We start from the raw sequence: 72089 nt of genomic DNA on the forward strand, positions 1-72089 counted from the left end.
TTTACTTACACAAGGCTAGAAAAAATGTAAGACGTACTTACTTATTCATGGTTTCTTTCATTGTTATCATGACATAAACTGCTCATAAGGTTGAAATAATAAGCTATATTTTCTTTAGATTGTGAAATAAAAAATCTGACATTACATTAAGTAGAGCAAGTCATTATGTTTTGACTTGGTTTTCTCGTTATCATAAAATAATGATATTGAGATTTTATGTAAACCAGCTTGATCATGAAATTCATCTTCTTCATCCATGTCCACTCTGACCATTCAAATTTAATAAAACATTATTCATGTTACATGTATCTACACACTGACATGCAAGCAGACACCGGATTTACCAAACACTTTCACACTACCAAGGATGCATATGCATGTGAATGCTGCACATATATGTATGCGTATAAATACATCATGTACACAGCATGTCGAAACCATGCATGTTTCACAGCTTAATTACGTGAAATGACTGTACACTGCCCTCGACCAGAGAAGGTGTCAGGGCCACAGAAACCAACAACAACCTTCATCTTTGAAAGAAAGAATGAGAAGCGAGTGGACATTTACAGTGAAATGCTTTGGATTCAGCCGACTGTAATTATTCTCCCGCCTCCTCGCTGTGCGTGACTAACACAGAAGGGTCAGTGGCAGCTGTAATTATTATACCGTGGCCTTTTGTTCTCTTTACCATTTCAGATCATTATTGTTATACTTCCTGGGGAGGAACTGTTCACATCTCCATTGTTATCTGCACCAGAGGGTTACATTACATAGTATGTTGTATGTGAATAGTGACACACAAAAAACAAAGATTTAATAATGAGCTGCAGGGGCACTGATGTTTATGGACTATGCGATGCATTGTGTTATTGCAGCTGTGTTTTTATTGATTGTGCAACTCTGATAAGTATTTTTTAATTTTTTTTTATGCCATATAAACATATACATATGCTTTAAAAACATACATTGAGGATACTCTTTTAGAAGAAATATATGTTCAATATAATACATTGGTAAATAATTGGTCTACAGTACGCAGCCAGTGCTTTACTGTTTTCATTTTCAAGTGTTTTCTTAAGCTATGGTCAAGTTCATGTTCTATTAGCCTCCTCATTCCTGCTTCTAGCTTGACTAAATGAGCCTCCGTGTTGGTTAACTGGGCTGAAAACATTCCCCGTTAAGGTAAACAAGATTGTACTTTCTGCTATCTCCCACATGACTCTGCCCTAAACCAAATTAAGACACTCATTTGCATAAGCGAGATGGATGAGATAGGAGGAAAACACTTCTCTCTCTGGAAAATAAGTGCACTGTTAGACGATGTGGGAATCTCAGATGAGATGTCGCAGCGTATTAGTATGGCCATGCTTCATCATTTCTTCATACAACGTTTTGCTGTAATAACTTTTTAAGTGTTTTTGCTTTTGATAAAATATAAAATGCTCTGACTAATAAAATGGCAAAGAGTGTGACTGTAAATTTCAAGTTAGGAGAGTGCATTTTGTTTCATAATTGATTGTTCGTGAACAAACCAGAGCGTTATGCAGCACTTGAAGTAATTACACATCTATAAATAATACATTTAGCAATTTTTTTTCTGTCCCTAATTTCGATTCACAACCAGAGTTCCAAATACCAAATAACATAAAGTATTATAAATCAATGTCGCACGTTACTGATACTGTGTATTGCCTCACCAAAAGATGAAACACACTCGAAGCGTACAAGTCTTCACCTAGAGACCCCTCTGCCTCCCCTCTGTCCTCAACAAACCCTGCCCAGTGAACGGAACAGCCAGACACACAGTAGGGTTTGTTTGTGTACTAAAAACAGCACCCCAATTTGCTGCAATCAGACACTGTGTATGGGCCGGGGCACCTGGAGCGCTCTGTGTGCTCCCACCCTGTGGTGAAATTGCTGTCAACACATTTCCCCTCGTTTCAGCGTTGGTAGGCTCTGGTAAGCAGCCGTGCTCTGTCCACTATCCACACCTCCCCCACTGGGAGAAATATCATGCTCCATCCACTACTCCACATTTGCTACCTTCGGCTCTCCAACGCGCATGGAGAAAATTATTGTTTTCTTTATATTGTGTGTTCCTCGCTATACCTTACTTTCTTTCATTGCTGTGTTCTGCTGCACAAAACCATGAGACAGAAAGCAAATTGTTTTCGACAGCTCGCTTTACTTTGCAGGCAAATTAAGCAGGAGTGTAATGTGAATATGAAATATGATTTCTTTGTAACTGTTGGTACTGTCGCTGAATGAAAAGTGCTACTTTACTCCAGGCAGCTGTAACGCACGCTGATATAATAAAGGAAAACACATGAAATCAGTGTTTTGACCTCCATAATATTCAGTTTGTTTGAATTATTTATTGTACAGTTTTTTGAAGAGACAATTAATTTGCTGTAAACTTTGTATCAACAACCTGTACAATCCCATGTGTAAGAGTGACTCATTGACTTAGACCATTAGTGAGATAATGTAAACAGTTGCCAAGGAGAGAGGGAGAGAGAGAGAGAGAGAGAGAGAGAGAGAGAGAGAGTTATTTGCATAAACCCCTGGGAGAGAGTAGAAGTGGCGTCATGAATAATGCATTATCGCTTAATTTATGGCCAAACTTTAAATAGCGTTGAAACACAGGAGACGCTACTATATGAAAATCCATCTTGTAATATTATTTGCCCAGCGAATATGCTTTAAAACCCACAATCTCAGTTAGAGTAATTAAACAATATCCTGACAATGATAAACATAATAATTGCATGTTGTGTATGTATCTTGCTTTGACAACTCTTAATTGAGATATGTTATATATTTGTTTAAGTCCAGCATATATTTGTGTTCTTATACACCATTTCCTGTTTGCCAGCCGATGCACACACGCTATCCCAAATGACCTGCCTTAAATATTATGACATCCAATACATAGCCTGCTAGTTTTCATTTCTATTATTTAAAGATCGTAAAGGCTATGCCACAAAATCAATCATCACCACAAGGCTGGCAGAAAACTTTTAAATCCAGGTCAGGAGAAAAGGTCAGGAGAAAAGGAAAGGCAGTAAATGAGAAAATCATAAAGAGTGTCATCGATGTAAATGCAATAGTAAGCCACTTACTGTATACCTGCAGATTCATGTTTATGATTCACACCTTTGTCGTCAAGAGTTATGAAGCGTATTTTACTTGAGGTAACTTTGGCTACTGGAGGCTATGGAGCATGCAGACACTGAAATGTGATATGTGGTGCATAAAAAACCAGCAACAGGGAGCTGATTGCAGTCTATGCAGCCTACCTTCACCCATCCTCTGTTCCTCTCCTTCATGGTAATGAGGCGATGAATGGCAGCATGTCTACAGGCAGGGGAAGCAGACGCGCCATGCAGCTGTGGACTCCTACGCATGAGACACACACACACACACAAACACACACAAACACACACACACACACACACACACACACACACACACACACACACACACACACACACACACACACACACACACACACACACACACTTCTTCTCATCCCTCAGGCTCCCACCTGAAGGCCTGGGACTTAAATGACAGAGGGGTGGAGGTGGGTAGGATGGATTGGTACAGACTGTGATATCCTACGGTGGTGGCAGAAAGGAAGAGGAAAGGAGGAGGTGGTGTGACCTGTGAGATAATGAGTTGTTGTCTGGCATTCTTCTGACTTTTTTATTGCCTGTTCTATATTCTGTCTGCAATGTGACCATAATGCCCAACTGCATTGATTATCCTAAATGTATGCTTGTGTGAAGGAGCGTGAGGAAGGTAGATCCTGTCCAGCAAACCAGCATTCTGTTCCTTAATAAGACAGCGAGGTCTTATTTACCTTACTCTTGGTCCAATTAAAATGATGGATGCTGTCAGAACTTCAATTAAACTGACAGAGATTCAGAAGACCTGCACTGAGTGGTGGAAAGATACAATCCCTTACCTCTCCGTCATTTGTCAGCACATCAGGCTTCCCAAACGATTTGTTTTAACTGTTTTCCGAAGCGACGACAAGTGCTTTGTGTTCAACGCGCTGTCAAGATCTGACTTGCATATTGCTTTGATCCTGTACTGGATCTTCCACTTCCAACTATGAATTCCAACTCCTGCCTCACATGCTTGATACAACACTGAGTGCAGAACATGGAGATACCTTGTGCCCTATAGCTGCTGCCACAGCAGGAATCCTGTCACTATCCTTTGTATTTGCGTGGTTAGCGTGGGCAATAAGAGATCAAAGGGTAGCCAGCAGACAATTACTATAAGACCTTATCCTGCTGCAAAAAATAGAAAACCTGCTGTGTATTGAAAAGTGGCTTTAGAGACACAAAGGGCAGAGACAGCTCAGAGAGAGACACAACAGTATGTTTGAAGGCATGATGGAACAAAAGAGGCAGTTTGTGTGTTATTTATATAAAGTGAGGCATGATTACGCAACTGCTTGTACTATTGTTATTTTTGTGTCACATCTATCACTATTTGTGTTTCTCTAGGAAAGTTTAAGGTGCATATTATTTATCTTTTGTACAGCATACAATGTTTGAAAGGACACCTGTCGTAAGCACTAATGTGATGGTGGTCAGCGAGGCTTCAAAAAGAAAAAACAAACCCAGAGAGCTGCAGTGAGGATGGCAACAGGACTTACAATCCTCCTAGTGAAGAGCTAACAGGTACTGAAGAAGTTCAGCGAACAGCAACTTTAACAGTACAATAACTGCCATCCATCCCAAAGGCACAAGCAGCTTTATAATCAATATGTTCAGACAGAACTCGCCGACTCTTAATGATGCACAACTCACAAGGAACTCCAGTTCTTTTTGTTGTCGTGTTGTTTGTCTATGTACACCTAGATAAGCATCAATCTGCGATAAGCACCAACTTTCTCCCAAGTTGAAACCTTTTCAACCAGTGCTGAATTCCTCCATTCTTTCTCCCAAACTTCCACACATGTGCAGTGCATCACATTGGTTTAGTTTTGAATGGGTAGCTTGTTGTATCTTTCAAATGTCTCCCCCCCCCCACCCCCAATCTCACCACAGACGATAGCTCTGCTCCCGGAACATTGTGCAGAGATCAAAAGTGTATCAATCAGCATTCTGGCATTGTCTCCTTGTCTTGCTCCTGCAGTGAGAGCGTGTCTGAGAGGTTGTACTTGTCTTGCCCTTTCTAATCCCTCGAGGATCTCAGGAGTCTGTGTGTTTCTGCAGGTTTGATCTATGCAACGGTATCAGATAGTATGCAAGTCAATATCTACAGTACAGACCCTTTTGAAACAAAAGGATATAAAGGAGAGCTAAAACTTTTTTCGCCAAGACAGCAGCCAAGACAACAGTTGAAACCTGAAAAAATTATCTTAAACTCATCCCACAAACATAATCAGCACAAACCTGTTGAGTATGAATCAATGCAGGTTTAAATGTAAAATCATCCTGAATATGTATTGTATTACTGTAATGACATAAGAGCTAAGGATGAGATGCACATGGTAAAGCCAAACACTGCAGGGATTTATAGGATGACAAGGATATCAAAGGAACAGAAAACATTACCAATTCAACAGTGAATACATCGATAGCAGCACTGCACGACAAACCTGCCCATCAAAAAAAAAAAGATTCTCTCTTCTCAGAAGTGCTCTTTTAGGCAAATATTGCATCAAAAGATACACCCACCATCATAAATCAAACATCAGGAGTCATCGTATTTAATACACAGCTCTTCTTTTCTGCCCCTCTGTCTCCCGGTGATGCATTAAACACACACATTCTCTGAGGGGAAACCTGTGATCTCAGAGAAATATTTATTTTCTCATGCTGTGAAGCAGTTCATCTGAGATGCTTCAGAAAATTGCTCCTATTCCCTCTTAGTGAAAAATGTCTAAAAGACTGAATACAGCTTTGCTGCCTTTGAAAATGTATCCCCTGCGGGCTTTTTGGCCACTCCTAAATCCCTTAGTTACTTTCATTGTTTGTGTTGCTGTAAATATTTCATAAGCACGTTTCAATATTTATTCATCTTTTTTCTCCACGTAGATAACCGTCTCACTAACTCCCTTGTATCATGCATTTTAATGCACTGAGTGATCACGTCCCGCAAGCGGTGTGTGTGAGTTTTTCTACCCCTCCCTCTGTACTACAAGAATATTCATTAATAAAACATAATGGATGCCTCTGCCAAGAATCACTCCCTTCCAATAAATATGGTGTACAATAGGCTGGCATAAAAGCTCTCATCCATTCAAATGAAAATCACATACATCTTCAGGTACTGTTATCAAACACATCAAAAACATTAAAATGTATTCTGAAAATGTTGTTTTTAAAAAGATTACCAAGTACACCATACGTATTTATTTAACTTTTCTTGAGTTCCTGAATTGTAATGAAATTGCCCACTGATTTAAATTAAAATTCAGTCCAAAAATCAAATATATTTACTACTTTTTGAAAATATTTACAAGTGAACATCTTGCAATGAAAAGTTGTATTAAAGATTTCACTAAACACAATATTTGACATATTGTCCCCCTTTAGTTGCAGACCAGTTAGTACACAGTGGTTTATCGAGACATCCAGCAGACACAGAGCAATGTCAGCATTCATTTGAAGTTTGAAGCTCTCCTCTTGTAGACCAACGCCTAGAGGAAATATCTTGCCTTTAAACAGCTAAATACTCCACTGTGTGGCTAACGTTGTCTCTTAGCTACTGGGCAGGTGGCATAGAGTGGGCTATTATCATATTTGTCATGGAAACATTGGCAGGCTGCGTCTGAAAATGACACTGATGGGAACCAAAATAAAACAATTGAAAGACGCTGAAGGAGAACCCACTTAGTCGGGTGATAAGTCTCTTTGGGTTCATTATTATGAACTTATAGACCTTAAACCATTGTTAATATAACACATTAATTATAATAGTTACATGAAACCACAGACAATAACAGAATGATGTTCTAATTGAAACCATCCAAAATGCTATGTTTTTGGGAAAAAATGTCCACCGTAACTTTGTTTTGAATCTGTAACTCTGCACACGTGTTTCAGAAAAGATAGAATATCAAGTTATTAGCTGGACCAGAAGTTCCCCGAGGCTGCAGCAGTAGGCTCGGGGCAAATCCTGAGGACTCAAACACGGTAAATACTTATTTAAATGTGTTCGCACATGCTTGAGTTATCTCGTATATTTCCCTCCTCTCTTTGTCTTCTGTCCATCCCACCATCATAGAACGGTTATTATTTTCTCAGTAAAAACACACCTGGCTGCTGGTAAAAAATCCACTATTCCCTGTTGTTGAAACACAACATAGATCTTCAATATTTAACTTCCTCCCTTCATACATGGCTTGTTAAATCTGCATTTTTTGTATATATACTCAAAAGTCAAGCAGTGTGGAACACAGGTTTAAATTAAAACATAATTATAATATAATATGATAAGTTATGTGATACATAATTAAAACCTTTTAATACCAGAGAAATGGAGATGCTCTTTTAACAGACAAATGGTCTCCGGCGCAAAACTAAAGTGAACAGTGTAAGTTTGAATAGAGGAATTTAGATAAATTATGAATTAGGTCTTAACAGCTAAGGAGAAATACCTGCCCTTTCTTAATGAGTGGTTGTCAGCTTCACATAAGAACCCTTTTGATCACTATGCTTATTAAATCTTTTTTTTAAATCCAGATCATAATGACAGGCATATTGTTAAGAATTAATCATTTTAATGCCTAAGCAATAATCATGCAGGGAACTTTTGACACAAATGGTTACTGGAGAACTGAAAGGGAGCTCAATCACCGTGTCTAATTGTGCGACAAGCTCCTGTTTCTCTGGCCACAGTCCAAGAAGTCCTCTTGGACCTGCTGTACTCCATAAACCAAAGTCTGAATGTTCAAGGTGAACAGGAGTTTTCTTTATCATGTCAGAGAAGTTTAAAGTGTCTCAGAGAAGGGCACAACCCTCGGGGGCTGGAAGCAGCAGCGTTACTCCTCCAAATAATCAGCTGGCAAGATCATTTAGTTTGGTGTATGTATATATATATATATATATATATATATATATATATATATATATATATATGTAGTTATTTGTATTTTATTGGACCTTTACAAAAGATATTTTCTTGATGTCAAAAGATATTTTCTTGACCAAATTGGCTCCACAAACATGTTACTTTTCCTTATTTGTTTTATTGTGTTTTTTAGTGCATCATTTTTGAATGTGTATTTTACTCTGCTCTCTTTTATGTTGATATGTTTTGGCCCCTGTTATTGTCAATCTGGTTTAATTGACGTCTTTTCCTTTGTGACCTTAGTCTGTGATAAGTGCAATATAAATAAACTTTACTTACTTACTTAAACCAGTGCAAACCAGCAGACAAGAGGGACGAGAGGAGCGAGAAAGACAACTCTACTGCCTATTCAAGTCAATGAAAATGTATTATAGTATTTTAATTTGTGTGTTTGAAAACACAATGTGGGATCTTTAAAGGGTTGTTTTTTGGGATAAAATGGCGGCAATAGATTACAAATAGCCACCAATCTTTTACTCTGTGTGAGTCTATAATTAACCAAAGTTCAAACAAATCAAACTGAGACCCAGTGGAAAAAAAGGACATTAATATTTCAATTTTTCTTTTATTAATTTAATCACATTTCATATGCTGATTTGAATTGGCCACGCTCCTTCACTCAGAGTTGACTCTAATCCCAATCTAATTACTAATTATACGGTTGGAGGTTGATTGGACCAATCCTCCCAGCCAAAGCCAATTTGACTCCCTCTGATGTCGAGCACCTTTCATGTGCGATGTCTCCCAGGTTTTGAGGACACAGTGTGTGACTGTGTGTGTGTGTGTGTGTGTGTGTGTGTGTGTGTGTGTGTGTGTGTGTGTGTGTGTGTGTGCACGACTCTGTGTGTGTATATGTCTGTGTTTTAATCAAGTCATTATTCAGCACCCTCAGTTACTAACAAATGTTTTCCCACTGCTTTTAGCTGACAAAAAAATTAAACAACAAACAAAAGGTTCTGACCCCGGCTCGCTCCTGATAAGTTATCTCAAAAGAAATATGTTTTGGTTTTGTAAAAGCTGCCCAGCTTTTATAATAAATGAAATACCCGTTAATACAAATAATGATTAATTCATATTTTTGTATACTTTAAATAAAGACATACTTTATTGCGAAGAAAAGTTTGGCAGTTACAGAGACGAACGATGCTAATGGTCTTCTAATCACAAAAAACTTGATCAGATTGACGTCTGATCAATAAGTTAAAATAACAGAGTTTTGTGTGTTACAATGCCTTTACCAATAAAGAATAAAGAAAAGAGAAGTTGAGGGAAGAAATGGGGAAACAAACGTAACTGAATTGACAACTGATTGCAAGACTATTTGTTTAACGTCGTACTGGCCTCTCCTGGGAACCAATAAAGAACCAGGTCACGACCTCTCCTATTGATAGTCCACCCCGTTCAAAGACAGGTTGAGGCTTCTGGGAACCTGCATTTGCTGACTGGCACTGACTGTGTTCATGCTGCTGTCGACCTAACAGCCAAGAAACAAGAGGACAAACTGTCTCATGACAGAATCCATCTTGACCATCAAGACTTTCAAACCAACCTGTCAGTGGCGTAGATACGATGGGTCACAGTGACAACTATTGTGATGGGCCCTGTGCATGTTAGTTACCAGTTATGAAGCGAAAACATACGTCTCATCACATGATCAAATAGAGACTAAACATTGGACAACATCAACATAAATATAGATATACAAATACATTTGCATACCAAGCAATCATTGCAGATTGACAGTAATTATAAGAGGAAATGTAAGTCAACCTCAAACAGGCTTTAATAGGACCGATAACCTTTTTTTTTTTAACTTTCTCAGGAAAATATGCAAACACATTAAAATAAATACTTTTAGTTTCATGCTTTTCTATTGCTAGTTTTGGGTTAAACACATTAAAATGACAAAAACATGGGTAAAATAGGAATTTCATGGAAATAACAGCTTAATTGGAACACAAGCAAATGTATTAATTTAAAACTGGAAACTTTCTTCTTCATATATATATTGTATTTTGTGCTTAGCTGTAGATACATGTTCTGTAGGTTATGCTAGCAATACATAGGAATGAAAAACAAACAGCTCAAGAGCTTCTCAAGGCAAAGAAATGGAATATTCTTCAATGGTCAAGTCAGTCACCTGAGCTCAACCCAAGTGAGTTTGCGTTTCATTTCCTTCAGATAAAACTGAAGGCAGAAAGACCCACAAACAAGCAGCAACTGAAGGAGGCTGCAGTAAAGGCCTGGCAAAGCATCTCAAGGGAGGAAACTCAGCGTTTGGTGATGACTTTGGGTGTAATACTTCAGGCAATCATTGACTGTAAAGGATTTTCCTTCAACTATTAAAAAATATTATTATATTCACTATTATGTTGGTTTGTCCAATTACTTCTGAACCTCTGAAAACGTGGGGGAGTGTGTAAAAATGGCTGTAATTCCTAAACAGTTCATGTCATATTTGTGTTATATCCATTGAAATAAAGCTGAAAGTCTACACGTCAACCACATACAATGCTTTACTTAAAATCCATTGCAGTCTTGTAAATAGGCAAAATTAGAAACATTGTGTCACAGTCCAAATCCTTATGGCCCTGACGGTATATAGGGCTCTATGTGCTTGTGTGGCTGTAACCGCTCATAGCTCAGCAACGTGGGCAGTGTGTATTTGGAAATGTCATCTCAATTAGTTGTTAAGCCCCGAGTCGTGAGAGCTCTGACAGACCAGTAATGAATGGCGCCACACTGGGACTAAAATACACGCGGCAAACTGCAAGGAATGACCAGAATATTATATTTCCTCTTAACAACTTGTCGCAGGGACAGAATGATAACCGTGTGGGCGGTTGCTGTGTGTGTCACTGGGAAAAAGACAGGAGTGCAGCTGTTGTTGCCATAAAACGTCCATTACATCTTCATTATCTTTTATCTTAGCTGTTTTGTTTGGAGGTGCAGGGGCTCGATCGAACATTCCCTCTGTCCTTCCAATTTCCAGCTTCAGTCGCTATACCTTCAAATCTTTAGTCATTGTCTGTGTCCCTACTGGCAACATGTACATCACATTTCTTTAGAAGCTATAATATCAGCCAACAGACAAAGACTTTCAAATTATCCTTATTCCCTCCCGATGATGGTATAGATTCAAGGCGGCTGTAATGGGGGGCTTTGTATGCAGACAATTAGGGTCTTGTGTAATTAAACTGTCTTTTAGCTATCACAGTCATTACATGGGCCACATCTGAAGACAGAATGCGGACATTAGGCAAGTCACATTAAAATGTAATTGACTGGTAAATACAGTAAACAAATAAATTATCTCCACAGCTGTGCAGCTCGAGTCAAAGAATCAGCAAGAAAAAGACTGCTGCCATGGCCTTGACTAGAGAAGCATTAGTATTACATTGTGGTGCTTGTTTTAGATTCAGCCATGTATACTTCTTTTTCCTGAGCCTTTCTTGTTAACATTGCAATAACTGCTACTTCTTTTGACTTTCTGTTTAAACATTTGTCCATTAAGTTTAAGTTGAAGCCATCAGTTAAATAAAACTGCCTTTTGCTTTAAACTTTTCTTAACTTCATCCTTTGCAGCTGCAACTAGTTGGGATGTCATTGTGAGGCTGCCAGAGGAAGCTGTCAGTCGTGACTTTTGACAACCTGCGTGATGGAGGTTTCCAACAGAGTCATGGTCTTGTTAATGACTGCATCGCACAATGAGCCTGATTTAAATGCACCAATCAACCCTTATCTAAATATCAACCCTGATTATTAAGTAGCTCCATATCAGTAGCCCTGATTGAAGACATTTTATTATTAATTATTCCAATAATCTTAGCTCACATAGACATGATGTTGGAAAATATCTGGTTTTAAGAGCATGAAATTATTGCATGAAATTTAATTAAAGTTGGGTTAATTACCATTTTAGCAATGGAGCTAAAAAAGGAATAATACCTACGGCAAAAGTCATCAAATAAAAGGATGGCTTGAGTTTTTATATTTAAAGGGATGGTTTGTGTCTTTTGAATTGGGGTTGTATGAGGTATCATCATAGCCACTGTATTACCTGCAGTAGACGGAGGTCGGCATAATCCCAGTCTGGAGAATCCGACTGGAGTACCAACACGGGAGCAAAGTGATGTACTGCTGTAGCCGAGGCCAGCAGCAAAACACATGTCAGCCAACTAAAATGAGACCGACCTAAAAATAAATCAATATCAGTGTAGGTGTACTTCATATAGAGAATATTTTCCTAAAAATTCAACTTTACGATATTGTTTTTGTCAACGGACTCTCATGACTTTGAGGGTTCTCCTGTGAAGACAAGCTGAATAACCCCATATGGTTATAATTAGCACCTTTATTTCTTAAATAGGTTTGTTTGAGCTTTTAAAAAAATGAATTATAGTGTTAATATTTTACATTAAAGTATGGACAGGGTGATGAGCTGTTGTATTTCCGTTTCAGAAAGAGTGAACACTATTTTGACTGAATAGGGATCATACCAAAGTTCTGTGTGAGTTCATAGGCATGAGGAATATCAACACTTGATAGATCAAAAACCACTAATTTATGACTTTATTTATGAATTTCTTGTTTACTCTCAAAACCTATATTCATTCACCATGAGACATCCCATGTTTGGAGCAGACAATGAACACAGCTTTGCTATCTGTATATAATCAATCCACCCTTGGTTGTGCTCTGCTCTTTCATACAGTGGTGGCCCCAGCAAAACTGATCCGACAGCTCCAAATTACATGGCGATCACAGTGTTCAGATTTGAATTTTACTCCTTGGGGAAATATTGTTTCAAGCCATTACTCTTCATCAGGGGGACGTCATACCCACTCTATGCAGCTATTGTCCTCCATGGCTCGTGTCTTCAGCTGTGCCCCTGAGACAATAGCGAACGTGATGTACAAGCTGCTGAACTCCTGTCACGCACCCACAAAGGACCACAGCGCAATGATCGAAATCCTTAAATGGTGCTTGCATAGAAATTTCATCATTATTTTGGGAGTGAAATGCATCAAACACCATTCGCTTGATGAGATGTTCATATGCTGAAGTGGTGCAGCTTACAAAGTGCTTATTATAAGGCAGAGTGTCATGAATCACTTGAATACTATGATCTTACTGTCTGTGTTGAATATGCTCAGTTGCAGTGCGACTGGCACAGCACCAATGATCCATGCCCATTCCCCATTTATCTTTGCCGCTCGCTCTGTGTATGGAACGCCGCAAATTACAGCCCTGGTGGATTCATGCTGCTCTAATCCTCAGAAAAACTGTGAGGGTTTATGTGGGGAGCCTTGCCAGTTACCTTGGGGGGCGAATGATCTCTCCGACCTACCCCTACTAACCCCAGTGGTCGTTCCGCAACGGGAAAAGATCCGTCTCTGCTTATTATTATGTGCACCTCCCACCAGTGGTACAGAAGATGAATCATACCTGTCAATTCTCATCCCTGGTGCAGGGAGGCCATGTTTGTTTATATTGATCGGCAGCATATGTGGCACAGCTGTTGCCGGAGGAGGCTGGTGCTGGCAGAGGTTTGTTCACGCTTTCCCTTGGCAACAGTACAGTTGGCAGGCAAGACAGCAAGCACAACGCACTTGACTAATCAATACAAACAATGAGGCAGCAAATCAAGAATAATGTTGGAGCAGACAGAATAAAGCTTTTGATTATTTGCAGCTCAGAAAAGATTTTGTTTTGGGATCCAGTTTAATGTGTTTTCATAATGCTTAACTATGCTCTCCTGTGTTTAGGGCAATATGAACAATGAATGCAGAATAAATGATTGTCAGATGTATCTCTTGTCTGTAGATTATTGGTGTAAGGAGATATAGCCACTCCAAAACCTATATTATATTAGGCATGTTTATATTGATTATTTAGCTAAGTTCACATGCATTATTTATCATATTGTAATAAAATAAGATAAGATAATCCTTTATTAGTCCCGCAGTGTAAACAGTAAACAGTAATAAAAACAGTAAAAGAATCCACAATAGCACTGTTATATATACAGACAGAATAAACAAGTATTTAGAAAAATGCATTTATATTGCACCAGAGTGGTTAAAGTGACCAAGGGGATTTAAGTGTTCTTGTGGTCTACTGCGAGCTCAGCTGGTTATGCAGTCGTCAGCAGCAGACCACTAGGTATGGAAGTGGTACTACCACATTTGGACTAGTTAAGGAATATCTTTAGCTTTGATTATTACATATTAGCCATTTTGTTGTGTATTTAATGATATGTGAAAAAAGTATGAGTGCAGGAACTCAGCGGTGCACAAATGCCCATGTTAATGTCTTTGCAAGGGTTCAACAAACCATAGAAATCCAGAATCAAGGGAATGTGTGAAATTGTAAGTGCAAGTGTAGGAAGTGGGGCACATTACTCGAGATGCAGCATCTGGCAATGATTAGTGGCCATTAATTGGTGTTAACTGGTGCTACTAGTGTTTACAGAGTTGAAGGATAATTAGCTGGGGGTCAACTCAGGGCTGAAATTAACATGTCAGAACTCTGCAGCTGTCTCGTGACAACCAGGCGAGGTAATGGTGGGGTGTACCAAATTTAGTTGACAGGGTAGCGTAGGTTTATGGTTGTGTATGTGTGTGTGTGTGTGTGTGTGTGTGTGTGTGTGTGTGTGTGTGTGTGTGTGTGTGTGTGTATGTGTGTGTGTGTGTGTGTGTCATGTGGATTATTAAGGGCATTTTACAGAGTGAGTCAGTAAGTTTTGGTGTGTCTGTGAGTGGGTTTGAGATAAATAGAGGAAGAATGAGTGCTTATGTGTCTGTCCTGGTGTGGATCACCACATGAGTCAAAGTGATAAAAATGAAGCGCCTCAAGAATAGCTCTCAGCAGGGCCCAGATTTGAATTGGCAGAATAAACAGTGAAAAGAAATACTCCAACCCAGCCAGCCGGTCTGCAGTGTGTCCATGGGGGACCTATAGCAGTGCTCCAGCTGCAGCACCTGCATAAACACTAAAGCTCAGTGCGGGCAGCCACCACACACAGCTGGGGGGACAGGCAAGCACTGTGTTTGGGAGAATGGAGTAGATACTGCTCGCTGATTTGACCTCCGTTCGTATCCAAGAGAGGAGGCATTGTGATTTAACTAACAGTAGATGAGAGAGACCGGAATAACAAGGCAGCACATTCTTCACAGCACATGTGGAGCCCTGGAGGACTGGCCACCGCTTTGTGCAAGCTAATGGGGATCCAAGTAAATGATACAAAAAATAAAGCTGCATGTAAACGCCATTGTTGAAGTCACATAAGGTTAGGTTAATGAAAAAAACAGTTTGCTCTCTCACAATACAAGGTAGCATTTTGTTCACTTGATGGCAATTTTTTTTAATGAAGTAAATCTTTGCTTCATGAGGTGTTGATTATATCGTCAGTGTTTGAATCACTTTTTTATGATTCAAATGAACTGTGAAAAGGGACGTAAATATGCACTTGATGAAATATGGAATATTAAACTATAGGGTAGAGGCTAATATGTTCACCTATGTAATATCCTATTTGTCTTGATTCTTCACAAAGACATTTCTCAAAACAGATCAAATAAGCTCGGGAAAGTATGGATTTTCTGTATTTATTGGTTTTGTGTTTTATGCTCAACTTGGTTTCCCACCTGGGACTTCGCTGCATCCCATTCTTCTCAAATCTTTTCCAACTGCTGCAGATCACAAAGGGGTGTCTGTCATGATTGTCCCGACAGCCAAACCCTCCTCACACACTGGCAGATAACTGCAGCCATCAGAGTCGCTATGCAGGATAATGACTGGAGCGAAACGGGACTAAATTCATTGTACGATAACTTATCTCTCGAGGTCTTTGGGACATTTTTCTTCTTATACGAGGACCAAATGCATTTCATCTGTGCTGATACAGTTTCCCCGTCAATGACAGGGAACTCTGGGGCTGTGAGATAGAGAGGGGGAGAGAACTCACCGCTCACTGCAGGCATGGCGGAAAAACCGAGATAAGAATATTTAACAGAAGGAAGAATTGTGTCTTCTCCTTCAAACCAATAATATGGCTGAGGATGGAAATGAAAAGGGATCTCTCAAATTCAATCTCTAAGAATTAATATAAAAAAATGTAGAGGGTACAGTGTGTTTCTGTATATTTCGACAGTATGTGTGAGAGTGTGTCATAAGACAGTGAATTGTAAAACATTTCAGTTTAATTCATGTCGGCTAAAGGCCCCAACAATTTAGATGTTTGGTTGTCCCGGGTAACAGAGTCTCAAGAGAGAAATGTGGAGACATTTTTAGTCATCAAACCAAACCTGTGGTCCTAGATCGCACTGTGAGGCATGTCCACCATTGGCTGTTTAAGAAATGTATGACCAATTCTCACAATATGACTGCTGCTACAACCCTCATCTATAAACAAACTGATCTGAATATTGCATGAAATGTTGCAGAATACACTGGCTGCGTTTTCAAAACGTGAACGTTGATGGAGTTGCCGAAAAGTCTCTGCCTACATATTTACCCTCCCCCATTTAGATCATAAAACTACAATTCACAAGCAAGTCATGTTTTCAGAATTAATACCGTCAGACAGAGATTATGAAAAAAAAAAGTTTGCTCTGTCCCAACCAGTGTGATGCAAGATATCTATGGTTATGAAATGTTTAGGGGCCTTAAGCCCCTTTTTAAAGTGTAATAATCTGTGTTTAACAGCTTGTTTACTTTATTAGTACAGATTAAGGTCTGGATCCATGTGAATGCATTGTTTTGATTGTTGGTTATACTTTGCTTTGAAACATTTAAAGTCACGAGACATGAAAAGACAGGAAAATGTAGAAAGACAATCTTGCTGTTTACGACTGACACTCAGTTGGAAAATTAATCAGTCCCCCTGATGATGACTGCAAATTGCCCAAGATTATGTTGACACGTCTTCATTGCTTCATGTAGGAGGAGGCGATGGCAGCCGAGCTGCCATTTAGCCTGCCAATAGCCCCAGGGGATTCTTCTCCTCTAGCATTCTTTTTAATGTCTGGCAATTAAAGGCCATCTAACTGCCTGAGAGAAGGAGTGATGGAGAGAGAGAGAGAGAGAGAGAGAGAGAGAGAGAGAGAGAGAAAGAAAGAAAGAGAGAGAGAAATAGAGGCAGTGTGACTGAGTGATGTTCAAAGAGAGAGAGACAGAAAGAAATGAGAAAAACACATAAAGATAGGCACACACCCAAATAGATCTCAAAAACTTGATGATCATTTTAGGAATCCTGCCAAGGCTTAACTCTATTTAATGCTTCCTCTGTGGTGTGGTCACTTAAATCAGCAGCCATTTGTACAGTTGATATTCTCTATAATCTAACAAGGGGCACTCAATCACTAGTGAAAATGTTCACACTAACAGGGCCTGAGGGAAACCCTCTCATCTCCTCTCAAGTCTTATCTATACATTACAGTGATGTGCACAGTCCATACAGTACAACTGTTCATTGGGCAAATCCATCCTGCCTAGTTTTCATTCACACTAGCAGTTGATGCTAATGCTTTCCATATCTATCATTGTGACAGGCACAGCACGATGGTTTGTTTCACTCAACGGGAGAAATTAATCACACACATTTAGTATAACACGAGAATATTTGAGCTCTGCATTAACTACACTTGTGCTGGTTTTGATGGCCATGTTAAAATAACATTTTCAGGCTTCTATTTGTTAACAGTTCTAAGTTAATTGTCTTAGCAGCTTAGACTTACACATATGTAAAATGTATAATAATGATAATACATTTTATTTGTATAGCGCTTTTAAAGGGTACTCAAAGCACATATGTTTTTATACAGTCTAAAATTATAGTACGTAAACGTTAAAGGCCTTAAGTGTGATTTCAGTGTCACAATCATGAAAGCCTTTAATGTGAATGTGCAGCACAGTTTACTGAGCAATATTTATACGTATATAAAGTACAGCATAATGCAGGCCCATTATAGACCCAATACATATATTGTAAAAGGCATGCCCATGGGAGAGTAGATAATAAGTTTAAACTTCAATAAATTACAGGCGGCGGCAAGTCGACATATAAATGCTCCGGGCAGCAACGAGGCTGGATTCATAGGGGGAATACAATTCTACACAGTAAACAAAGAAAACACGTAAGACAAGAAATACACATCATGGATTGAGTTTGCCTGTCAGCTGTTGCTTCCTTTAATTGTCATAGTATAATGCTACTGTTTCAACAAGGATAAGTATACCATTTGTTGTAATCTGACAAGGCAAGAATGACTTGTGGCCAACATGTCAAACTAATATTACTTTTTTATTTATACAGCATATGTCTTAGTTTTAATTTTAGAAAAAGGGTGCCGGCATCTTTGCATGTAACATTCAGGCATGCATACAGTCTTTGATATGGTCTTTTGCAATGGTGGAAGAAGTATTCAAATAATGTATCCAAGTAAAAGAAGCAATACCACAATCCATTTAAAATTATACTTAAGTGAAAGTATTCACTACAAAATGTACTTTAAAATATAAAAAGTCAAAGTACTCCTTGGTAGGTAAGGTAGTCCCGGACAGTGTGTAATATTGTATTTACTTTTCACCACTGATCTTTTGTGCTTCACTTTTGGTAGAATACCTTGGTAAACGTAATATACTTAGGGAGAGGTTTTCTAATTGTTTGCACAACTGTTTCATAATTCATCAATCACATTTCTAAGATAAGATCAATTAAGATAATCATTTATTAGTCCCGCAGTGGGGAAATTGCAGGATTACAGGAGCAGACAGGTAAAGTGCACACAAGAGAGATACATAGTCAAATAAAATAAAAAACAAGTAATATAAATAAACAGTAAAACAGGAATAAAAACCAGTAAATAATCCACAATAGTATTATATACACAACAATACTTATGAAAACGGTTTTGCTTTGCAACGTCAAAGCTAGTGTCCTAATGACTATAGATGGAATATGTAAAAACACGTAAGAGCTTGTGTAACTTGAAACGAGAGGGCGTGTCCGGATGATCAGTTGGTCACGTGCTCAGTGTTTTGTCTAAGCGATCCGTCCCACCCTCGTGCTATTGGCCAACTCGACAAATGCCCGTGTCTGATTGGAGAAATGGACTGTCTGTCATCACTGTCAACATGTAAACCAGGAAGTCGGAATGTGAGTAGTGGTGTGTTGGCATTCTGGAGAAAATTTCGATCAAAGTACAATAAAAACCGTTATTTCCATCGTCTCGCGTGCCCGCGTGCATCAAGCAGGCGCTCTGTCATGCAGACAGACCTCGACTCAGCGACATTTTCTCTCGGTAAACAAGAGCAGTGTAAGTAAGTATCCTCGTGAGTGCAATGAATTAAAGCTGCCCGATGCCAATTGCATTTCCACGTACATGTTTTACGTGTTGTACAGTTGTACAGAATGATAATTCGTTGGTTTGTTTTGCTCAAAAGCGAACGAACTGTATGGAGGTCTGCAAAGAGTCATGCAGTCGCTCAGACTTTCTTCTTCACGTTCGAAACTGAAGAGAGACGCACATTTTTTCGGAATCCAAATTAAAGTCTGTTTAATATCCGTGGGTAATAGGTCATTTTTACCAAAGCTGACGGATAGAAAGATGTATGTCAAAATCCCAGACACCAAACTGTCCCAAAGCACCATGGTCTGTTAATAAATTCACATGTAACTCCATTTGATCAGGTCCATGCAGGCTATCTGACCTTTTTGGTGATAAATACTATGTCAGTTTTGGAAATATGTGTTCCAAATGTTTTGCTAACCCCCATTAATGTTGTTGAGCGTACACTGAATATAAAGTTGAATCAACACCTCTAAAATAGCAAAACTGAACATTCTAACCTTCAGTGTCTGTCATATTGGTAATATACCTGAAACATGTTTTAATCTAGCATTGCTCCACGGTCCTGCTCTTGTTTTGTCGGCTTGCCTTCTGAATTCTATTACGGTATTTCCTACACTTGCACTTAAGCTTGAGGAAAATTCCCCCTTAAATTGACCTTGTTTAATTGTACTGTGGCAAATGTTGCTGTACCAGTTATGAAACAGGCTTTCTGAATAGCGAAACAACTAGCAGTGAAGGCCATTCTTAAAGAAAATACTAGAGTTACGTGCTAGACATAGCTTAGGTGTCCAGTGAATTCAGGTCCTGATAACCACTGTTAATGACGAGAACGTGCTATCAGCCATGTCATCTCTGCATACAAGGTGCAAATATAAACGAGAAAGTATCATTTTATCATCACCTGCAATGCTGCGGTCACTGTGCTTCAATATGTTTTTTTTTCTAATAATCAGCACGCTACCTTCTTACTATTTGTGTATGTCTTCACTGTTACAAATACTCGATATACAGTTAGTTACACATGTGGAGAAATGTCAGAGTGGAACGACCACAGGGTCCAACAGAGGCTTCAAATGTGCTGCTTTTGGCGATTTTAGATATAGTACAATGATATCGCTGCACAGTAAAACATAGCTTGAAAGTCTGAGCCTACTGTGTTCAACTGTAAACATGGCATGCAGATAATTTCCTCTCTCCCCTTTTACGTCCTCTAATTTGCTGACTCTGATTTCCACCCGCTGGAGAACAATAGCATCCTTGCTCCTTCTCTGCTGGCACTAACGGTGTTTGAAATGTAGCTGAAAAAAGTTTTTAGTGTAAGGTAAAATTCAGGTCTCTGAAGGCAGCAGTCTCCCATGAGAAGGCATCAGTCGGCACAAGCAGCCCGCCACGCTCCTTGAACATGCTAATTCAGTCTCTTCCCTCGATTCCCCTGCTGCACCTCTCGACTCTTCACTACTCCTGTTCTTCTTGAATGCACATAGATACTTCCCCCCCCCCCTCCTTTCATATTCCCCTCTCTATTCTCCCCTGTGCACACCTGCTTACAGATTCCACTCCCTATCACACTTAAACAGGCCTTTTTAAAACAATGATAATCATTAGCCGAGTAGGACTTGATAGATATCGAGTTTTACTCGTCAAAACATACCTAGCATATCTTACATATTATGCTTAAATATTTCCCTATAACAGGTCAGAGGGACTTGAGTATCATCAAAAAAGCTCTGGCCTGCCCCTCCACTCATACTTGCTTTTTCCAGTATTTTAAACAAAAGGCTACACTATTGATTGATGCAGTGTGTTGTGAGGGAGCATGTCTGGAATTTAGAGCGCAGTACTCACTGAGAAACAAACATTTTGGATGGATTCATGAAACACACACGTTGAGTTTTAGCACTTTGTATAGAAAAGTATTATTCAAGCGTAGTTATTTCTGGTAAATGTACATCTTTACTAATTATAATGCACAGCCCTGGAGACTGACATTTATTCTGTCACACTCTTGCATACGGTAGTTACATGTGGAGTCTAAGTATACTTTTTGTATTACTCCAAGCTCTTTCTCTTTATATCTTGCATGTGAGCTGTCAGGGTAATCAAAGGGAGCTCATGGTGTGAAGGGAAATGGTGTTAGACTAAATGAGATGGATAGGAAGCGTGCATACTGTGAACGTAACACACATGGAAGGTGATGAGAATTAATTTAATTATGTGGAGCAGATGTATGTGAAAGATAAACCATCTGCCTGATCAAAACTGACTACTCTTCTCCATATATGATTGTGTATTAACTTGAATCCTTCCTGCAGATTTCACAAGTTATTTGGAGCTACTGTAGCAGGAACAAAGCTATATCCATATTTGATTAAGTTAAATGATCAGGTGTTGCATTGAGACCCAGCTGTAAGATTCTCTCACTCAGAAGGTGTTTTATTCTCCTCATTTCTTATCAGGTTGAGGAAGAAGAATGGGGAGGAAGGATGCCTCCTGTGCGACCAGCTTACCGGTTGATCAGTACCGAAAACAGATTGGTGAGTCTTCATTCATCCGAGTGCTGCTCAAATCAATTTGTTGATCATCAGGAAATTAGTCAACTGTAATCAAAAATCCATTGATTATATATTCTGACACTAGTTAGTAAACGATTGGAAGAGATGCTCTTGATTTTTCCTTTTTTTTTCATAACATAAAATAAGTTTTAGTCGAAGCTCATTGATGTAGTATTTTGTAAACTAAATGAGTGATTAATCAATATATTAACTGACGATTAAAGCAAAAAAGTCTGTAAATTAGTTCATAATGCTTTTTGACAGTTTAGATTGGTCTTTGATTTGTTAAGTATCGCCGATTAAACAAACATCATAACTCGGAGCTTGATGTGCACAATTTTACCACAACACAACAATCAACTTGTAGAAACCAGCTTATGTCCCACTCAATAAAGCACACATGATACTATGTTGTAGTGAGTATTGTTGTAGTAGTTTCATAACAGCTCAACCTTTATCAACGATGGCTATGCAAAAACAAAAAGCTTATTATCTTTGCACAGTCCTGGAAACTTTTCCAATTTGTATTGTATTGAAAATAAACTTTAACCAGACTCACAGGAGTAGAACCAGTACGCAAGCTGTGGAAGTAATTACACTTTGAGACGAGCATGCAGCATCTAAGGTCACAGGTCTGACAGACAGACAGTGAATCCCCGGCTTGTAAAGCCCCTTTGATATCATGGCAGAAGCTGTTTTGTCAAAGTTTAATATCACTCTAATCCTGCAATATTTTGTTTTCCCATCTTTCCGCTTGCATCAGAAAGGCCTTACTAAGGCAATATGGTTAGCATCAATCAAAAGTTTGGTCCCCTTTAGCATGCCAGCTGTGGTTGCTTGAAGATCACAGCTCGTATCATGTCATTTTGTTTTTGTTTTCCTTTTGTGGAGCAAAACCAAAAGGTCGTCAATGGCAAAGCTGGATAATTGTGAGCAGCGAAGTCTTGTCATATGCTTACTTCAAATCCCAGAAGTGGTATATATTGTGTACATGAAATGTGACTCAGTAGTCTTATGAGAGGAAAAAGGAGTTAGACTCTAACTAAAGCCCTGATATCACTCTCATAGGAACCTATAGAATGGCTGAAATAGCTGAGACAAAAGTGAGAATATGTTCCTCTATAGCAGCGGTTCCCAAACTTTTTAGGCCACGCACCCCCTACTACATCCCGACCGGGTTCACGCACCCCCAATCCCCCACACCTTAAAAAAAAAACGCAACAGAGCCTATTCATAGACGCATAAAATCGGACCAATGCGAGAACTGTTTGCTTGCGCGTGGCGTTTGTTACAAGATTTAGTCCGCTGTATAAATTTCAGTTACACAAGGCGTCACTTTTAAAGAGCAATAAGGATGGCAAGGACACACGCACAGGCTCAGAGAGGCAGATTGCATTTCACATTTATTTACTTAAACACAGTAAGCCACGTAAAGAACAAAGAGTGGCACGTGCATAGGCTCAGAAACGGATAGAAATAAAAAAGGAGTCCATATGAGGATTTTCACATGCAGCGCAGGTGGCTCAGCCTGTCAAGTCTACTTGCAGATAGTAAAGCTCACTCTTCTTCACGCGACCGACTAACGTTGCCAGGATGTCTTCGGACAAAGCATCGATGCAGCGCGGCGCGAGACAGTGTTGTTGGACACCGGGATCATGTCTAACTTTTTAGCTTCTTTCTCTCCAATCATACATTCCACCATCTCTTTAGCAGCTGGCAAGCACACGTCTTCGCCGATTGTGTGAGGTAGACCCTTCCTTGCTATTCGGTAACTGAGCAGATATGAAGCCCGTAGTGCGTTTTGTGTAGCGCCAACACATGAATGAGACTGCAATTGTTTTTGGCTGTTTTGTGACTCTTCCAATTTTGATTTAAAAAATGTAAGGGGCTTCTGACTTGCACTGGCATGCTTGGTGTTCAGGTGGCGGCGCAAATAAGAGGCTTCAGACAGCTGTTAGCCAGAACCTCACTGCACAACACGCACTGTGGCTTCGGGCAATCTGCATTGCCAATCCAAGTGAAGCCCAGACCCAGATAATTGTCATCATGTTTCCTCTTTTTTTTCCCAGTCTGATGCTCACTCTCGTTTCTTCACCTTCACCTTGACTCCGCGATGGGCCTCTGTGCTCCCGCTCCGTCTCCTCTTTCTCTGACTCCCGGTCGATTTCTTCTCCCGGTCTCTCCCCAACGCACCTCTCCGTTTCTCTCGCCTCCGGTTCCTCACTCTCTCTCTGTCCCTCTCCTCTTTTATTACTGATAGCTTCAGATGTCCCACCTGACAGCTTCCCCGATTTCAGCCAGTTTAACATATTTTCATGGATGTTGCTGAATGAATGAAATGACGTTAGGTGCACAAGCTAGCTAGTGTGTATGTAAAAGACAGTCTGGCGGCCGGACCGGAAGTGCATCTATTTATTAAATTGTACGTTTTTAATTCAAATCTTACAAAGGGAATTTTTATAATTAAAAAATCCTACTTAATTTTTTTTAAATGATGTTTAATATTAAGTATTACACCATTAGACCACCATTAAATTTTTCCTCTCGCGCACCCCCTAGAGGCAGCTCCACACTTTGGGAATCCCTGCTCTATAGAGATGGCGACAATCACAGCTATAGAGGAAGCTGAGCAGAGTGACACAATCCTGAAGATTTTAAAACTAGCAGGACACCGTGGATTTCCAAGTTTATAATTAGTGTTTCTACACAGGAGAACTCTGGCTGTGGAAAGTCTAAGAAGCAGGTGCTTGGTAATCGTGGTCCTCTTGCGATTCATATTTTGACTTTGACCAGCACAATAGCAATTCGTCCCACCAGTCAGAAGACGGTCATCCTCTCAACAACAGCACAGGACATCCAGGAGGGTGAGGGGCACAGGGGGTTCAGGGATGAGGTCAAACATATGACCTCATATTTAACTTTTGCACTAAATTCCTGACCCAAAAGACAATCCGCAACCATTTGAGAGAACTGAGAACATTTGGTCCTCTCTAGCAGCCTGTCGCATCCAATTTGTCATTTTATTCTGAAGATGCCGCCGATTTTCTTTGATCACTAGTCCAAAGTTAACATTCTAGTAGCTACCTTAGATGTGACACTGCCCACAAATAAGCATCTTGAAAAGGTTTTGGCAGCCTTGAAGTTATTTTTCTTGACTAGTGAAAAATAATGACACCTATCTTAATGATCTACTATTTTTTGTTGCATACAAAAAATATTCAGTAATGCATCAATTTATTTATTTCTGCTACTGGTCAATCAGTTATGTAGTATGTATAGGGATGGGTATCGTTTGTGTTTTTTACGATACCGGTGCTAAACCGATACTTTTAAAACGATACCGGTGCCTAAACGGTGCCTGAACTGATACTTTTTTATTGCCAATGCAATTCTTTTTCTTCAAATTGAACAATATTATTAACTGTTTAAAGTATACTATAGATATAAATAAATAAGTACATACAAAACACACTTCAAACTACAGCTTCAAACCTTTTAACTTCAAACTATAAAATATATATATTTAAAAAAAGAACAGACACAAGCATCAGGTGGCCTGATGGGACTGGTGCAACAGAACTCAGACTCTGTTGGATCCTAAAACTGCTGCTTTACTGGACTACACGTCATCATTAATATCAACTGGAGAGATTTGTTCCATCAAGCCAAGGACGGACGTTCAAAAGCTCGTGCTCGTGTCTCCAGCGATCTCTGTGTGCGCGCACTGTGTGTGTGAGCGCTGGAGCGCCCCCTCGAGCCCCGCTCTGCATGCAGGCGGACAGAGAGCAGAGCAGCGAGTGTGCTCTGATCCGCGCTATTTTAATAATCGTTTTTAATGTGCGGGCACCGCGCTACCTTTTTAGTATCTATATACCGTGCAACTTTACAGAGTAGTGTAAAAAAAAAAAGTATTTAAATCGGCTCAGGCACCAAAATCTGCGTTGCTTTTCGGTCCGGTAGGTACCGGACGTGTTGGAACCGGTTCTCGGTATCCAACCCTAAGTATGTATAGTCTCAACTTGCAACAGCGGTTGAACAGACGCCTACAGGTTGAATGGAGATGGATTTTCATTACACGACCCTTTCTCCCTGTGAATGTTACTTCTTGTTTTCTGTAATTTTTCAATTAAGATGTTGTGTAATCCACATCCCCTCTCCTGAAGATTGTGTCGACAGTTGCATTGTTCTCGTCCCCTTCCTCCCAGTGGATGATTGTTTGTTGTCCCCTTCTGATTCACATCCTCTGATTATTCCAGGTTTTATATTTCCTAGTGTTTTTTGGGGACTAATAGGACTAATGATACTCTTAAGCTAAATGATTTATGTTGATGCATGTTGGAGTCTTTGCACCATATTGTCACTTGTACCTGTTTGTAACAGATTGGATCTTAAACAAAAAGTCTTTGTAAACTGTATCGTTGTGACAGCAGTAGCAATATTTGTCTTTCTCAGGCATATGATAGTTTGTTGAGAAATGTCTCCGTTTCGTTTACTCTACAATGGCTGGGGTCTCATAAAGCAGAGTGATGGTTCTACATGTTTCCATAGTGGGACAGAAGAATAAAATATGATTATTAATCACACATATATATCTTTTAGCCGCCTGTTGGCGTGTAAAACCCGGGCTGGTTCAACAAATGAGAGACAGACAAGACATAACAAGCTCATCTCCCACTGTCACATCCCAGGGGCACGGAAGATCTTTTTTTCTTTCACAGTGTTTCTTTTCCCCCACTCATCATTACAAAATATGTAACACAGGTGTCAAGCACACTGTGGTCCTCTCTCTACCTTCCAGCCTCTCATTTCTACCGTTTTTCCTTCTCTTTGAAAGAAAGGCTTATTCATTGAGCATCAGCAGTAGTCCAGGGTGGACGTTAAGCTAAACCATCATCTCTGCTGGAGTGCTTTTGTCATGATGGTCAATCTAGAGGCCACTGGTGACATTCTCTTTTTAAAAACCATTATTAAGCCTGTTATAATTGGCTTTGCCAAGATGCCCTCAGGAGAGGTAAAGCTATAGTGTTCTTACATGGAAGTGGTCACTCTGTTCGAGTAATGATTGCTGCTGCCTGCTGAACAAAGTAGGACACATTGTTCACGGATAAAGACACCCAAGATTTCAAGAATGGCAAATTGGAAATTATTGGCTGAAGAAGGCGTCTTGTCACATTTGAAAGAAAGTCAAACCTACGAACATGTACTTCTCGCGTTTAAATGTATATAATTGGAATATTTCCTTCACATTTGTCGGTAGACTTCGATGCATCACACGTCTCAACACTGTATACATTTGCTTGATAATGATGATTTAAGATGTGACAAAAAGAATACAAGCTTTGTCATAATTGTTGCTAATGGCAATCTGGCAGCCCTTACTGTTGAGCCCTTGCATCTTGCAAGACTTTGCCTCTGCTCTCCTCGCTGCACATGATGCGAAGGACAAGGCATGAATGTTTCCCATGCGCCTGGCATCAGCCCTCCAGTTCCACGGCCGTGCATCCTGGCAGATGCCAGCGATCCGGACCATGTGGTCACTGACTATTTGGCCGCCATGCCACGTAAACACAAAAGCAAAGCACGAGGAACTGTCAGACACGCTGTCAGTATGTTGCCGGCATCGACCCAGGGCATTCAGAGACTACTGGACAGTGTCTGTCCAAATCACCCCCCTCTGCATGTGGTGCATATGCAGGATAGCTAGTCTCCACAGAAGCAAACAAACAAACACACTCACGTACTTGTTTGTAGTTTTCCTTCACGTCAATTGTGCACAGTAGCTTTTAAACACAGTACATTCACAGTACTGTCTGGACAATAAACGCTGTTGTCACAAAATAGTCTTAATGTAATTCATTAATGTGACACTTTAAATCATTAAGGGATCGTTTTTTTTTTAACTGTTACGGCCTGAGGTCACATGTCTGCATCTGACAGTGTTTTTCCATGCTTGAAACGTGGCAAAATTTAAATAGAAGCTTATTAATGGAGAAGTGGCATTGGAGTTAATTACTAAGCTGTTTGCTTCTGTTAAAATGCTGGCCTTTTTATTTTATTTTTCAAGTCTGCATTGCAGGCTTGACATACGGAAGTCATGGTTGCACGTGTTTCACCGTTTTTTTTTGTTCTTTTCTTTTTTTTCTTTGTTTTTCATCCCTAATTAAAAAAAAAAATGTTGAGAAGAAAAAACATGCTCCATGTGGTAGACTAACACAGCTAGAGAAGTACGTGGAATACTTGGCTGGTAATGTAGCTTTGAGGAGAAACTCGCTTTTGCAGTAGCTTATTTTTGGCTGATACAAAAGTGAATGTCTCAGAACTGTTATTCTGGTGGATCAGCTCTTTATTTAACGGGAAACAAAACTATTTTAATTTCAAATGATGATGCAGGAGTCTATAATTACATGATGCCAAACTTAAATTTATATGCAACAGCTGTATAAAGTTAGTATAATGAGGCGACATGACATTTTGTAAGTCATGACAGACTTTTCACCTCAAATAAATGCATTGTTGGACGCACTAATCATAACTTAACATGACGCAATCAAAGATGGCTTCCTGCCTTCCAAAGCCATCAGAATATTAACATGACATAAAAGAATACTTGAATCTTTATCCAGTACAACCCATTGATGCAGTGGTTTTCCTGCGTCAATGAAAACAATTCTCAAAAACTATTGAATATTGTATATGTATCCAACCATTTTAGTTATTTGGTTGTAAGGAAGTACTTATTAAAAATGTATTCATTATCAGCTCGTTACTTGGTACCTACTCATACTTCTGGGTATTGTTTTGCAAAGTGCTACCATTTTATTCCTAAAGAAAGATGCAATCTCAAATCGAATATGCAGATTCAAATGTTTCGATAAAAATCTGACAAATGTCTTAAATATTCCCAAATATATTTCTTAATAACACAATTAACACAAATAACACAATAACACAATTTCACACAACTAAGACTTGAAAGAACAAAGACAACAATAAGTAATCTGTTATCCACACTCTGCACCACTTTGGAGTCCACAGTAGTGCATTTAATGCAACATCTTTATGTAGGTTATTATTACTGATATGGTCCGAGTTTTTAACTATGTTATCCTTTTTATTTTCATTCACACAAACTGTGACACTCATCTATACCTACCCCTTCTCTAGCTTCACTTAAATGGCCAATTTGTGCGACACACAAATCACATACCCCCCTCCTACCTTTGAGTGCTCAATCACTCGTGTGGTTAATTTTAGCTAATACCCCCTACCTGTCTCGTTATGCTCAGGAGTACAATAGCTGTGGATAAAAATAAAATCAAACATCATTTACAGGTAAATGCAATGACAAACATGCAAGGGAAAAGCATGAAACACACATAAAAGTGTGTGTGTGGTTGGGGCACTTTAATTTTTCTCTTGTCCTCGCGACATGAAAAGGAAGCCTCTCAACAGGCACTCTAGGCCGCCTTACAGGGGAGAATGTTCTTCTGAGACACGGAGAGTGATCCTTTTCAGTGTGGCAGGCAGAAGTGGGGCGAGATGGCAGGCCGGCGTGTAGCACAGTACAACCCAAGATACAAGATAATTTGTGACAGAAAGTGGCGACAAGGTGAACGGCAACGGCGAAAAGGAGCATGTTTGAGTTTGTGTGTGTGTGTGTGTGTGTGTGTGTGTGTGTGTGTGTGTGTGTGTGTGTGTGTGTTTGTGTTCCAGACCCATGCAAACAAACCACATGAGGCTTTACATCATGTTAATTCAACAACATTACATAGCGTACACAGTCTGTTGTAAGTTTCCAGAATATCTTCTCCATATTAACTGAGTCCTATATTTATTCTAATGTTGCTCCAATTAAGTATTGACTCTGACCAGATGGTTATACGTTTATTGAGGTGTGATTACGTTTTCTCTATGTAGAATAATTTAAGACCCACAAATAAAAACAAAAACAGCACAGGTGCGTGTTTGAGAAGGCATTTGTGGGAAATGGTTTAAATGATGAAAATAATTCTGCCTTGAAATGTAAACCCCAGCTCGTCTGCCTTTGAGCATCTGTGGGCACTTTGCTGCAGAACAGACACCCTGAGGACACAGATAGCCAAACAAAGCACACCAGCCACAAAACAGAAAAGTACAGATTGTTCAGTTTGAAATCCAATTGAACAACTTTTTGTTCACAACTGGAGACAGATGAGGTTGCATAACGGACATCATGGATTGTTATTATTACTGGTTGTGAAGAAGACCATTTCCCAGATATCCTAGATATGAGGCGAGGTTATAGTGTTTATCAAATAAATGTTGTTAATATTCAAAATCATAAAGGCCCAGTCAGTCACACATATAGAATGGTGTGACCAGTGCTTTATTCTGCCTACGTTTGTAAAGCATTTTGGGAAGTACATTTTTGTTATCTGCTATAAAATACATAATACCTTGAAGAGAAGTAAATCTGCGCATTTCTTTGCACAACTTTTGGTTAAATTTGCAAATTTTCTCAATCCTGAGAACAAAATGGGAGCAAACCCACCAGGACAGAGAACATAGAAGAAGCTTGGGAGTTGTTGTGACTGACGAGTGCTAGCATCTTTTCGTCTGGCTAGCCTCTTAGCTGTGAGCCCAACAGCCACAGCAGACATGGTGTATTGATCCAATGATCAACAATATTCATTTTATTTTGTGATTTGATATAAATATAACTGATTGTATTAAATGTGTATATGATATCATCTCATATCTATTGCAGTTCCCTGGATTGAATTGAATCAATATTGTGTTGTGGCAACCTTTGCGATAACTTGTATTGTTAACAATCAATATGATTTTGTATTGTGATGAAACTTGTTATTTTCACCTCGAGACACGGATGCATTTCAGTTGACATATTTCTGGTGTGGCGGGTCTTTTACAGGAGTCAAATTATGCTAAATGAGTGAGTCTGATTCGACTTCAGCGATTCCTTATGTGTTTACATTTTTAAACATTTCACAATCCATTTGACTTTTTGTATTTGTTCTTTTTGATGTGAAGCATTTGATGTAGCTTCTTGTAGCCTTACATTATACAAATCCGCCATTTGCAGTCTGAAAAGCCCTGCACACTTCTGTGAATGGTGAGCAACCGAAAGGTGTCCTTCTATCAACCCCCCCCTCCACATTCTAACCTCCACATTCTGACAAGTGGAGGAGACATCCAGTGGCCCTCCTAATGAATTCCCACAAGCTCACTGTCTGCTTCTGGCAACATGCTCCCCATTTCTATTAGCCCTCCACTGAGCCAGGGAGGTGGAGCAGGGGTCTGGGACCGGGAGGGATGGAGAAAGAGAGAAAGGAATAGGAATAGCATTTTGTGTTTGCATTGTGTCACTGAACATTTATTTTACTAAAATGCACTACTACATTTGAAAATAAAATACAAACTGTATTATTTTCTTATCGCGTCACTGACCTCAACTTCCATCTAGACGCCAACAACATATGAAATAAAGTACATTAAGTAAAGTTGTCTGTCACTGACTGCAACATCCATCATGTCTCGGCAGATAGGAGTCGGGATCAAGTGTACGGCCGCTTGCTTGTGAGACACCATGTTGGGATTTTGGCCGGATCATGTGACAGGCCGGGAGGTCACTGGCCTTAGCTTAGAAGGAAATAGGCAGCGACAGGAGCGGAGGATGAGGTTGTTTGACACACACAGAGGGATTCAAGACAATTTACATTTTAAATCTGTTTAAAACAGGATTTTATATGTATAGATAGTAGGACATTTTTATACACTTTTGTTTTAATTGATACACTATTATATATATGCTAGCAGTCATCTCTCTCCTCCATGGCCGTCCCTAGAAGAGGAGCATCTCTGCTCCTCAGAGACATGACACTCAGTGCGATGCAGTTTGTTTTCAGAATCACCACACACACACACACACACACACACACACACACCTCTATTGGACCGCTCCTTGTTAGCAGTGTCGCTTTAAACCCCAGCTAATAACTTAAATGTTAACCATATGAACATTATGCCTAACCTTAACTCACACCCTGACCTTAACCCAAACCAAGCCTAATTTGATCTAAAATAACATCTTTAATCACTCGCTAAGATGTACACACACACAACACACAACACACACACATACACGCACACGCACACACTGTTTAGCAAGCTGTTGCCTTTCCACTATTGTTAACAAAGTTCCTTTTCCTGCAGTGTGTTGTTTCTAATTAGACCAAGACAGCCGGTTCTGCCTCATGTGAAGCCCGCTCACACTCACACACACTCTCACACACACACTCACAAACACACTCACACATACTCACACAACACACATGCTTTGCCAGGTGGCCAGTTTGCCCACAAGACTCACCCTTGAGAGTTGAGCCCATGGGAGGTCAAGCAAGCGCAGGTGAAAGCTGAGGCCAGAAAGGATTCTTTGTATTTTGGATGCACATTTCCTTACTTGTCTTATTTTTTTAATTTACAGCTATTTTAGTCGGGCGTTAGAATTGCAGCATATCTTACAAGAACAGGTCGGCATTCTGTTGTTCACTTTCTTGCTGTGTTAGATGAGATCAAAACTGCTCTCGCATCCGTTGGATATGCAGCTCCAGGCAGGAGGTGGTCCAATAATATAACGACTGGAACCAGGGTTGGATCTGTTTGCCTGTTAACAATGAATGAAAACTATTTGTTCAGTCATTTGATTTGTGTGCCACACTTATGTTCTGTCTTTCAGGTAAGCAGGACTACAAAAAGACAAAGTCAGCCTTAAAGGCCACACGGCTGAAAGCTGATGCGAAGAAAAATTCCTCTGGATTCAAGGTGAGGCTGGACTTCCTTTCTCTTCAGGACTACATGTTTACATGTCTTCCAATGTTTTTGCTTGCTTGTCTGTCTTGGCCCATCTGCGATTCTGCTCATCTTCCTGTCTGCCAACCATCTTCTTTGTTATGTGTCTGCTCTGTCTGAGTCTGTCTCAATAGATCCCTTCACATCCACGGCTCTTAGCTCTCTTAAAACCTGCGTTAGGTCTTTAGGGAATGTAACAACAACAACCTGAAATGATGCGATGAGGCCCGCTGCTCATCCTTTGAAGATCTGTGCAAGTGTTGAAAACTACCATCCTCCATAGAATAAAGTTTAAAATACTCGTTTCTAGAAAAATAAAGACATAATGAATTCCTGGAAGAGTCTCATTATTCTTTTAATGGTGAAGACGCAATGGAGGAGGACAGACAGTGACCGAGAAGTTGGAAATATAACGAGCAGGGAAGAAAAAGAACAGGAATAAGAAGGTGATAACATGGATGGAGTTGTGTAATGTGAAAGGGAAGGGAGTTAACCTCTTAACATTCCTGTAAAATTTGACGAAAAACGCCTATCCAGGTATACCCAAAGTAAATTGCAAGCTGTACTTAAACTATTTGGAGTAAATGCATGGTCTTGGTCTCTTTTGAAAGGTAACAATCTGAAGCTTTTTTCCCTCAATAGTCAGAATCACTTAAAGTGCTGCTGACACTGAGTTATATGAGTTTGAATACACTAAAGTATAAGGTTTTTATTTCCGTCTGAACATTTCTTTGTAAATAGATGCCTGTAGATGACTATAAATGGGACTTATGGACTGGAAAACACAATGGGACCATAGCCTGAAGCCTTTTCTAGTCTAAGTAAAAAGTTGATAACAATATCACAGAAAATTAATATTTTACACATGTTTTTCTAATGAAATGTCTAGGCGTTTTTTTATTTTGAGACTATAAATATTCCTGATATATATACTATATACCTATTAAAAAGGCTTATAGTCTTGCAAACTTATATAGGTACTATTCATATATATACTCCCAGTATTGCTGACACAGAGAAAATGAAGTATAAATGCATTTTTATGCTAATTTACACTTCAGACTGAATCTCTACAGCAGCTGTCTCTTCTCGATTGAAGGCTGTTGGGATTGTTTGCCCCCCCTCTTCCCGCCTATCTTTGTTTAGGGAATTTTATTGGCTGTCCGAAACGCCTGTCATCTGTCCTGTACGACGGAGCAGACGTGAGCCACGAAAAGAAAATAGAGGCTGAGCCTAAACTTCAACGTAGCTTCTGGTTGGGTAATGTAGCTTGTCAGTCAGGACATGAAGCTCCTATTGGTTCAAGTGGGGTCTAATTGGAAACGTTAGATTTCGGCGGACATGTTGATAGCGAGTTTGTAGCTGTGCTCCCATGCAAACATAACTTTCTGCTAAAAACAACACTACTTTCGGTCATAACTTTCAGCTGCAATGGAATTATGCAACGCCAGTTGGTGGATATTTATGGATGTAATCACGTGTTTTGAACTAAATCTTATATGGGATTTATTTTTATTGGACCTTTACGACGTAACAACGTCGTTTTTGTTGGAATATTATGGATTTATGGATCAATATGAGGCGTCATCGGTGAGTTGTCTTGATTTTCAAATCGCTTGTTTGTTTGTTGTTGTCTGACAAAAGTATTGATTGTAGCTGCTGTGGTGGTCTGATCTTGAAACGGAGTGGACAGCTGGAATCACAAGAATCGTAGTTTTCCAGAAACATATGGCACTCATACCGAACTATAAATAGATGTACAGTGTACAACGGAATGTACAACGGAATGTACAGTGTATAGTTGAATGTGCGCCCGCGCGACAGCAGAACGTTAAGAGGTTAAGGTCGTTGCTCGGATAGAAAGATGCATCCCTCCGTTGTTTGGTCACACTGCAGCGATTAGGAGCCGTTGTGCAGGCGTAGATGGATGACTCCACATTTATCACTCTGGCAAACGTTATTTATGCTTTTCCTCATTCGGTTGAACAGTTTTACTATTTCAAGGTCTCTCCACGTAGAGTAAGCCCATGCCAATGAAATGGCTTGTGAGTCTAACCTTACAGGCGTTCAAATCATCTTTGAACTTGCAGATGCCAACACAAGAAATCATCATTTTCATTTCCTTTATGCTGTTACAAAAATGAAAATCAGTTGCAGTAAAACTTAATTCAGACATGTTTTACATTTTCTTTTTTGGTATGTTTGTTTTCCTTCGTGGCATTGAGAATTGGTTCTCTTCACATTACATCAAAAGCCAAAAGGCTTCACTTCCTCATTAAGCCTCAGTTGGCACGTAGTACACAGAGATGAACAAATTGTAGTGAGGATTAAACACTGGGTGAAATGGTCAGGTTTTAAAATATGCATCTCTTAGACACGCAAGGCCTCATTAAGCACGTCTTTAATCCAATTAGATTAGTCCATATCTTGAAATATTGATATTGCTTATGAATAATTCAGGTTTTCCATGCTCAAGACGCAGGGAATTTTCAGAGGTCGGATTAAAAATACCTCTGGGACGAGGATATTAAACTGACTTAGACCCTTTGGCCCCGAGTTCGATTGAAATTCAGCCCAAATGTAATGGCTATTTGGTCACGCTTGCTTTCCCATCGAGTCCTTTTAGCGTTACATAAAGTTGTGATTTTTACACTGCTCTGTGATGAAAGCCCCTCTTGGTCTTTGTCTCTCTGTCCTTTGGTTGACAGCAAGGATTTGGCTGCAGTTTCTGTTGGCTTGTTGCTGTGTGCATTAGGTTTCTCTTCTGCTTGTTCTTTCTCTCTCTTTCGTCTCTACTTCTCTTTCCTCTTCCTGTTCTGCTTCTCTTTCTCCTTCTCCCTCTTTTACCATGTCCCTGGTTGAGATGCATGTCTCAGATACAGCTGGCACCTCAGAAGGACCAGCAGACATGTGGGCACAGAGAATCTGGCAGCTGCCAGGCCAGGCTGTCTTGGGGCTGTCCTAGTAGCAGGGCAGTCTGGGTAAGTTGGCAGCAAAACGGATGGAGGGACTGAGAGAGAAGAGGAACGTCTGTTCCCACAACAGCGATTTAGATGCCGGGCTGCACAAAACGACCTCAGAAGTTAAGGAAATCTGGCCCTCGTGGCTGAGAGTGTATTCTTATTCACACGTTGAGTCAAGGTGTGTCTATATAGCCTGTTACTGTCTGAATTGAAGTATGGACATGTTTCCCACCCTGCTCCTTCAAAACCTACATGCATGGGGTCATCAGAGCAGAGATGAAGAAACTGGCAGGAAGTGGTCAGCAGTCTCTTCTCAGTTTGCCAGTGGAGTAATAAGTGCCTTCGAAGTAGCTCCAGTACACTAGCTTGCAGCACAGGAAACAAGCCTGCTGCCTCGTCTAATTGGCACACGAGCCTTCTGTTCAGTCCTGCACTCGTTTCCCTCAGTCTTATTTAGCAGCTGAGCCAAGAAAGTTGGGGAAAAATTGCTTATGGAATTGGCGGAGGATGGAGGATACAGATAATGACTTCCAGCTGTCATTTTTGAATGTATAGAAGACTATACAGATTGCGACTCTTTTTATTTTGTTGTTGTTGTACTTTTAGTCTTTTTGTGATTCCTATAAATATTACACACTAGTACTAAGTCATGAAGCTGTTAGTTTTTTCTTTAAAGAAGCAACTCTGATGAACAGGTAAAGTCATTATTGGGCAGCATCTAAAGAGTATCGAGTATAAACTGTGAGATGCTGGACTGAAAACTGCCAAACTGCCGATTGCTGAAGCAAACTGGATGTGTTATCTGTGCTGGCCATTAAGTTTATGAGGCTCATTTGCACTTTCTAGCTGGTTAGGAGCGTAGATGGATAGCACATCAGAATGTGTAGGTGTTATGGCCTTTCATGCCATTTAACTTACAGTAAGCTTTATGGAAAGACTGATTTTAGCTATATGATATTTGTTTAATTTAAGATGATCAGCAGGCCAAAGGTCAAAACAGGTTACGGCATATAGTTATTTTAAACATATTTTGGCACAGTAGGGCATTTCATTGTAGGGTGTAATAACTTGATTATTTTACAAAAGATTAATGCAGAAACGATGAGTCAAATATTTGATTGGATTAATTAAATAAATGAATATCAAGTCATTTGAATAATTATTATAATGTTTTGAGCATTGGTCATTTAAAACATTTACAGACATAATTGTAGGGTTATTTGTATTGATGACTTATGTACAGATAAGACGTGCTTACCAACCACAGCCCAAATTCACCAACATTCAGCCACAAACACACTGATTCTCAGCACATAGGCACATACTGACACACACACACACACACACACACACACACACACACACACACACACACACACACACACACACACACACACACACACACACACACACACACACACACACACACCCAGGAGGAGAATAAAAGTCAGACCAGATGAGGGGATGTCCACTGAGCTGTGGCTTGTCGCCAGGGTGACGGGGACCCAGCTCCCAGCATGCCAAGTGCGCTGCAGCTGCCGCCGGTGCTCAGAGAGCCTCATGATGAAGAACGATGCTTAGGCCCTATCCAGAGGTCTCCATCAGAATGTGGGCAGAGAGGCTGCGTGTTTGTGTCTGAGATGTGTGTGGCTGTGTGAGTGGGCGCAAATAAATGTGTTTGGTTTGTGAGACAAGACAAGAGTCAACACAGTGGGCTACTCTCCTCGAAAACAATGATCTCAATCAAGTGCAGGTGCTTCCTACAACCCAAGTGTTTTCACCAAAATCCCTCCAGCTTGTGTTCACAGACGAGTCACTGTAACCAGCTGTTCTCTTCCTCTCTGAAATCTGAAGCAGAGAGGGAAAACAACAACGCAACAACCAACATCCCGGGTTGCGATTTTGTGTGTCCTTTTGTTTCAACGTATAATTCAGCGGAGTACTTTCCTGTGTCAGAAGCACAACATTGTCTTTGCGATTCTGTCGGCAGATTTACAAACGCTTCTCCTTTGTTAGGTTTTTCAAAGCTGCGAGAGAACACAAGAAAAAGCAGAAAACAATCAAGCCACGGTGATTTGATAACAGTTCTTTTCTCCGAGGCCTTGGCGAAATAGAAAAGTAAATCAAGCAGTGGGAGCCTGGCGGTTAATATATGAAACTAAAGTGCATGAAATTTAAAAGTTTTCCAATTAAGCAAGGACTTAAAGCTGTTTGGAGGCTGCCGGGCTGTAGATAAATGCGGGCTGAGGCTAATGAAGACCAATGCTGCTGATGACTAGGCACTACAACATGTACACAGATAGCTGTGGATGCCGTGACGCCTTTTAATTGTCACCCCCCTCTTCGGATAGGAATTATTATTAGCCCCCCACCACCGCTCGTTTGTGCCGAGCCTTATCTCTCACTTGTTTTCCCTCCCCTCCTCACGCTTGTTTTTCATTCTGTCATTCCTCCATGTAGTTTGGCCAGTGGGTTGAATGTGCAGTCATCTCTGTGTGTGCGTCCTACGTATGGTAATAACTGAAGGGATGTTTTCTCAAATTTTCTTTCATATTTGTTTGTTTGCTTCGGTTTGCTGCTTTCCTGTTCCATTTTTCTTCAACCTCAGCCTGTCACTGAACATATGGCACACATTGTGTTTATCGTGGTTCAGCATGATTTGTATACAGGTGGCGTCTTAAATAATATAAAAATAGAAGAACAAGATTACAGATATCTGTGAAATTGTTTGTGTAGGATTACATGTCTTTTCAATATACTCGTCATGTCATCTTTGTTGTTGTGGCCCAGTTTGCATGTAAAAACTAATTTCCATGTTCAAATCAAATATTTTGTTTGAATAACCCCTAATCAGACTGTACTCCTCACCCTTTTCAAGCTCTCCAAGCTCTCCAGTGTTGATTAGAAAGTTTGCTGCTAATGAGTTCTCTTGATAAAGAATAACTGGCATTGTTCAATACTCTGAGTGGCCCTAATGAAACTCCAGCTGATGAAGATTGTAATCGTGCGAGCGCCACATAATGAACAAGCGCTCCAAATACCCATTTTCAAGTTGAATGACACTCCTCTGGAAGGCTTCAATTTGTTTGACAATTAACCAATAGAAATTAAAAAAATAAGAAATAGGCCATTTTGTTTCGAAAGTTTAACTTCTCAGTAAAACTGGCAGGAGAATAGTGAAGATTGATTGCAGATTGAATAGATTCAAATACTGCGGCCACTCAATATTCTGTTTCTGAAATGTGATACTGTGCATTTTATTTTATCTTGGATGTGGCCCCAGTTTTACTACAAAATATGTTTCCACTTGACGTCTTTGCATGAAGAGAAAACCTGAAACTAATCAATGATTCAGTCTCTAGAAGGCATGTGATGTGCTAGCACACTTTCCTTTAACTAAACTACACAATCCTCAAATACATTGTCTCTCCCATTGTTATTGTTTTTGGAAAACTGGCAACCAAACCAAACCTAACATTAGCCGTGGAGCAGTCTGTGTAGGAAACTGTAGCTTTACTGTAGCGTTTAAATGCACCATCACTATCATGTTGAGTTATTTCTTTCTAAATATATACTTTACGTCATTTATGCTATTATAAATTCCGCTATTTTACCGCAGTATATTTACCGTCAGTGTCACTTTCATTTTACCAGGTAACGATTTCTCACAGTGAATCTCTTAAAGTAGCTGAGAATGTTTGTGTCATTAGAGTTAGAACTCAAACTGCGGAGACCTGGTTTCCCTTTTAAAGAGTCTGAAACCATTTCCACACAAATGCAGGTGAAAACACATTTGCTTGTCTATTTTGGCCTTCCGACCGCTGTAAACAAAGCTTGCACAAGGAAATGCTCTTCCTCGTGGATATCTTTAAACTCCCCAGTCTTGACAGGAAATGTGATTATGAGCTTGTTAACCTTTTTCAACAAAACAATCATGGCTTTCATTTCTCTGTGCGGTTGCTTATACTTGTTCATGTATAATGTGCAAAATGCGACTTTCATTCTCTGTAAAGTAAAATATAAGGATTTCCTTTAAATATAATTGATTGAGGTCTCAATGCAGCAATTACATAATTACAATTACAGAATAGTCCGTATTTGTTACTTAGCAGTCATCCTATCACTGAAACAGACGGATACTGCAGGTCAGTTACAGCTGGCTGGTGTGATCCATTTCTTAGTGTTTTTATATTTACCAGCAATAGTGTGGAGCAGCTTTAATTTCATTTGAGCATTTTTACTTCTTTTTATGAAAACAGATTTCTGCTTTATTGACTAAAATAGTCCATTTGTCTTTAAAAGCACATTCACAAGTTAGTTTAAATATTTAGTTTGACCTTTTTTTCAAAATGCTAGTAAACAATGTATTCTGACACACAAAGTTCATTCAGTTTCATTTCAATGAAAAGAGAGACAATGGGGACTTGGCAAATATAGACATAACAACACTAAAAGATAAGCACGATAATTACAGAACCATGTCAACGCGTTCAAACAAAGTAGAGCTGCTCCTGTGCATAAAGACAGAAAAGGGATCAGCCAGTAACATGTATAAATAGTTCTACAGAAGAACGCCGTATTTTAAAACCTCTCTCTCTCTCGCTCCTTTTCAGGATGCATTCCTGGTCATCGCTGCAATCCTGTTCTTTGTCCTCTGTGTCTACGCCTTCTTCTACCTCAACCTGAGTACCGAGATCAACCTGGATCTGGATGTGGATTAAGGAGAGGTGGACTCTATGCCAACGACGTCTCGTCTCTTCACATCATACGCGAGAACAGAATGCAGTCTGTCATCTTTTTTACACACTTTTGGTGACTCGTGGCGATGAACCGCCTCTTCAGGAGAAATGAGACAGAAAATCTACTTTCACTTTATTTTCTGCATGGGAGGATGCAAACTATATAGTTATTTTACTGACACTCATACTGTGGTTTTACATGTGAGATATTCTGTTCTTCCCTGAACCCAGATCTGAGAGAGTAGCTTTGATTCTCTTTCCCTGAAAAAGTCAGTGACCTCGTGCTTTGTAGCACTTGTATAACGTTCTGCTGCAAAATCCACCTACAGCAGAGAAAATGAGCTGCATTTTAATTTAACTTTTCTTTTCACAAGTCTTCCACACTACAGTCGAGACCGAGCCTCCGTTAATCATATTCTGCGGAGTCACGTCCCTGTTTTCTCCACTAATAGAAAAATGTAAATCTCCTGCTGAACTTCTCGTCACATCGAGACAAACACTTACCTCACATTCCAGTGCACAAGCCTCTCCTCCTGGATATCTGGAGATCACAAAGTGTGAGATTAGAATCCAGAAAGCCCTCGCCCTGATTGAATGTGTGTGCAGAATACAGAACAACACATTCTACCTGCCGCACATACAGGCAGCACGGAGACACACATCCACAGGATTAGCATTACAAATATGATCCTGTTTTTTCATCTGAATGGAAATTGCAGAGATGAACAACGACTGAAGTGTGTTTCTCTTAAGGAATTCCTTGATTATTTTTCCGTCTTGTCAAACATAGGATGTGATGTGTGTCTGTATGAATGTGAAGGTTTGTCAAAGCCCCTTTATCCCTACTCTTCTTGCACTAGTACTGCAAGGTGCAAGGACTGACCTTCAATTTACCTTTTCAGTCAAAGTGCTTCCACTGTTGGAGAGATTCTTTGTTCACAAAGAGTCAGTGGCTTTTGTTTAGTCCATTTCTTATTTTTTTTTCATGTTATCACTTTCTATTCCTATCACTATCAATTGCAATATGGTCCTTTGTTTTAGATATGACTCTTTTATATTAGTGTAATGCATAGAAGGCCAATACCAAATACATAAGAGACCAGGTGACTTATTTCATTCCTTTTTTTCTCTCTCCAGTCTCTTTTTAAAAGCAAGTCTTGTGTCTGAGCCTGACTACGTTCTTTGGCTTCGATGAAATGGGGGACTGATTTTTAGCTTTCAGTTTCTGCTCTTTTCTCCCATGACCTCCCGACCTCTAGTAAAAGACTTCATGTCCAGGAAACCATTATGATAAGCATGCCCTCGTTCCCTCAGCCAATGGCCTTTATCTGGCGTTGGTACTTTAAGATCCCCTTCCTCCACCACCGTGGGTCACTCACATGTGTAACAATAGATAGGCAGACCTGAGAGACCTTCACATGTGACACTGGTTATCTAAAAGGTCACCATTACCAACTGCAAGAGCTCTGACATCAGCACAAAGGAAATGATCTATTTATTCAGACCCACGTTATTGAATTGGTTTGTATGGTGTATAAACATTTTTACAGTTTGCTTTTTCATAATGATTTGGTTACAGGATACTGTGTGATATATTATGATTAATCGTTCTGTTTTATTTTAGTTAAATTGCTTGTATCTCTTTGTAATATGAATAATGCCAAATGGAAATAAAGATTAAAGGACCTTTTCGGTTTGTTTAAAATTCTTTGTATGACTTTTATTAAACTATTAATGCAGATAGAGATAGGTGTCATGAGCATAAACAGACAGCAATATCAGATTTGTTTTAAGGCCCATTTTATTACCGCAATTGCAATTATTAAATTGTATAAAGTAAATGTTCCATTGAAACACAACAGGAGCCGAACAGGCAGTGCATACTTTAGACAACACCTTGACATTATCTTAACTACCAGTAATGTTTTATACTTCTCCATCCATGAAGGTTTATATTTAGCTGTTAAATGCAGGTGTAGTCGTTACTTTGAGTCCTAAAACTTAATGAATAAAAAAAATCCAATTGTCGATTTACTTTTATGGGGTATGAACTCGCCATTATTTCTCTTAGATCTCGTCAATTCTAAGCTATAAACAACAGTGTTCTATCAGTAATGGGTTATTAAATTGTATTGACTATAGTAATGTCTTCATCAGCCTACATGTCATGGCCTTTCCTTAATAAGAGCGAGAGGGCCTGTGCATCAACAAGTGTGACCGTGGCGCATGATTCCATTTTAGAGAGATGCTCCAGTAGACTGGGGATACCCACAGCAGAGCTGATCCACACCAATGACAACAGGACACGGGTGTGACGCTGGCACTCATCATGTGACAAACCTGTGCTAATTGACGGTGTTTCGCTGGCTTCTGCTCACAGCAAGTCAAACGCGTGAAGTTAATCAGGCAGAAGCATTGTAGAGCGTTCAGCATGACCGTAGCAGCGAAGCACAGGAGTCGAACGCACTGAAGCTTTTACGCACCACCCTGAGACAAATGAGCTAGATGCCACGCACCCAAATCCTACTCATTAGTCATGTGAGGTGTGTCACCAAGAGTGATTACACTGAGCCCCAAACTTGCATATGCAACACCACACACATGCAATACGTAATGTCGCTGCACTTTCCCACACTTAAGCCAGTGGGGAATGTTCTCATACATGTATGGCTGTTTACCGAGACATGAATCATAATTATGACTCCTGGTGAACTCCACACTGCACTTTTGGAGCATGCTAGGTTTGGCGACCATGATATTTGCTTTAGACATGTGCATTTTGTCACATTTTCTGTTCGCACCATGACGTCATGTGAACATAAATGGTCTCGTTGACCTCAGTTTATTTTCTGTTTAGTTTCTAGGATGACGTTAACTCCTGTTAGAGAGAGAGCGACAGAGAGAGAGAAAGAGAGAGAGAGAGGGGGGGGGGGGGGGGGGGGGGCTCGTGCAGCCGCCTTTCTCTTGTTCATCTATGTGTGTGTGTGTAGTTTCAGTATTCAGCACAGCGCCTTTGGCTATGCTCCAATGGAGCGCTCAGTTTCTCTGACGGACCGGTGAGAAGTGAGGAGGGTCAGTCCCGCCAGGAGCTCATTTAGTCCCTATCTCTATCACACACACACACACACACACACACGCACACGCACACACGCGTACACACAAAACTCTACACAGGAGACTCATCTCTCTCTCTCTCTCTCTCTCTCTCTCTCTCTCTCTCTCTCTCTCTCTCTCTCTCTTACACTGCTGCGTTCCCATTAGGGAGATGCAGTGAGAAGACAGGACTGATGATGCTTGTCACAAAGTACTACTGCTAGTCTCACACACAATGTCTCTCTCTCTCTCTCTCTCTCTCTCTCTCTCTCTGTCCCTCCCTCCCTCCCCACCTTCACTCGTTTTTCTTCTCCATCTTGTTGATTTGATTTCTTTCAAGGCTTCTGCAGTTCTACTTAATAGCTAAAACATGTAGATTAATATCATGTAAGAAACTGTGGTCCATACATCCAGAGTCAGACAACCATGGTGACAGAAGACATACAAGCTTAAATGTCTCTTTGATTATGAAAGACGTGATACATGTTTGAAATGTGTAACTCTTTTAATAACATACTTTATTATTCCCAATGCAGAGAGTGATAGGGAATATTTTGGTGTTGTATAACAATGTGCATTGTCTGCATTGTTTTTCAAATGACCTTCCTACCTATCTACCACGTTACCAAAATGCAGGTATCTGCCGACTTCAATTTGAAAAACAAACATGACCATGTCAACGCTGAGCCTGACAGCAATACTTTAGTGTTTAATTCTCAGCCGACCTCTGTTGCCTGTGTGTCTGATATGAATGCATTAGCAGGATTGCGCTGTGCGGTGGATTAGAAACTCCCCAGTGCTTTGTGAGGTGTGTGGTAATGCCAGACTTAGCGGATTCAGCTGAGAATCACATCCTCCCATCGCCTTCTTAATCCCTGATGCGCTGCCTAATGACACAGAGAACGGAAAACTCAACGGGAGAGCAGAGAAAGGCAGAGAGAAAGTGACAGAAAGAACTTTGTGAAGACTCAAAAAGTAGTTTGAGGTCTGATAGAAAAGTATGACTTAACGCTTCCTGACACTAAATCAATTGCTGAGCTTTCTCGATGGTGTTACAACATTTGTGATTTGAAGAAAATGTGCATGTGTGTATGTGTGTGTGTGTTTACAACTGCTGCATCCATAATGGTGTGTCATGAGCGGATAGGGCAGGTGCTCAACAGGTGTGCTCTCTGATATCAGTCCCTCTCCATTTGCCTGTATGTCCCTCCATGTTTGCACACGCTCATTGTGTTCTTCATAGAAGAACACCTGGGCTCTGCTGTACCTGGGCTTGTTGCCCAGTCATCTGTCTGATGACACACACACACACACACACACACACACACACACACACACACACACACACACACACACACACACACACACACACACACACAGAGGAACACACTGGAACACAGCCAGTTCCTGTTACAAGCTAAAGCAGGAAGCAGCAGCTGACATCCTATCCTTCAGTTCCCAGGAGACTCAACCCACTGAGTAAACCATCCAAGTTGGGCCCACTTGAGACTGGCTCACCTGAGAATTGGGCCTCTTGTACAGAACAGTTAAATGGAAAAGGAGCGCATCGAGGACTCATTTAGTGCATTAAGCCCGTAGCTGGTACTTCTGTTGGATTCTGATTGCTTTGGGCATCCATTTGTTTTGTCTTTCAAGTGTGGTGTATCATGCCAACAAAAGATGCAGTATGCATCAGAGATTTCTAAGCCAAATTCCAGTGAATAAGCTTTGGTGGCAGTCGTCAAACTCGGCCATGGCTTGTCTGTTTCGATCAGTGTACCTTTCCAGCCAAGAGAGAATGCTATATTTTGAATGAGAAAAAACATGAGCAACCCATGGCTTACGTTTGAGGCTTTAAAAGTGTCTTTAAAATGTCACAGATGATGAAAACATGACATGCAAAATAGTGAGAATATTTGACACCAGGCTTGTAATCAATAGCTGCCCTTTAGTGTGTAGGAGACAAAGACAAATTCATACCCAGAGAAAAGAGAGAGGCGAGCGGAGTTGCTGAGTTTCTCTCAATGGTCTGCTTGGCCATGCACCAGTGAGCGTGGGATTACCTGAGGGAATAACACAAACAGGTTGTCTCCAGTTCTTTTGGTTTGTTGTGGTTGTTATTTACTGAAATAAGGCGATCTCAACTCCCCCTTCGCTTGCTGTGAGTCACTGTTCCAGAGAGTAGGCAAGCACTGATGAGTGCCTTCAAGAAGCTTAGTAGTTGTTTCTCAACCATCAGGCTTTCCAATCGTTTAAAAAAAAGTTCAGCAATTTAATCGTTTAAGTGATACAAGGGCTGCCTTAATTGTTTTGTAAATTAAACAATTTAATTTAATTGTTTTTAGACCATCTATTTCTATATGATTTGCCCATTTAAATGTGTGTGCTGTTAAAGCAGTAATGACCAGCAGAACAAGCTGTGGACACAATATTGATTTATTATCGCCTTTAATAAAGTTGCAATGGCTAATGTGTTAACCTCTGTTTAGTCTCCACCAAATCCTCAAGCTAATATCTGGATATTTAGTTGCTAAATGCTCCACTGTGTCACCATCTAGTCACTATCTTTGTCTGTCTATTGTTCAGTGCTGAGGACAGTGTATCAGAGCTTACCTGAAAACGGCTGCCTGGTGCAGCTGGAAGGAGGATGCTTAGAGGGGTGAGACTGAACCAAATCAATGAGGGGCCACAAAACAAAACAATGAGCTGAGGGAAATAAAATACATAACTACAGTTCTAAATTGGCAGTTACACTCAAATAGATTTCAATCTCACATTAGTATGTTTTTTTCTTCTTTTTCTTAAAACGTATTGTATCTGATGAACAATTAGCATTCTTCCATCCTCACAGAGTTGACCTGGGCAGGAAACCAAACCCCATAGGAACAACACATTAGTTACATTAACAGCGTAGCCCACATCATTAGCGGTGACATTTTAACGGGCTAAAGCAGCAGTCGGTGTTTTGGCAACAGTGACAGTGGCAGATGATACATGGTCCAAGAAGATGGTCACTATCAATCTTGCTGTTCACCTCTCCATCGTGTTCACTTGTTCCCTCTTTGTGGGTGAAACAAACCCGAGCAGATATCACATGACACAGGGGTAACGAGCCAGAACGCGGTCTCAGTGTTTCGGCGAACATGTGCTCATAAGCTGCACAGTAGCAGTCGTGTGTCTTTCTATCTTTTGGTTTGTGATTCTGTTGACGTCTACCTGCTCATTTATTAAGTTTCTTTCTCCACCCGAGCGAGTTCTCTCAACGATTTCCTTGAGGGGATGTTGTGAGGGTCATTCAGAGATCATGGTGTTGTCGTTGATTTTCAAAGAGTCAGAGCTACAGGACTCGTTCCCGGAGGCAAAAGGAGAGCAGGCACCCACACACATGCTCTTTCTTTCTCCCTTTTCCTCTTCTCTGTCTGTGTTGCACCATTGCACACACTGCCCTCTCTATTTCCACGCCACCGTCCACTCTCTCTCTTCCTTGTCCCCTTAAGCCAGAGGTCACTCGGGGTCAGGGCAGATATCATTCAGTCAGAGGGGCTTTAGAGAAAGAAAGAGGGCCATTCTTTTCTCTTGTTTCATTTTCTCCATCTCTGCACCGCTGTCATTCTAGATATTTGGTGCCAGACAATCCTCTGTCAAAGGGTACTGAGACAACGGGCAATGGTCAGTTTTCAAAATCGTTTTCATGGCAACCATACGCTGGATTTATTGTGCCTGTTTTGTCCTGGCGTGACACTTGGATGTACATTTTACGTATTTTTTGTGTACCATCATTATGGTTTGTGAAGGGATGTTTTGTTTTGAGTCCAGTATCTTTGTTGTGTAGATGTTGGAGGAAGGAACAAGTTACACATTGTTGTGACCGTCCTAGCGTTGGCAGAGTTGATCTGCTGGTCGGTCAGTTCAGACTAAAAAAATCTCGGCATGAAATAGATGATGACTTGTAAGACTTTGTTTGGTTCCTTGACTTTTCTCCTTTGCTAGTAAACTCACAACTAATACATACAGCTGTTTGGACTGAATAAACGCAAATGGTCTTGTGGTCAAATTTGTCTTCATAAACTGACTTGATTTTGAAATGCTTTCCTGTATTACATGTTTCTGACTTAATTTCATCTCAAAATACAACTTTATTATTTCTATTACTTACTATTTTACTATTGTTCAAAACACTACTCTACTCAGGTCCAGTTGACTCCTCTGTGGTACATAAACAGCTATTGATAGCATTGCTCTGTGTTAAGCACGTTGTCAGGACTTGTTATGTTGATTTTTGATTTTCCAGACACTTTAGTGATGCTTCGAACAGCAAAGAGAAACATCTTACCAGCTTCAGCGGAGTAAAATCATGATTATAGCATGAACAGTTTATTTTCATCCTTCAGATATTGTAAATACTCAAATTATTACTGGTGGGACAGTAAAGGCCCCGAGGTTACTTTATACCCGACAAAGCTGCTTATATCATCAAGATGTGCCTTGAAGTCGCTGTGTATAAAAAGCTTGAAGTTATCACAGAATCAACATCATCTGACAGGCGGCTGTCTGGGCTGTCTGCACACACACTGGCATATCAGGTGACATGGCAGTTTACACAGGTGTCCACTCTCCAACGGGGAAAAAAAACTTCCTGTGATATTTGCATTTGACTTCTAAATATCATACTCTAAAACACACAAACACGTGCCACGCACGCACACACACACACACACACGCACACACACACACACACACACACACACACACACACACACACACACACACACACACACACACACCGTGTGAGTGAGTGAGAGAGAGAGAGAAAGAAAGAGAGAGAGAGATAGAGCTAACAGGCCTCGGGGCGAAAGTGAAATTCACACAGACAGGCCTAATACCTGATACCTTTCTGAAGGGCAACTCTTACACCACCGTGGGTACGTGTCATTAAATGTAATACACATCCGAGGGCACTCGGTGAGTGTGCTGTGTGTATGTGTGTGCACGGTTGTGTCTGTACCTGTTTTTAATGATGAGATGAGATAATAGACACCTGTTTACTTTTGCTTATTTACACACACAGACACTTACTGCTGTCCACTGAGTGGATGCTGTGTTTGCCTCCACCCTGTCCATCTTACTGTCCATCTTCTGCTGCAGATGCCCCACATGACTTCACCACTGAATTATTGATCACATTCATACATGCACAGTCCCATTCTGTATGTTTCGTTTTATGGTTGTTAAAACTACAATATGCAAACTACATCATGCCTCCCTCACTCTCAGTTATTCTCTCTGGTTATTTTCCGAACACTTCACTCATCTTAATTATCTTTCTACCGAGAATAACGCAGCTATCTTCCATAACAAAGCCATAAAAAAGACTAAGAATGTTCCTGAATCCCAATGTGACATTCTGTTAAGGACAAATGATGTGCTTTCCATAAATATTTCTTATTCCCAAATGTGATAATAATTGTTTGTATCTGAAAGTTACAGTCCGCTGCAAATCACATCTGCCTTGATTTTCAGATTGAAAGCATATTTTTGCAGCAGCCAGTGGTTTCCATTATTTAAATATGGCATGAGAAATTAAACTTCCTTGAGCAAAGTAGTGAATATGTATCGTTTTATTGATGTTGTCAAAGCACAAAATGAAAAGAATAAAAAACAATTTCAGATGACAAACAATGAGCAAACATGAATGTAATTAAAAGGAAAATGTGGGTTTGACAGCTCCTTGAATTTAATTATTTTTTGACAGTTGTTGTTATTGTTATATTGTGTTTTTTTATTGCACAATGCATCAATATCCAAACAGTAGGATTTGAATGACGAAAACAAACGGAACAAAACAACAAAGCAGTCCTTACTCCAGTTCCAGGTGAATCCAAATAGTTTCAATACAGATTTAATTTCCAGATGCAACACGTACTGTACTGCTCAAACAGGTGGTGAAAACAATACAAGAATATACGTGCGTGCAGAAATGTTCAAACGGATAATGTTCAGTCTTTTAAGCTCTAGCTAGTTTTGTTCTTTGTAATTTCAAGCGGCTTTTGTTGCTGCTCCACTGTGTTTATATAAATATTCCCTGTGTGGGTAGAAGATTCCCACCAAACCAGAGAATGTGAGAAATACCGTTTGAATGTATTGTCATGCTTAATCACAAAGAACATGACAGCAAGCTCATGCAGCAGACTTTACAACAACACTTCATTAATACTTAATTTGGTACTTTATCCATGTATTAACTATCATCGGCCTTCCTCACACCTTGTCCTCATCATTCCATCACTTTGACCAGAGAAAAACAAAGAATGGTCCCCTCAAATCATTTCCAGGTGCTGACTCTGTGCTGATGTGACTTATTACAGCTGACGCTGTAGTCAGTCTGTTGCTGCTTCAGTCTCTCAGGTCATCTCCCCTGCCTCTGCCCCGTCCCTCTAACCCCGCTACACATACACACTATTTACCATCATACTCCCTCTCCTTCCCAAGCTAATCCCACCCCCTCACCCCTCAGTCATAACACTAACTGCCCCCAACGCACCCACACACCCACACACACACACACACACACACACACACACACACACACACACACACACACACACACACACACACACACACACACACACACCTAGTCTTGACCCAACCTCTCCTCCCTCAACTATAGATAGTGTAAAATGGGGGTGAGGCAGACGGATCCCAGGCCTCGACACAAGCCAGTACCAGGGTGAATCAGGGAGCATCCTCTGCATACTTGCCCCTTGACTCACCCACCAGCCTGGCGTGAGCTCATCCAGCTCCCCCTCCCCTGTCTCCCACACACCCTGTCTCACCTTTGAGACTATCTGTGCTCTTTATTTTTTCTTTTCACTGTCTTTGCTTTCAGCCCTTTTCTTGGTATTCCCTGTTATCACAACACACTATAACCTCAATGTGCAACAGTTGTATTCGCTTTGATATGACTTTCATTTTTTTTTCCATGTTTTATTTTCTACTTTTGACTTCTTCCCACTAAATTTCTCGTTAATGTCTTTTTGTCATAAAAGATATTGAGATGCACAACTGCAAACAAATCTTAATATCAGAGCATATGGAGGAACATTTTAATCAGCATGCACTGCTAATTAGCAGCTTTAACACTTTTTTTTAATCCTTGCCATCTTTGAAGTGTCACCCTGCCTTTGTCATAATTTAACCTCAATTACAGTTTTCATCATTGTACTACATTGCTATTTAAATGATAAAATATTAAGCTTCTGTCAAATGAAATGAAGAAAATAATTGATAAACGTAATTCAGGAACTCATCACAAATTATAATGCTTAAGGTCACAATTGCATGGTCTCAAAGCAGAAGATTGTGCCTCATCTGTAGGGAGAGTGGTCGACTCCTATATTGGCCCCGGTTTTACTCCCTGTAATAAAGTTAAAGCACAGTTTAGTATCACTTCAGGGAGCTCTCAATACTGTTTTGGATGTCACAGAACATTCTTAACTAATACTTAACTAACTAGTCGTAACTACTGAATTAATCATGACATGTATTAATTCTTTATAAGGCATGAATAGTCTTCACTTTAGATGAGGTCACAGAACATACTTAACTAATACTTAACTAACGAGTAGTAACTACCTGAATTAATCATGAATTCCAGCATTTTTTGTATCATTTACTGACACTTCACAAATGATCTTATAAATCATCTATACGTCCTTAATACTTAATTTACAAGTGGGGAATCCATCATTTATAAAGTATGAAAACCCAAGCTTATTAATCAAGAATGAAACATGTATAACTGTGTTTATGAATTGCATACTAATGAGTGTTCATGTTGGAATAATGCTTTATGAATGATGAATTCAGTGTTTATTCATGCTTTACTAATGCTAAATAGCACCGAATAGTGTTTAATGAACAAGTGTTCATCTTTATAAGCCGTGGCATGTTTTTACACTTGTTTTAAGGAAAATAGCGTTTGAAACTCAGAGAGTATATATTACGATACAGGATGTCTTTAGTGCGTTTAGTGCACTGATAAGCATCCGCCTGATAGAGATACAGTATATACACAAGCTCCCAAACTCACCATGTCAGCTCAAATCTATCCACATCACACGGAAATCAGACACTAATCATTTGATACGCAGAGGATACCAATTAGCTTGACCCTTTGTTGTTTGATTGACGGTAACTGGCAATCTTGGCAACATTAGTGTTGGCGAAAACAAAGAGCAGACCATGGGTGTTTTCATGCTTGATGATTGCATTGATGCGTTTCTGGATAAAGGCCTTTTATCTGCCTTCCAGTGTGGGAGTCTCAGTATTATTTATGGAAATGATTGTATTGGATATATGACTTATTACAAGGTAAACATTCACCATATTGAAGCCTAATATTTTAGTATGCACAGATGCTCTATAGAATCCACCACCAGTACTGTTTTGTGATACCTTGACCTGTTGCTGGACTAGTTATGTCACACATTAAAACCAAAAAGCGTACTGTGTTTAGAAAAGTAGCTACAAATGCTGCGTTGTTATTTTCTACTACTCTGTGCCCGTTTGTTGAACCGTTGTATAACACAAATCATGCTTTGTTGGTCATGTTAAGTCCAATTTGTAGAGCAAATGATAACAACATCTGAATACCCAACCCACAGATAAATGGGATTCCTGGAGTGCTTCAATGGTTTCTGTGCAGAACGGTGATCCAATTCATCCTCCGACCATAGCTATTGTGTTGTGAAAGCATCAGCTGAATATGAAAAGATTTTGGGAATTTGTTGCTTCCAACGTTTTATTTACGGCTTAACATTAACCATTGCCTCTTTGTTGAAAAAAATACAAGTGCAAACGAGGGAAGGTGAGATGTAGAAGGAGAATGAATATACAACCCTTTTTACCCAGTTGCAGTTCAGTGCAATTTTTCCACTGGAGCCATGTGCAAATTTTCTCTGGCGCAATTGTTATCCTATTCATCTAATTTAATGTTGTTACACTGAATAGCTGGATTGCATTTGTGAAAAGGAATGGATTGCAACGTATTCACACATGTTGCGCCGACACAAAGAGCACTCACTGTAAGAGGACCCCTGGAACTGCTGCTGGAGGAAAAGGCAAAGCGATTACACCCACTGTTCCCATTATTTCGCGATGACCCTCGTTTGAGAGTCTGACACCCAGATTACTTCTTACAAATCAGATTAATTTGCAGTCACAGTAACATAGATTTGGTGGGAGCATATGTGCAGATATCGCCACTTAACTGTTGTATTCACTTTCACATTGCTTCTCGCCAAGCAATGTGAATCTCGTTGATCAACCGTTGTCCTTTCAGAAACTCCCGTAAAAAAAGTCCTTTTGTAAAAGGACTCCGAGCTAAATGCACTTTCTATATTTTTCTGCATATGCAGTAGTATTTGGTTTATTATTTAAGCATGAAAGCAGTACAGCATAAGCCATAGGTGTATTTGACTGGAACAGGGAGCTGCATTTTCAAATGACTGCAATTAGTGATATTTCTGGATGTGAAGAAGTTTGGTTTAGGCAACAGTAAAAATCAGACGATACATGTACAGCCGCCATGATCTCACAACGTCCCATCATGCCTTAAAGGGAGTCATCCAAAGGGACCAGAGTGCTTGTTAAACATACGTTTCAGGCAGAAAAGGGAGGCGGGTTCATACGATACTGTAAGGCTGCGGAGACGTCTCAGGCTTTTCTGTGAGGGTGTGTACGTCTGGTGTTGTGCTTTTTTATGTGCACTGTTTTTAAAATAGTAAAATTGTATGCGATTGTTTGAGCAGTGTGTGGCTACCTATAAGTACTCCTTCTTATCACATGTCTTTGAATGCAAGTGATGGTATTTAAACACTGCTATCTCTCTCTCTCTCTCTCTCTCTCTCTCTCTCTGTCTCTCTCTCTCTCTCTCTCTCTCTCTCTCTCTCTCTGTGTGTGTGTGTGCGCCAAATATAATTACAACTTCCCAGGGCCACTTCCCACTGTCTGGGCTGCCTCTCCCAGCAGGGCTAGATTGGGAGAAAATAAGGGCTTATTCACTGGACTATAAAAAGAGCTGTAAACAATCCCACATTGTAGCTACTGGGAGGAAACAGAGCTGGCAGCATGAGGGAGGCACTCATCCGCATTGGCTGGCTGACTGGGCTGCTTGGCTCCGAGGTCGGCTACTTGACTGACTATCTGGTTAGTTGAGTTGTTGGGGAGTTGCCTTACAGTTTGGGTGACCACTGTTCTCTCCATGTCTCTGGCAAGCTCTGTTAGCAGAGGAGGAGGGAGTTCAAGACGGAGGAGGAGAGAAAACGTTTGTATCTGATCTGACCGTCTAAACATCCTTTCCCAGCATGCCAGTGTTCAGGCAATTTAAGGAGAACTGTAATTTCAGAGTGATCTTTTTGATTTAGCTGCTGTTCTGCGTCACATACTTAGTATAGCTGCTGCACAATGACAATGATCGATTCGGTTTACACCTGTGACTGTGAGCATTATGGAGATGTTACTGCCCCAGTTTTGTTTCTTGATGAAACGAAGTGTTGATTTCATGACGTTGTTGACTCTTTAATGGGCTGAAGGAGTGTATGTGCTTATGCAATAGTAGTAGATACAGTGGGATAATACTTTAATGCATTTAAGTTCATACATTTGTGTTTTTGTGTGCGCAACTTGATGGACAGTGTTTGGGAAGTCCATTTATTGAGGAGGAGCTGAAGAAGAAGCTCAGCTGATGTGTGGCCAATCAGCAAGCCTGTCAGATGGGAACAACTGACTACAATTACCATCAGCATGATGATACACTTTTAAGAAATGCTCTGATCACACACGCAAAGAGAGGACAACACTTAGGGTCCTAGTTTGGGGTCCTAGACTGTGACTTAATTAATTACATCACTTTAACTAATATGCTATTGCATCTTTGTTAAAGTAGCTGCACTGACGAAACAGATCCTAACAAACTTTTCAGAGATTCATCTGTTTTAGCAAATTGCTTTCTGCAGGTAATTCAGTATTTTGGACAATTAATACCTGGTATTTTCGATTGGATGCATCCGAATCAACAATTGTTTTTCTGCGTATGAAATTCAATCTTCCCCTGTTCATTTGTTTAACTGTTCAATTATGTAGCTGACAACGTGACATCTTTGTTGTATTTTCAAATCCCTGCAGCACTTTATATAATTTTACGACACGTAGTACTGCTCTTCTTGTAGTCAGCGTTATCTAGAGTTTTCATAGAATGAAAGAAAACACAATAAGTCAACATTTGTACATGATCCTTTTTATATACAGTGCAAATGCACACACATATACACACACATCATCACGTCCCTGCAGGACACAACTTAAAGCATCACCACCTGCCCATCAACAACCTGAGATGCAGTGAATTAATAAGCCTGTATAGCTGCATCAATATGCATGCACAGTGTGAATGGGGCATTTATATAATGGCTTGTAACCACGGCCAGCACGTAATAATTACTCAAAAAGGCATTTGCCTGGTAATAGCACATAATTTCCCACATCCAGATTCCTCTCAGAGGTGACCCATTCTGTGGCATATTGATTCAGCTCTAATGAGAGTCTGAGCAGCAAGAAGTTTCACAAAGGTTACAGGCAGTGTTGTGTGTGTATGTGCATCGGTAATGGTTCAGAAAATATCTGTCTGTTTTTTTATGGAAGGAGGTAAATATTCCATCTATCCATGTATGTATTTATCTTTCTATCGTTCTACGTATGTACATACGGTCCATCCGTCCATACATCGGACCGTCTGTAAGAAACACTTAATCTTTCAGTAAAAAATATTCCTTTTTTATTAGACAGTGCGACACAATGTGACATCACTCTATTTCCGATTTTTTTTTTTTCGTGACAACGTGTGTCTACATACACACAATAGGCATCCGCCCAATGATACGCAGCTCATTAAAACAACCTGTGTGTTTTTGCCAAGTCCTCTCAGCTTTAGGGACATTATTCTGCAATACACACCCCTCTTTCTGGGAGCAGGGGGATATCATTTACCGTTGCACAACTCTGAGGAGCCACTTATGCGTGAAAGGCAGATGTGTTTGTACTGTAAACAAGAGAGGGGAGACGGAGAGTGGTGCAGAGCCATGCCAAGAGATGCTCTGTGTCTGCCAGGGGGCTGCAATGCTAGACTTCATGAAAAAATACGGACAGGAGCAATTGTTTTGGCTTAAAAGCACAACAATACATGTTTATGTAATTCTTTGCCAGTTGCAAACTCGTGTACTGTTTGCAGCAAGAGACATTGACAACTGTAGTCTATTGTCTGTTTACCTATTTGTGTAAAGCATGCACACACATCAGCATCTGAACATGTCCATAGTTATTCAATGATTTGAAAGGAGCAAATCAACTTTTTTACATATAATTTAATTTAAAGTGAGTTCAAGCAGCAGTCTTGTTGGCAAAGTGTTGGAAATCTATAATAATGTTGGAGGAATCTGTCCCTTTCATCAGCTTTCCGAAGCGCTCGACTGCAACTGTGTCCTTTCAGAGTATTCATTCACTCCCTGCAAAACAAATTATGCCAATCATAAATCATTCCGCAGCATCCGTGTGCAGCTATGGTTCTACTAATTGACATAGTGCTCTTGTAAGCTGCAGTACAATGATATTTCACTCTGTAAAGGGCTGTGTCCTTCTCCCCGTAAGCTAATTTCAGTGATGTGCTGTTTATCAGAACCTTTGAATAGAGTAGACCTAGTTATTGCTCTCCATAGTTCAAAATGTACTTAATCACATCCATCCTCAAGCTATTTCCTTCTCTCTTGGCCTATATTATACAACCCGTTTCCTTTAGATGATTTGTGATGCACATTGCTTCATCAGCAACATGGAGGCGAAGTGGCTGCGCGGACTCACTGCAGACTTAGTTTTTTGAGGCAAGACACACAGCCAGCTTAATTTATGGCAATGTAAAAATATTACATATTTTTTTACCCAAGCTGTAACTGTCTTTGGAAATATGAAATTATTATGTGTAAGTGTGTTCTCTGAGACAATGGACATGTGGCCAGCTCTGGAGGCCTGGACAGCTGTTCACCAGGAGATAGGGGCTCTGAAATGAACTATTTTACAAGAGTTAGATAAACATCAAAGCCAATTTTGACTTGTGTCAGTTGAAACTGGCCTGTTATAAATTAATTATCTACCATCAGTTGTAATACATCAAGGAGATTACATGGTAATGATTTAAAGCTTGTTGATGAACTTTCCACCTAAAATCTGCACTGACGTGTTTTTTTTCCACTGGCTGCTCTTTCTGTTTATAAGTGTTTTCTCAATGACTTTCTCAAAGATATTTTGATGTCACATAATACGTATTGATTACATTACCTTTCAGATGTAATGTATCCCACGGTTACATACTCTAAATAGGATTGTTTTGTTCTCAGATATTGTTTGAATAAAATTTTGCTTTGGCCCTCTCAAACTATTGTCAAATATTCTAATTAAGAAAAGTATTATGTATTCAGACCACCGACAATTTCTTGGCAGGCTTTCTCTTTTGCTTTATTTATTAATTAAGCAATTATTTGTCCTTTTTTTGTAATTAAGTGTTTGAAATACCCATATATTTCAATTAATGAGTGCTGCTCAGTGGCCATGAACTACACAGCGTGGTCCTGTCAGGCAATTGTGGCCATTATGGATATTATTATATTGGTTTGATATTTGACCCCACAAGTCTTCTAAAGAATAATGTGCTTGTGTATTTGTCCTAATTGCTCAAACTTGGCACAAAAATGCCGGCCATTGAAGCCAGAATTTACCCTTTTGGAATCTCTTTAGTCTTTGTGTGGTATAAATCTCATTGTTAATTTCACTTTTCTAAGTGAATACCCCACTGGTCTTTCTAAACGAGGTCTGTATCCTGTAATAGAGATGGATAACTTTGCTCAGTAGGCGCTAACTTAATTGATAGTATAATCATAATGTTCCCAATGCATTCTTGGTGAGCTGATTCTCATGTTTGTGTACAATTGTCTGTGTGTGTTTGTGTGTGCGTGTGTGTGGCGCTGCATGATTATGAGTGAGGGCGAGAAGTAGAGGTGTGTGTTTGTGTGAGGGGGACAGTATAAATGGCTGGCAACGTGCATTAAGAGAGAAGTGTGGTGTGAATGGTGATTGTGTGTGTTCTGTATACAAGAATGTACGTGTGGGAGTAAGCACAGTGTGTGCATGTAGTGTTAATGAGGCCGCTCGATTTGCTTGTGTGTGTGTGTGTGTGTGTGTGTGTGGCTGTATATGAGTGTACATGTGTGTACACACATCTCATCTGCATGGCGCCATGCCCCATCGCTTCCATTGGGGTGTGTGAGAACAAAGACTTTCCATTTCCAGCACTGCTGTGCCTGCAGGGAAAAGCCTGATCATAATTAGCTGAATGATGAGCCTCCGCCATGCACCGCACAGCAGGCCTGTGACTGCCTCTCTGCGGCACCCCTCTCTCTCTCTCTCTCTCACTCCTCTCTCTATTTTCTCTACTTCTTCCTTCTTTTTTCTATTTCTGGTGTTTTCTTTCTATTCATTATCTCTCGCATGTGCTGCGTATTGCTCACCATCTATCTTCTCGTCTCCTCTCGCAGTCTGGCTCCCTCTCTTTCTCTCTGCCTTCATCACTCTCTCTCTCTTTAATTCCTTGGATCTGACTTCCTCTGTTTTCCCTCGCTGTCTTCACTTCTCCACCTCCCCCCCTATCTCTCTCTCTCCCTCCACTCCTCTGACACCGTCTTCTTTTTTATCTTCTATTTCCTCTGAAGCTGGGAAAGTAGGGATGGGACAAGATTGACTTAAAACGCTCTTGTAAAAGATCAGACCCAGACATGGATTTGCATACTTAAATGCAAATATTCCACAGTGCTGAATTAGAAATGTGTGATGATGCGTAGAATAATATCTGAATCATCCTTCAACAATACATTATAATATTTTCTGGGAGCAATATTTTTTATTGTTAATGTTTCTATTATTGACGAATAAGAGAATGTGCTTAGATTTTGCTGTATAATTTCAGACCAAGGATATTAGATATTACTGTGTCAAGACAATAGTGACACAATAGTGTGATTGACATTTGAGACTGTTTAATTTTACAGTTTCAAGTTCTATACAGTATATTGGCTGTATATGTTGTCATATCTATCAATTATAATTATGTCAAAGGTTTTTATTTGTGTATTTTATTTGTTTGTATTTTACATATTGTATTGTGTCAGAACACTTAATTTGCTTTCATAGATTTATTAATACTTTTTCTTCTAAAGCAATTTCCGAGCTTGAACTGTAAAAACTTCCATCATCTTTAGAAACCTATGAAATCAAACCTCTTCATATCATTTTAAAATATTGCACAAGTAGGATTTTTTTTAAATAGAAAAAGGCAGCATGGTGCAAAAACAAGTCCTTGAGATTTAGTCCACATCAAGCGAAAAGGCACTTTCAATTTGTTTTCACACTCCTCCCTTGATCTTATCAGTTAATTCAGTCTGGCAATAATTCCCAACATTGTAATATGATTTTTTTTCCCTCTGTTTACGACCCCAGAAGCCCCATTTCCCTCCTCACCTCCAGGGTGAGTGTTGCCATGTTTGTTGACTGTATCATGACTTAGGGATCTGCAGCGTTTCTTTATGTTGGGGATTATTAATGACATCTGTTCTGAACCAAACAGCGTAGCCCTCCATGATGGAGAACACTGAAAGGCAACAACGGTTCTGACAGATGAAAGGGATACTGTGAAATAGACGAAGGTGTGTTTGACTCAAGTGGAAATCCCTGCATCTGGTGAACATCTGCATTGAGAGACCAGTAATTTGTTTGCGCCACAAGGTGTTGATTGATTTCAATAATCTGCTAAATCATTGAAAGGGCATATTTTAAATTTTTTAGTCAGCAGGATACATCAGGATACATTAACTGAATATTAAGCAAGCATTAAGTAAAGATGGTTTTGTGAATGTACTGAAGCTGTCTGCATTCATACTTTGGTGTGTGTGTGTGTGTGTGTGTGTGTGTGTGTGTGCGTGCGTGCGTGCGTGTGTGTGCGCGCACATGCATGCTACAGGGCCAAAAGGGTCTTATATCAAACTGATGGACCACCAGAACAATATTCTGAGGTGGCCTGTGGGCAAGTCGGTCATTCACTGTGGCACCCGACCACTCTCACACACACACACACACACACACACACACACACACACACACACACGCACACACACACACACACACACACACATGCACACCGACTTTCACTCTGTCTCTCTCATTTCCTCTCTCTCCTCGTCTCTCTCTGTATACCACAACAGGCCGGGCAGATGGCAGCCCCTCGGCCCGCCGTGCCAGGAAAAGCATGTGAATTAAAGGTTATACCCAGCAGGTTTGAAGAGCTGCCAGCACCGTTGCGCTGCGGCAGAGGGGGGCCCCGGCCCACCTGCCTCCCAGGCTCGGGGACATCTGGCTGGGGTTTTGTGGAATGATGAGCACGCTGCCGCCAACCACGGCTACTGCCACCACGGCCGGCACCACGCCGAAAGGAGAAGCCGTCATCTGTTCAGTTTTTCAGCGAGCAAGTGAACAAATGAGCGGGTGTCCGTGTGTCTGCTGGTCTGTGTACGTTTGCAAGTGTGTATCTGTGAGAGGACTAGGAGAGATGGTACCGGATATACTGATTGGATGGGAAGGATAGAGTGAGGTTCACATGATGAATGCAAAGGTTAGAGCAAAGTGCAGGTTAGGTCTCAACGGACTATAATTTTACATTTCATCTCTGTTTTTCAAACTTTTCTCTCTCCATTATTTTGTATTTCTCCTTTAACAAAACACATATGCAGTTTGAAAAGTCCATAAAAACTCCACTTCCTAAAAGATGTATATTTTAAACCGCCCGACCTTGCAAATGAGTACCTAACAAATCTTGGCTCGGGTTGCTAGGGCCATGGAGCAGTTGCCAGGTCAGGCTGTCTGAAACAGACATGTCAGTGGTGAAGGCTTAACAATACAGCCTGTCTCAAATCTGCCCTTAATTCCTTCCCAATATGTTTCCCCTTGTTTGCTTTAGCTGGGAGCGGATTGAAACGTTAGGACCACAAGTAGCTTCGCAGATGTTGCAGCATATTTCTAGACCTGCCAGCACACAGAAGCTCTATCAGGGAGCAAGACACATTACATCCACCTCAGGGAGTCACTGACAGTAATGATTAGAGGTGGTTTGATTGGAATGGCCTTTGGTTTGAGAGCTTTAGAAAAACACTGAATATTGGGTAACATTTATGGGTTACACTTGATGTGGATCGTGATGTCTTATAACAGTATTTTGGCAATCACCATTGGGTAATTACAGATGTTGTAACTTCAAGAGGGATATTGGTAACGCCTCTCCTATTGGTGTAATCAAGTTGTGTTTATAAAACAGGCTATTCTGTGAGAGCAACTCCGTTCTGAGGAAAACATGGTAACACCAAGTCATTATTAAAGGATAATTCCAGTTTATGGTCTTGCTCTTGTAGTGTTGCCTCCAATTGGTAATAAACAGCATGGTACTTAATGATGGGACAAGAAGACATACTTCATGGTTCCTACCCCCCAGTTATGTATACAGTACAGTTTTCCAGTGGAATATTATTATAGCCATTTTGTGTGCGCTCACTTTTAGTTTTACCTCCAAATTAAGTGGTTTGGATTATCTGACTACCATGAATTGGCTTGACAAAAATACAATTTCCAGATGTAATAAACCTGAATGATCCAATAAAGTATCTAATCAGTAAATGGAGGTAAACCCAGGAGCTTTAATCTACCAGATCCTGGTGTGAGACAAGTGGTGAGGATGTTATGTGGCTCATTGAAGCAACACGTGTGACTTGTGTGTGACCCTTCCACTCCAGAGGTCAGAACCATCAGTGATGTCAGAGGAAAACCAGATGCCCGCAGAAGGTGCTAATGACTGCACAGCCACAAACTCCACACAGTGTGTGGCTGGGCTACAACTACTATCAACAAGAGGTGGGAGTGTTTCCATTGTTGTCTAAGTGTTAATGTGCTTATCGGATTTAATAGACATGGATGCCTGCACAACACGATCACGTTCCCTATTGCTTTCTCTTTTTTCCCTTTACGCACACACACACACACACACACACAAACACACACAACTCCTAATGTCTAGACACAGCGTTGGACTCCCTCCCTCCCTGCAAGCTGCCAGCTCCTGACCCCTTGATACATCCTCCTCCACATGGCCCACACAGCTGGTGCAGAGCCTAGACAATGTAGGCCACTGACTTGCTTACACACACACACATACACAGGCATGCATAGGCATGCACAAACATATATGCTGATATAGTCAGACAGACATAAAACCCACATGCAATCATTCACAAAACACACTTAGCTTTCTCTCCTGCCCACGCACAGATGCACACTCCTCTCACATCTCACCACACACATCTTAAACCACTTATTGTCCCGTACTCCCTTTTCTGTTTGCCAGTGAAGGTGCAGAGGGCAGAGAACAGCATCCTGGACACCACGCTATTGTTCCACCGACTCTGTTAAAGTACTCACGTAACTCTCCTGTGTGCGTCCCCCTGTCTTCTGTTCAGATCTGTCTGTAGTGTTATATGGTGTAAGGTTTTGCTTGAGAGAATGACAAACGGTTGGACAGAAAGTTGATGGGAAAAGCATGAGAGACTGATTTGTGGCAGATGATTGATTTTAAAGAGACGAGGGGCTGTGGAAAGTGTTTTGTGTGTATTGTGTCAAAAAAAATGATACAATATTTTTTAGGAGTCCTAAACTTATATTATCATTGTTTATAACATTGAAGAACAGCCTTTGGCAATTAAAGGGCAATTGCTTTAGACCCTAGTTTCATTCCAACATTTTTGTTGGGTTTGTTTGTTCCTTGTGCACACACACACACACACACGCACACACACACACGCACACACACACACACACACACACACACACACACACACACACACACACACACACATATACACACACACACACACACACACACACACAGACACACACTCCATCACCACTTCACCCATGACGCCATGCAGCCTGTAAATAGCTCCCGTGGCGCTGTACTGTCTGTTGCCATCATCAGCAGCCGTCACCCTTAACTGACAATCCATGTTTGTGTCACCAGGCTGGGCGGAAAGAACTACAACAGGCAAAACAGCTACATATTCCAGTTAAGAGGTATTATTGTGCTACTTCATTGACTCATTACATAATATGTTGCTTTTCCCCCAGAAATGGCACGGCACCTAGTGTATGACACAGCTGGTAGGAATCAGACTTCTAGCTACATTTAAGATGATCCCTCTGTTCTTGACCTCAATCCTTTAATTCAAGAGCAGAGTTGCGACCCTGTTTCTCTCAAAGTCAAGCTTCAAAGTTGTTACAATGGTAAAACTGAAGTTGAAACAGTTTGAATCTCTAAATTGTTGCTTTCTTCAACTAAATACATGTTCTGCTGTGCTGTAATCAGGGGGAAAAGAAAGGGAATGTGTTTGGCTGTGGAAAATGGCCGCCTCGGGGCAGGTTATCAGCCCTGCGCAGGCTCCTAACTTGTAGCACGCCTGGTGGGCGTCAATATGATGCCAGCGGACTCACTTGATGAAAACCAGACAGAGTCTGGAGCTGAAAGGTGAAGCACTAGTGGGATGAAGGGATGGAGAGAAAATATATACAGTACAGTGTATTAGAGAAAGGAGTGTTGGAATGGATAAGAGCAATGGGTACAGTAGAAGGAAATATGAGAAGCAATGTGATAAACATTTGGTGGCTTGGGAGCGGAGTGGAGTAGAGTGGGATGGATTTGGGAAGCTTAACAGCAGGACACAGTAGATCTTTCATCTTACTGTGTGTCATGGCAAACAGGAGAAAGGATAAATGTTCCATGGATTATCTCATTGCTTTAAAGACAACATTACAGTTTACACACAAATTTAGCAGCAGTAGTCGTCAAACACATTTTTATCTCTTACTTGTTTGAACGCCAAAATAAGAAACACAGCTTGAGCTTTCAAAGTGTTGCATGCATATTCAGTATAATCTTTTTCCCGTTTTCCTCATCACAATCCAGTTGCTGCCAGAGCAGTCAGACATGCAGCTATGCTTAATTTTCCAATTTGTCGCTGCCATGTGTGGAAACACGCTTGGCTAATGATCGGGTATGTTTGCATATTGATGCATTTGATTTAAAAGTAAATATTATGTGAGAAAAGTTGTGATCAAGCCACTGATTCATCACTTTGATACTTATTTGTTTGTATATTGAATGAACTATAGCATTAATTTATACATGAGTAACAATCTCTAATATGTAATCAAATCAGATCTCCTTTGACATTGTTGAACAATGTATGTAAATAACACCAAAAGCCATGGCTGCTGGGAAAGCGGTGGCATGGTGACAGAGTGCAGGTGTATTTAGGCGGCTGCTGGCTATCGGGCAGAGAGGTGATGCAGACACACAGCACTGACAGGGAGGCAGGGGCGACAAAGTGCTGTTGATAAGGAATGGAGACAGAGGATCACATGAGGGACTACTGGCTTCAAGCCCGCTGAACTGAGTAAACACACGCTGAACACACACATACACACACGCGCACACACACGCACACACACGCACACACATAGCATTGTATGTGTGCCATATTGTATATAGAAACACTGGATTGATATTGTAGGAGCACTCAAGAAAATAGCCATTCGTCTTTGTAGCCATAATGTAAAACTGGTTTGAACAAACTTTCCTATTAACATGATTCCATATTTGGAAGTTGTACTATATATGAGAAGTGGACATAGTCATCGTGACGTCACTCATTGGTTTGTGTACTGCCGTTATGAAACCTTGAGTTCAGCGATTCCCATGTTGCCATCTTGGATTATGGCCGTCGCCATTTTGACTTTTTGCAACCGGTGAACGGAAGTTTCATACTTGAAATGCGTAGGAGTGACATAGACACACGTAGTAGCGGCAGCGACCTGTCAATCACAGAAGCCCGCCCTAAAGCATACTCAGCTTTATGGTCTTTTTCTTTACTCTAAATGGAACCATCATTTACTAATTGAATATCATGCTGTGTTGAATACTTGAAACTATAGCAACTGAGGCCATAAACTCATGTTCACAATGTTTACTGAGGTAATACATCAAGTGAGAAGTAGGGTAATTTTCTCATAGACTTCCATACAATTAGACTTCCTTTTGCAACCAGAGGAGATGCCCCCTGATGGTCACTGGAGAGAATGCAGGTTTTAAGACATCCGTATTAACTTCACTCAGCAGAACTGGAGGTTGTAGCCTTATTTATAATATATAAAGGCTCTACAGTGCTATTCAATTTAAGAAGCAGTACTTAATCTCTACCGCCACGGGTCGCTCAAAATAATAGAAAAGACTTTAATGGTGTTTTGAAATAGCGGGGGATCATGGCAGTTGTTGTCTTAAACAACCACCATTGCTGTTGAAAATCAATCTGTTGTTACTCAGGCAGAACATATGTTCACAGACGAGGTAATGTACATTTATTTTGTAAAATACAACTTTAGGGACGCAGTGTGAGTGTTAAAGATCCCTTGAACATTTGTAGTCTTTTTGGCATGCAGAAAGTTGACATCTAGCTCAAATAGCAAATGATTAAAAGCAAAAAGTTACATATTTTTAAAATATGGAAACAAATCTAATCAAAAGTCATCAGAAAGCTAAAGAGGGCTAAAAAGAGTATTGGCTCGACTGTAATTCTTCAAACTTAAACTAACATGTTGGAAAAGAAGTGACAACTTGCCAAAATCCTCAGTCTAGCCACAGTGTTTGACAAACTTGTGAAGGATGTTTGCTCAATTTGGATATTTGTCAGGTTGACAGAGTAAGTTCATTTATATAGCACATTTCAACAACCAGGCGATTAAAAGTGCTTCACATAAAACCTTTAAAAGCATCAAAACATGATGCTGAAGAAATTTAAGATTTGAAAACAAGTAAGAACATTCATTTTAAAACATTAAAAAACAGTCAAAATGCAAAATAATTGAATAAAAGTTGCAGTGCAGTTTCAGAAATGAAATGCGTTAGTGAGATGCAGAAATTGATATCCTTGAATCTGGTTCAATTAAAGGCAACAGCAAACAGAAAAGTAACTCAAATTACTTTTGTTTAAGTACAGCATATATGTATTCAATGTTGTATGTGTGTGTACAAGTAGAAGGGGGCACTGAAAGAGACGGAGCATGAGAAAGTGAAAAGGAAAATAACCTGGAAGGGGAAATACGACTTGACCAGATGTCAGATCGTCATGGCCGGAACCTAAATTCAGAAACATTTAAGGTACAGTAGCAGAGATATTGTGTTTGTTACTCTGTATGTGTAAGTATATGCATTATGTTCATGTGATATAATGTATCAGTTGTGTTTATATTTTATATTTTGCTGATCATATTAATTGCAAACATGTTTTTTTAATATGTTTTTCAGTTGGGGAAAATGGATTCAATGTCCAAATGGCCCATCAGAAGTTGTCAGAAAGCTTGGTGTGCGGTTTCATCAGTGTGTGTGCCACGTTTTTCAGTTTGTCCTGGTTATTATCTGGTCTCTCATCCACGTTATGCAACAGATGGCTGACACAGTATCCTATATTAATGAAGTGCCCCATTGTTCAAACGGTGTACATGCATAGAATCTCTAAAAGGACTTTGGACGTGAGACAAAAGCACCAACATGAGCTTCCATTCCTGAACTACTTATCCTCGATATATACAGGGAGCATTCCTCTCCTATCATGGTCCATGGGAGCTGTGAAGCGGCCCAGCCTGCCTGCTCTCCATCACGTCCCTGTCACAAGTCCAGTCAACAGCTCCCAGCTCCTAATTTGCTGCCTGGAGTTAGCGAGAGGTGGTCTGGCTAGCGTTAAACCACAAGAGTGATAAGATCCAGGTCCTCTCCTCTTTGAGTCCTCGTTTTCCCACATGAGCCAATGGGCTCTTTTGTTTGAGACACGGGGACGGCTGTTGGCAGACGGACACAAACATCCATGTGCACGGGACCACTCATACACACACACACACACACACACACACACACACACACACACACACACACACACACACACACACACACACACACACTCACACACACACACAAATGCCAACACAGGCCCCACCACTTCCTCCAAGCAGCACGAAGATGTATGACTTGTCTGCAGCTTGACGCCTGCTGTTGCTTACCTTGACAATTCCTGGAGTGTGTAACAGATGATGTATGTATTGTGGCAAAGAGCATGCCTGGTATGGCTCAAAGCCGTGGATTGCATAGCCAGTCAATATCAGGCAGACGGTCCTGCAGAAAGTGGGAAAGGTTATTCTGGACTCCAGCTGAAAAGGATGCTGCATAACAGGTCATATCAGCATTATTCAGGCTCTCTCACTCTATTTAGCCAACATCTGCATCCCTTCTGTTTACATATTTTATTTGATTAAATAAGCAATCAAAGTTGTAGAACAATTTGAAGACTTGCACATCTCCCAAGATTGCAGTAAACATATTGGCTCTGACTTAGATACCGTAGTCTCTTACAGTACATTGAAATATAGATCGACTGATTGGTTTACCGGTCACATGAGTAAAAGTTCAAGCTCCAACCAACCAGCTGTATATCTGCTAATCAGTTCCCGGAGGAAAGAAAGTACCTCTGAGCAAAGTGTGATGGAGAAGGAGAGAAAGCTGCCTGCGGCAGCAGCGCCGCTCAGTTTCCATCCACTGACTGCATAATGTTATGGATCTGTTTTTGCTGGCTATGACTGACAGCTGACTAACTTTGTCAGCAACCTTGCAAGTGCTCCCCGCTCCTTTCAAAGACCCATATCAATGACCTTCAGTTTTAAACGCCAAACCACAATATCGACTGAAAGCTTCCTTTTATCAGGTGCCAGTCTCAGAGTATTTCCCTTTCAGAAAGCATAATGCAGAAAGCATAACAGATCAGGCCGTTCACTCACTGCTCCAATGAATCATTCTCTGCAGAAAGGACCTTTCAACTCTTGCGTTGTTTCATTACCGGCTGATGAAGTAGTCTGCCACGTGAAGTGCAGAATCTTGTTTAGCTTGGCCAAGCCTCCCTGACCTCGGAAATTCATGAATGCCACATGTAAAACTCTTTCATGTACTGTAAATTCACACAGAACTGTTATTTTTGTCATATTCCCTTTCAGCTGCAGAACAGAAGAGCAAAAATATTATACTTTAGCCTTGTACGTTTTTTTTTTTTTAAATGAAGAGAGGTTTGCAGGGATTCAATTGTTTATAAAAGGGGAACCTGTCTTATCACTGAATGAGAAAGACAGGTTTTCAGATGTTTCTGTTTCTTCACTCTACAATTGAAGTCACAGCAGACGAATAAAGGTCAGCATTGTGTGTCTGGAAAATCTAGAGCTCAGTTAGTCTGCCTCAGAATGCTTTCAAATAACTCCATCACTGTCTGCCCACATACATCTGTCCATTCATGTCTGTCACTCCTGTCCCTTTTCCTTATTACTGTCCAGCTGCCTATTGTGCTTTTCATGAGCTGTATCTGCTGTGGACCTGACTCTTCTTCTGCCTCCCCGCACTCTCCCCCGCCTCACCACTCTCCCAGAACCAAACATGTCAGTCCTCTTCAATAAGTGTCCTGAGGTCCCCTATGAGGCAACACTCCCGGGCCCCTGTTTCATCTCCAAGCATGCCTCCGTTTGCTTGGAGATCAAAATATGATGGCTTCAAAATATAAGCAGCTATAAAGTACCGATTGTGGCAGTGTCAACAATTCGAACAGGGCTCACACATCCAAGGCTGCCAGAGAATTTATTTTAGTAATGAGATGGAGAGATGCCCTGCGCATATCACAGCTTGGGCTTTGATTTATGTCGCTGAATGAGGTGATGCCGTAATTTGTGCACGAGGGGAAAACACACAGCCATTTAGTGATGGGATCCAGCTCTGTTCAGTGGCACTCTCCCAGCCCATCTGGCTTCATTTACAATCCAGTTCGACTCACACACGAACATTATACTTGGCTGTCTTCATTTTTATTGGTCAGCCTTGATTTATGACCATCAAAGTCCGAAATAATTGGCTGACACTGGATGTCTTTTATAAGTCGTGTTCAGGGGGCAAAGCTTCAGCGGCAAAAAATGCTGGAAAATGAGTGAAAACAGAAGGAATGCATGACGTGATGCCTCGAGAAGGAGCCGTCTCTGCAGCCGAGCTTCCACTTGTGTATTTTTATAACCGGCGCCTCTTTGGCCAGCAATGTATGGTCGTGCCAAGTACTTGTGTACACAGCGTTGGCCAGGTCATGTAACTTGTAGATGAGAAACATCTTTGCCAGGATAGGATCAATGACCAGAGAAAACACAGAATTGCAGAGAAGATAAGTGTTTAAAACTGAAACTGAAGCTGAAAAAAAATTTCAAGCAATGGGAAATGATTACCATACTTTCATGTCTAATTCATTTAAATAATTACAGTATTTCTGAAAGACTCATATTTGGTGTTGAGAAACATAAAGTATGAGTATATTGCACCTATTGCACATTTTTCAAAAGAGTATGTATCTGTTTTTGTACAAATCTGTGGAAGCTTCAACTGAGCAAGTGAAAGCATATTAGCCTATAGCTTTCTAACTATAGGAATTGCAGTAGATGTTGTTAATATACATCATGAATGTAATCTTTACACAGTTTAATGCACACTTAAAAAGTAACATACGGTTTGTTCAATAACTAAACTGCTGCGGCTGAAGTAATCTGTAGCCCCAAAGCCACGACAATGATTAAGAAATATGGTATACATTTAGTTTCAGCTTTGATTCTTAATACTACCTGCTATTGCTACGGTCACTATAGCCCTATTTGTTTGGAACTTGTTTGGTACACTAAATGCATTTTTAAAGATAAACAAAGATGATATCTAACATTTTTTATCTTGCCACTGATGGCGAGTTAATAGAGTGGTTTATGGTGGTTTTGGAAAACAGATTTAACTCATGATGTGAATTGTATGAGCAACTGTATTCTACCAGCAAATTAAATCTAATGAGTGATGAAGAATTTGAGAAAGCTTGTTTTTCAAAAGTTTCTTGTCTTTTCTTTCATAAGAGACAATGCATTGTCAAGATTGCCTGGATGGCTTTTTATCAATATAGTAGTCCATTTTCAATTTCAAGTCTGCAAAAACATCCTTGAAAACTTAAATTAAATGAAAAGTTGTGTCTCATACCGGAATGGTGGAGAAGCTTGGGAGGGGGGAGGGGAGGAACTAATAAGCCAACAGAATGAGAGCGGGCGAGCTGAGCCAAGCAGCAAGAGAGATTTTATTTCTTCTGCCTCCATCTTTTTTTTAGTTTTTGGAAGGCAGCCTAAAAATGTGCCTGTCGCAGATGTTTGGACAGAAGGTGTTTGCATGCTGTTCATTTATACACTGCCATACGGGACACAGTATGACCACCACAATAACCAGTAAGTAACACTCTCCATGTGCACAACACTTCGCCAACTTCTACCTTCTGTTTTTGGAGGGAACGTGTACCCCCGTGGATTGAGGCGTACCTTGAAGCTCCTGACTTGCCCCAACGCCACTGATAATGACGCTGCGACGGTAATGGATTTTGCATTAGCGATTGGTTTGGGAGGGAAAACAAACATTTTTTTTTAGGCTGATACTGAGTGTTTGTGTGTGATTGCGTGCACAGGTGTAAACGTCTGTGCATGCACAGATTGCTGGAGACCAGAGCTTGTCAAAACTCCCACACATGCAAACTTCTTCATGACATGGTAGCTTTGCTCTGCTATGCGCTACTGCAGAAAGCTACCCGGGCCATCTGCCATTCTACCCATGAAGGTGAACAGACTGCGCGCCTGAACCAGTTCCAAGTTTCTCATGCTACCACTCCCACTACATATTGCAGGGGTACAGAATCACTGTCACCAGCTTTATGCTGCATATTCATCCGTTTCAGCAGTTTGTCAGAGTTCTACTATCAACAGTGCTAACGCCCTCTCAAATGACCTCAAAATATAACCCTCTCATTAACACTGAAATTAAAACATCCAGTTTGCCTGAGTTGAATGGGTTCTTTATTCAGAGTAAGAGTGAAATAGACAGGAATCTGTAATGTAGCGGGGCGAGGTGTGCGTCTGTATGTGACTTAATCCATCTCACAGAACCATTTGTTGTGTTTGTTTGAGTCGTCTCTGTCATCACGAGTGAAGACAACACTTCTGTTCATTAATGCATCTCACCAGTACAGCGGAGATGAGGCAGACTGTCGCAGCTCCAAACATATGCTGTTCATTTTTTATCCTTGAGCCATAGTTTCCTGCTTGAAATCTGGGATTATTTAGCAGCGAGAGAGAAAGAGATTTGGTTTGGTCGTGCATGTGGCATTAAGCCCATATATGGTCTCACACAAACGCTGCTTATATTTGTTACACAACTCCCTGGATGCACTAGTGTAATTTTGAGCACATGAAAATACAAAGTTCTGCTAACAAACATTTTAGTTTGTATTTCTTCTTTACTTTCCATTGATGTGATCATTTTTGGAACTGCAAAGTTTGATTTACTGCTCTTGTACTATTACTAATAATGATAATAATAATACATTGTATTTGAAATATGCTTTAGAAGGTACTCAATGGTAAAAACAAACAATAGAAGTCACAACAATTTAAAGATGACATGACAGTAACAAAAACGTGGCGTTCGAAGGAGCGGGTTGGATCAAAATTGACACCAAGGTTACAGACGTGTGTGGAAGCAGGAACAAGTGGTGCCATCGATGGAGAGAGAGAAGTTGTGGTGGGACTTGTTGAGTGATTTGGGGCCAATGATGAGGATTTCAGATTTGTTGCTGTTGAGTTTGAGAAAGTTGGCTTGCATCCTGGTCTTCATATCTGTGAGGCAGTTAGTGATGCTGGAGTAGGTAGTGGGTGTGATGGATTTTGTGTAGATGTAGTGCTGCGTACTAGTGCTCTAGTACTGCTCTAATAGTATAGCTCTAGATTTAGAACTATGAAAGTTCATTCATTTTTTTAAACAGCAGATATCAGGAGAGAAATATTAGGCGTAATAGAGTGCTGCAGGAATGATTCCTAAAACCCAGAAATGAGTTAGCATTTTTGCACTTTCGTTTTTTGGGATGCTTTTAGAGATTTTAACTATTTTTTTCTACAACCTAAAATACGTAAGTAGATACTCCTCTCAAGAATCTCGAAGCTGTTACGTGTCTTAAAAAAGACGGTTGCTAAGTGGCTAATTGAGACTACAGAAGTTGTCGGGGACACTACATTGCTGGGTACATTCCTCACTCAAAGCAGTCTGACGCC

General features: G+C 40.4%; 1 protein-coding gene across 1 annotated transcript; it reads left to right on the top strand.

The window, feature by feature from the left end:
• Positions 1-19330: 19330 nt before the first annotated feature.
• Positions 19331-40562, top strand: triqk (triple QxxK/R motif containing). The gene is made up of 4 exons (XM_079232249.1): positions 19331-19422; positions 21911-21988; positions 32745-32830; positions 40434-40562. The coding sequence occupies exons 2-4, from the start codon at positions 21925-21927 to the stop codon at positions 40539-40541; spliced, it is 258 nt and encodes an 85-aa protein (XP_079088375.1). The 5' UTR covers positions 19331-19422; positions 21911-21924; the 3' UTR covers positions 40542-40562.
• The last annotated feature ends 31527 nt before the right edge of the window (positions 40563-72089 follow it).

This window comes from Taurulus bubalis (genome assembly GCF_910589615.1).
Source record: "Taurulus bubalis genome assembly, chromosome: 16".
In the NCBI taxonomy this organism is placed as follows: Eukaryota; Metazoa; Chordata; class Actinopteri; order Perciformes; family Cottidae; genus Taurulus; species Taurulus bubalis.

What these genes read in the sequence shown, in the direction of transcription:
- triqk (XM_079232249.1), top strand. Translation starts at nt 21,925, where the DNA reads ATGGGGAGGAAGGATGCCTCCTGTGCGACCAGCTTACCGGTTGATCAG. An exon ending in TCAGTACCGAAAACAGATTG is followed by an intron (nt 21,989 to 32,744) that starts GTGAGTCTTCAT and finishes TCTGTCTTTCAG; the next exon opens with GTAAGCAGGACTACAAAAAG. An exon ending in AAAATTCCTCTGGATTCAAG is followed by an intron (nt 32,831 to 40,433) that starts GTGAGGCTGGAC and finishes GCTCCTTTTCAG; the next exon opens with GATGCATTCCTGGTCATCGC.